Source organism: Chrysemys picta, chromosome 1 (assembly GCF_011386835.1).
Source record: "Chrysemys picta bellii isolate R12L10 chromosome 1, ASM1138683v2, whole genome shotgun sequence".
Classification (NCBI taxonomy): domain Eukaryota; kingdom Metazoa; phylum Chordata; order Testudines; family Emydidae; genus Chrysemys; species Chrysemys picta.
The window spans coordinates 354,914,931-354,987,019 of NC_088791.1; the positions used below are offsets into that span (position 1 = coordinate 354,914,931).

Genomic DNA, 72,089 nt, shown 5'->3' on the forward strand with positions numbered 1-72,089 from the left:
CAAACGCTGGATTGAAGGTCACTCCTGCCTCGTAGCCATGGGAGCAGTTTGCTGCGCCTGTGGGCTGACGATTCGGGAGCTATGCATCCCTACAACTAAAGAAGTGTTTGTCGCTGAAAACGATAACGACCCATCAGACAGAGGGAAGGAGGAAATTCCCGAAGCTGATAAGACACAGAAACAGCTATGAAAGGGCTGCTGAGAAACGACACTCTTCTTCACCCAGAGAGCAGATTCATAGATTCATAGATTCTAGGACTGAAAGGGACCTCGAGAGGTCATGGAGTCCAGTCCCCTGCCAGCATGGCAGGACCAAATACTGTCTAGACCATCCCTGATAGACATTTATCTAACCTACTCTTCAATATCTCCAGAGATGGAGATTCCACAACCTCCCTAGGCAATTTATTCCAGTGTTTAACCACCCTGACAGTTAGGAACTTTTTCCTAATGTCCAACCTAGACCTCCCTTGTTGCAGTTTAAACCCATTGCTTCTGGTTCTATCCTTAGAGGCTAAGGTGAACAAGTTTTCTCCCTCCTCCTTATGACACCCGTTTAGATACCTGAAAACTGCTATCATGTCTCCTCTCAGTCTTCTCTTTTCCAAACTAAACAAACCCAATTCTTTCAGCCTTCCTTCATAGGTCATGTTCTCAAGACCTTTAATCATTCTTGTTGCTCTTCTTTGGACCCTTTCCAGTTTCTCCACATCTTTTTTAAAATGCGGTGCCCAGAATTGGACACAATACTCCAGCTGAGGCCTAACCAGAGCAGAGTAGAGCAGACGAATGACTCCTCGTGTCTTGCTCACAACAGACCTGTTAATACATCCCAGAATCATGATTGCTATTTTTGCAACAGCATCACACTGTTGACTCATATTTAGCTTGTGGTCCACTATAACCCCTAGATCCTTTTCTGCCGTACTCCTTCCTAGACAGTCTCTTCCCTTTCTGTATGTGTGAAACTGATTTTTCCTTCCTAAGTGGAGCACTTTGCATTTGTCTTTGTTAAACTTCATCCTGTTTAACTCAGACCATTTCTCCAATTTGTCCAGATCATTTTGAATTATGACCCTGTCCTCCAAAGCAGTTGCAATCCCTCCCAGTTTGGATCATCCGCAAACTTAATAAGCGTACTTTCTATGCCAATATCTAATTCGTTGATGAAGATATTGAACAGAGCTGGTCCCAAAACAGACCCCTGCGGTACCCCACTCGTTATGCCTTTCCAGCAGGATTGGGAACCATTAATAACAACTCTCTGAGTACAGTTATCCAGCCAGTTATGCACCCACCTTATAGTAGCCCCATCTAAATTGTATTTGCCTAGTTTATCGATAAGAATATAATGTGAGATCGTATCAAATGCCTTACTAAAGTCTAGGTATACCACATCCACAGCTTCACCCTTATCCACAAGGCTCGTTATCCTATCAAAGAAAGCTATCAGATTGGTTTGACATGATTTGTTCTTCACAAATCCATGCTGGCTGTTCCCTATCACCTTACCACCTTCCAAGTGTTTGCAGATGATTTCCTTAATTACTTGCTCCATTATCTTCCCTGGCACAGAAGTTAAACTAATTTGCCCTTTTCCAGTCTTCTGGAATCTTTCCTGTCTCCCATGATTTTCCAAAGATAATAGCTAGAGGCTCAGATACCTCCTCTATTAGCTCCTTGAGTATTCTAGGATGCATTTCATCAGGCCCTGGTGACTTGCAGGCATCTAACTTTTCTACGTGATTTTTAACTTGTTCTTTTTTTTATTTTATCTGCTAAACCTACCCCCTTCCCATTAGCATTCACTATGTTAGACATTCCTTCAGACTTCTCGGTGAAGACCAAAGCTTTTGATACGGTCTTAGCAAAGCTTTTGATACGGTCTCCCACAGTATTCTTGCTGCCAAGTTAAAGAAGTATGGGCTGGATGAATGGACTGTAAGGTGGATAGAAAGCTGGCTAGATCGTCGGGTTCAACGGGTAGTGATCAATGGCTCCATGTCTAGTTGGCAGCCGGTTTCAAGCGGAGTGCCCCAAGGATCGGTCCTGGGGCCGGTTTTGTTTAATATCTTTATTAATGATCTGGAGGATGGTGTGGACTGCACTCTCAGCAAGTTTGCAGATGACACTAAACTAGGAGGTGTGGTAGATACACTAGAGGGTAGGGATCGGATACAGAGAGACCTAGACAAATTAGAGGATTGGGCCGAAAAAAACCTGATGAGGTTCAACAAGGACAAGTGCAGAGTCCTGCACTTAGGATGGAAGAATCCCATGCACTGCTACAGACTAGGGACCGAATGGCTAGGTAGCAGTTCTGCAGAAAAGGACCTAGGGATCACAGTGGACGAGAAGCTGGATATGAGTCAACAGTGTGCTCTTGTTGCCAAGAAGGCTAACGGCATTTTGGGCTGTATAAGTAGGGGCATTGCCAGCAGATCGAGGAACGTGATCATTCCCCTTTATTCGACATTGGTGAGGCCTCATCTGGAATACTGTGTCCAGTTTTGGTCCCCACACTACAAGAAGGATGTGGAAAAATTGGAAAGAGTCCAGCGGAGGGCAACAAAAATGATTAGGGGTCTGGAGCACATGACTTATGAGGAGAGGCTGAGGGAACTGGGATTGTTTAGTCTCCAGAAGAGAAGAATGAGGGGGGATTTGATAGCAGCCTTCAACTACCTGAAGGGGGGTTCCAAAGAGGAGGGAGCTCGGCTGTTCTCAGTGGTGGCAGACGACAGAACAAGGAGCAATGGTCTCAAGTTGCAGTGGGGGAGGTCCAGGTTGGATATCAGGAAAAACTATTTCACTAGGAGGGTGGTGAAACACTGGAATGCGTTACCTAGGGAGGTGGTGGAGTCTCCTTCCTTGGAGGTTTTTAAGGCCCGGCTTGACAAAGCCCTGGCTGGGATGATTTAGCTGGGAATTGGTCCTGCTTTCAGCAGAGGGTTGGACTAGATGACCTCTTGAGGTCCCTTCCAACTCTGATATTCTATGATTCTATGATTCTATGATAAGACCAAAACAAAGAAGTCATTAAGCATCTCTGCCATTTCCAAGTTTCCTGTTACTGTTTCTCCCTCCTCACTGAGCAGTGGGCCTACCCTGTCCTTGGTCTTCCTCTTGCTTCTAATGTTTTGATAAAAAGTCTTCTTGTTTCCCTTTATTCCTGTAGCTAGTTTGAGCTCATTTTGTGCCTTTGCCTTTCTAATCTTGCCCCTGCATTCGTGTGTTGTTTGCCTATATTTATCCTTTGTAATCTGTCATAGTTTCCATTTTTTATATGACTCAATTTTATTTTTTAGATCATGCAGGATCTTGTGGTTAAGCCAAGGTGGTCTTTTGGCACATTTTCTATCTTTCCTACCCAATGGAATAGCTTGCTTTTGGGCCCTCAATACTGTTCCTTTTAAAAACTGCCAACTGTCCTCAGTTGTTTTTCCCCTCAGTCTTGTTTCCCATGGGATCTTTCCTATTGGGTGTAGGGATAGCTCAGTGGTTTGAGCATTGGTGTGCTAAACCCCTGGTTATGAGTTCAACCCTTGAGGGGGGCCATTTGGGGCAAAAATCTGTCTGGGGTTGGTCTTGCTTTGAGCGGGGGGTTGGACTAGATGATCTCCTGAGGTCCTTTGCAACCCTGATATTCTACAAATCTGTAATCAGCTTACTGAAATCCATTGTCTCAATTTTGCTGTACTCCCTTCTACCCTTCCTTAGAATTGGGAACTCTACGATTTCATGATCACTTTCACCCAAGCTGCCTTCTACTTTCAAATTCTCAACAAGTTCCTCCCTATTTGTTAAAATCAAATCTAGAACAGCTTCCCCCCCAGTAGCTTTTTCAACCTTCTAAAATCAAAAGTTGTGTGTAATACAGTCCAAGAACTTATTGGATAGTCTGTGCCCCACTGTGTTATTTTCCCAACATATATCTGGATAGTTGAAGTCCCCCATCACCACCAAATCTTGGGCTTTGGATGATTTTGTTAGTTTTTTAAAAAAAAAAGCCTCATCCACCTCTTCCACCTGGTTAGGTGGCCTGTACTAGACTCCTAGCATGACATCTCCCTTGTTTTTTACCCCTTTTAGCCTAACCCAGAGAGACTCAACACTTCTGTCTCCTATGTCCATCTCCACCTCAGTCCAAGTGTGTACATTTTTAATATATAAGGCAACACCTCCTCCCTTTTTCCCCTGTCTATCCTTCCTGAGCAAGCTGTACCCATCCACACCAACATTCCAGTCATGTGTATTATCCCACCAAGTTTCAGTGATGCCAACAATGTCATAGTTGAATTTATTTATTAGCACTTCCAGTTCTTCCTGCTTATTACCCATACTTCTCGTATTTGTAAATAGGCATCTAAGATACTGATTTGATCTTGCCTCCCAGTTTTGCCCTGACCCTCCTTTCTTTCTGCCATTATAAGCCCATGCGCCCTCCTATTTCTGACCCATCTCCCAGGTCTCCATGTTCCCCACTTACCTGTGGGCTCACCTGTCCCCCTTGAACCTAGATTAAAGCCCTCCTCACTAGGTTAGCCAGTCTGTGTCCGAATAGGGTCTTTTTACTCCTTGAAAGGTGAACACCATCTCTGCCTAGCAGTTAAATTTAAATTAATAGAGATACCTATTTCCTAGAACTGGAAGGGATGTTGAAAGGTCATCAAATCCAGCCCCCTGCCTTGACCAAGTACTGCCCGAGATCCCTAGAGTGGCCCCCTCAAGAGTTGAACTCACAACCCTGGGTTTAGCAGGCCAATACTCAAACCACTGAGCTATCCCTCCTGTAATAGCATCCTGTGGTCAAGGAAGCCAAAGCCCTCCTGGCAACACCATCTTCGCAGCCAGGCATTCACCTCCATGATGCATCTGTTTCTGCCCGGGCAGAATGTGGCCTCAATGTCCCCCTCCATGTCCACATCCTGGTGGCCAATCTCTGTGGGTGCCCCCCCATGTGAAACCCTATTGTATATGGGGTGAAAACCAAACAAATCTGGGAGAGGGGGATCCATATCTTCCAGCAGAAAGGAATCTGAGCAGTGTCCCTGTCTAATTTAATCTAGGAATATAAAATGTTCATCACCATGGCCTCTGACCCGTTCATGATCTGACACCACTCACAGTGGTATGAGATCATAGAGCTGTCACCATGGACTCCGAGTGGGCTCCTCATTTACATTAGCCCTTCTGTGTCTGGATGCCCTTGTCTGGGTGATGCAGGCACCCAGAAACAGCGGCCAAAAACAGGCCTTTAAAGGTAAAACCATGATGGGTGGAAACCACATTAAGTCTCGTTGGATGCTGTGAACCATTGTTATCCTTATGTCTTTGGGCTTTTCCTGTACTCTTCACTTATGTGCCTTGTGCTCAGCGGCAGGAGCTGGGGTGGAGGCATCTGTCTATAAATAGGTTGGCCATTTAAGACTCTCAGCACCTAACCAGATCTCGCCAGGACAGAAGAAGGGAGTAAATGCATTCTAGATAAAAGCCAGTTTTCCCCAGCTTCTCTGCAGAGGGGCGGGTGGGGAAGGAATGGAACCCTCCCCCCCAGAAAATGGAACGGAGAGAGTAGGGGTAGGTCCAGCCCCTTAAAAACACAGAGACTGGATGAACCAGAAGAAGCTGGGGCAGGAGAAAGGCGCAAGGGCAGCAGAGGGGACTCTGGTTGCAGGGCTGTGGCTGCAGCAGAGACAGACTCCAGCTGGAGGAGGAGCCAGGAGTGGCAGGGGTGGCCCCAGGACACCCCAGAGGGCTCTGACCAAATCCCAAAGTTTGCTCCAGAGTGGTGTGGACAAAGTAATGCACATTGGAAATCATCATTCCAAATATGCTTATAAAATGATGGGGTCTAAATGAGTTTTTACCACTCAGGAAAGCGATCGTGGAGTCATTGTGGATAGTTCTTGGAAAACATCCAATCAATTGGCAGCAACCGTCAAAAAAGGGAACCAAATATTGGGAATCATTAAGAAGGGGATAGATAATAAAAAGGAAACTATCATAACATCATGACTGGTGTGGAGAAAGTGTATACAGGAGTGTTATTTGCGCCTTCTCATGAAATGAATAGGCAGCAGGTTTAAAACGAATAAAAGGGAGCATTTCTACACACAATGCACAGTCAACCTGTAGAACCCCTTTCCAGAGGATGTTAGGAAGGTCACAACTATAACAGCCTTTCTCCCACCAACTCCTGGTGGAACCAGATCCAACCCCTTGGATCTAAAAACAAGGAAAAATCAATCGGGTTATTAAAAAAGGCTTTTAATTACAGAAAAGAAAGGTAAAAGAAAACCCTCTGGGAGAGATTAGCATACCAGCTACTCTCACAGACAACAGATTCCAAACACAGAGGATGTTCCCCTGGACAAAAACTTAGTTACACAAGAAATACCCAAAATACCCAATTTAATTATTCCTCTAATTGCACAAGACAGGTTACAAAGAAATAAACATAAACCTATTTATTTCCTTCACTAATAATCACTACTTGATAAGAGGCTGAATTCTGGAGCTTTCCCACTCCGGTTTAAAAACCCCGTTTTCAAGGCCTGGGTCTGTTTGCTTTAACGATCCTGTGCCCAGAAAGAGAGAAACTGCAAACAGAGTGCACCCAAGGGGGAGCTCTGGCAAAAGTGTGCTGAAGCAATTGGAGTATCTGGGGGAGCTGAACCATGTTAAGGTGAAGAGAACAGCTTGTGGACCTCTTCACACAGGTTTGGGATCACCCAGCCTCACTCCCTCTCCACTCACAGTACCCTAGTGTCCATGGAGCAGCTCAGGTTTGCTGTCACAGCCCCGCTCAAGCTCCCGTGGCTCGACGCCCCAGAGCAGGCTGTGTTTCGGCCCCAAACACTGGACCCATGTGCTGTTGAGTCAGAGCAGCGTTCAGGCCCTGCCTCTGGCTCTGGGTTTCTAGGCCCACTCTCAGGGTTCAGCTTCCATTCTAACATCTCCCTCTGGGAGCGGGGAGCCGCACACCAAGCGCCAAGGCACCGAGGCTAGTTCCTTTGCTCTGTACCTCAGCAGGCTTTTCTCCTACGATACAGAGTAGACTGCAGTCTTTTTCAGGACATGTAATTATGTCTTATATAAAAATATAAATTTAGACTTCAGAGAGCTCCAGTTCTGTAGATATATTGCGGTGACACTCTGTACCCCCAAAGCAAAACCCTGCTCCCCACATTCTCCACTGTTATCTAGTTGCAACAAATCTTGTACAAAACATGTCATGTGAGGTATCTATGTAAAAGCTGTGGTTTGATGAATGTGATTATCCTATTTGTGTGTCTGTATCAGTTTTGCCTCTGAAGTAACAAATATTGACAATCTGCCTGTATTTCAAATCTATTTCCTCCTGTGATAACTCCCACAAAGTAGTTAACATCCAGCCTAACGAGCACATTGTGAATGGATATTCAACTTGATGGCTCATCATGATCGTAATGGGCCATGGTAGAAACTTATCCCCATCTGTAGCCAAAATATGGGTAATGGCCCCTGCTGTGACTCATTGAAGCATGTGAGGTCATGTGACCAGCTCATGTGACACTGGGCTCCATCCTGTGCCTGAACTTTTCTACTAATTGTGCTGGGGGCTTTCGCTTGGAAAAATGAATTTCCCTCCACATGGCAGAAGCTGTAATGGGGAAAGCGACATTTTCACTTGGCCTCACTCCCCCCACAACTCAACACCCGGAACCACCTTAGGAATAAGGACTGAACTGGGGCTGTGGTCCCAAGCTGAAGGGGTTTCTAGCCTGTGTATGAAAGATGGGGGAACTGTTTGTCCCATCAGGATGAGACACTCCTTGATTGAAATCCTGTCTAGCGTATAGAATTTAGATTGTGATTTTGTTTATTTCTTAAATAACCAACTTCGATCTGTTCTCTATAACTTATAACGACTTAAAAACATTTTTTCTGTTCTTAGTACATCTGCTTTCTATTTATTTACCTAAAACTGTGTGTTGGTTGAAGTATAAAGGGAAATCTGCACAGGAACAGGGGCTGGTGCATTGTCCTCTCCACATTGAGGGAAGGGGGCAGGACAATAAACGTAAACTGGTCAGTTTTCTGACAAGGGCAAGAGAGTACAGCTCTAAGATCCTAGGCTGTGGAGCTGGGGGAACTGGCTCGAGCCTCTCTATTGTTGGTTCATGAGTGGCTAGTGAAAGCTTTCATGTAACTGCAGGTGGGTGTGTCCCTGTCTGTGTGTGAGTGTGTAAGTGCCCTATGACAGTATGACTCCATTTCCCGCTTATCATAGTCTCAGTTACCGATGAAGAGACCGTTGTTATGGCAGGCACGTCAAGACTCCTGGTTTCTTTCTGTCATTCTCTGTGTGTCTTTGGCCAAGTCATGTCTCCCTGTACCTCAGTTTACCTATGGATAATATGGGGATGTGTTCATAGTGACTTTCCTTTGCTAAGTCTTTTGAAGATCCTTCACTGAAAGGTTCTACATGGTATGATAATACTTACTGATGATAATTACATTTCTCTGATCCCTTAGCGAAAATCCCATGTGCCTCCGGAAAGTGTTCGTGTCTCCCCTCAGTCATCTTTCTCCAGATCAGTCTGTCTACTATTTACCCATCCATCCTGGCCATTAACACAGCATCAGATCCTCTGAGACCTAGGCACTATCCCTAGCTTTCTTAGTAATCAGCTATAATTTTTAAATATACACAAATACACAGAGCAGCCAATTCCTCTCTGACTCAGTGGAGACCCCAAGAGTTCTCATCTCCCTTTGGGAAGGTCCCTTAATTACTGTTTGCTACTAAAGCTGGATAAAAAACACATTAGTGCAGACAAAGAAACAGAGACATGAGCTCGAGTGTGTCTGGTCTCCAGCCTGTCTGCATCCAGATGCCGCTTCTCCCCTAGAGGCTGAGCGAACCCCACTGGGATTACACAGAGATATATTATAAACGTTGCACATCCCTGTGTGAGCTCTCGGCGTGGGATGCTGCTGCAGATACTGGGGTGAGAGAGGTGTGGGACACGGCTACCTGAGGGATATTCCCAGTGAAGAGGCTTCCATCTCAGAAATCACAGGTACCCATCTCTTTCTATTCGACAAACCAAGTGCAACGTATGCATGATGGGATAGAGAATAGATCTGTTTTAATTTCCGCTCCGCATAGCCACTAAACATCCCAGGGCTGAATTTGCTCTAGTATCTTTGTTGTGCACCTCTGTGATGGGCTCCAGCACTAAGGTGGTTGCATTTCAGTGGCACAATGGATCCTTCAGGATGAAAGTTTTTAGAAGACGTCCAGGACAAGGCCAGATTCAGACGCTGTAAGCCGTAGTTTGCTCATAAGAACATAAGAACGGCCATACCGCGTCAGACCAAAGGTCCACCTAGCCCAGTATCCTGTCTACCGACAGTGGCCAATGCCAGGTGCCCCAGAGGTAGTGGACCTAACAGGCAATGATCAAGTGATCTCTCTCCTGCCAGGCATCTCCATCCTCTGACAAACAGAGGCTAGGGACACCATTCCTTACCCTTCCTGGCTAATAGCCATTAATGGACTTAACCTCCATGAATTTATCCAGTTCTCTTTTAAATGCTGTTATAGTCCTAGCCTTCCAACCTCCTCAGATAAGGAGTTCCACAAGTTGACTGTGCGCTGCATGAAGAAGAACTTCCTTGTATTTGTTTTAAATCTGCTGCCCATTAATTTCATATGGTGACCCCTAGTTCTTGTATTATGGGAATAAGTAAATAACTTTTCCTTATCCACTTTCTCCACATCACTCATGATTTTATATAGCTCTATCATATCCCCCCTTAGTCTCCTCTTTTCCAAGCTGAAGAGTCCTAGCCTCTTTAATCTCTCCTCATATGGGACCCGTTGCAAACCCGTAATCATTTTAGTTGCCCTTTTCTGAACCTTTTCTAGTGCCAGTATATCTTTTTTGAGATGAGGAGACCACATCTGTACGCAGTATTCAAGATGGGGGCATACCATCGATTTATATAAGGGCAATAATATATTCTCAGTCTTATTCTCTATCCCCTTTTTAATGATCCCTAACATCCTGTTTGCTTTTTTGACCGCCTCTGCACACTGCATGGACATCTTCAGAGAACAATCCATGATGATTCCAAAATCTTTTTCCTGACTTGTTGTAGCTAAATTAGGCCCCATCATATTGTACGTATAGTTGGGGTTAGTTTTTCCAATGATTCATTACTTTAATTTATCCATATTAAATTTCTTTTCCCATTTTGTTGCCCAATCACTTAGTTTTGTGAGATCTTTTTGAAGTTCGTCACAGTCTGCTTTGGTCTTAACTATCTTGAGCAGTTGAGTATCATCTGCAAACTTTGCCACGTCATTGTTTACCCCTTTCTCCAGATCATTTATGAATAAGTTGAATAGGATTGGTTCGAGGACTGACCCTTGGGGAACACCACTAGTACCCCTCTCCATTCTGTTACCATTAATTCCTACTCTTTGTTCCCTGTCTTTTAACGAGTTAACAATCCATGAAAGGACCTTCCCTTTTACCCCATGACAGCTTAATTTACATAAGAGCCTTTGGTGAAGGACCTTGTCAAAGGCTTTCTGGAAATCTAAGTACACTATGCCCACTGGATCCCCCTTGTCCACATGTTTGTTGACCCCTTCAAAGAACTCTAATAGATAGTAAGAAACGATTTCTCTTTACAGAAACCATGTTGACTATTGCTCATCAGTTTGTGTTTTTCTATGTGTCGGACAATTTTATTCTTAACGATTGTTTCGACTGATTTGCCCGGTACTGCCCTTAGATTAATGGTCTGTAATTGCTGGGATCACCTCTAAAGCCCTTTTTAAATATTGGTGTTATATTAGCTAACTTCCAGTCATTGGGTAAAGAAGCCGATTTAAAGGACAGGTTACAAACCTTATTTAATAGTTCCACAACTTCACATTTGAGTTCTTTCAGAACTCTTGGATGAATGCCATCTGGTCCCGGTGACTTATTAATGTTAACTTTATCAATTAATTCCAAAACCTCCTCTCGTGACACTTCAATCTGTGACAGTTCCTCAGATTTGTCACCTACAAAAGCCAGCTCAGGTTTGGGAATCTCCCTAACATCCTCAGCCGTGAAGACTGAAGCAAAGAATCCATTTAGTTTCTCCGCAATGACTTTAGCGTCTTTAAGTGCTCCTTTTGTATCTCGATCATCAAGGGGTCCCACTGGTTGTTTAACAGGCTTCCTGCTTCTGATGTACTTAAAAAACATTTTGTTATTACTTTTGGAGTTTTTGGCTAGCCATTCTTCAAACTCCTCTTTGGCTTTCCTTATTACATTCTTGCACATAATTTGGCAGTGTTTCTATTTGCCTCACTAGGATTTGACGTCCACTTTTTAAAGGAATTCTTTTTATCTCTCACTGCTTCTTTTACACGGTTATTAAGCCACGGTGGCTCTTTTTTAGTTCTTTTACTGTGTTTCTTAATTTGGGGTATACATTGAAGTTGGGCCTCTATTATGGTGTCTTTAAAAAGTGCCCAGGCAGCTTGCATGGATTTCACTTTAGTCACTGTACTTTTTATCTTCTGTTTAACTAACCCCCTCATTTTTGCATAGTTCCCCCTTTTGAAATGAAATGCCACAGTGTTGGGCTGTTGAGATGTTCTTCCCACCACAGGGATGTTGAATGCTATTGTATTATGGTCACTATTTCCAAGCGGTCCTGTTATAGTTATCTCTTGGACCAGCTCCTGTGCTCCACTCAGGACTAAATCTAGAGTTGCCTCTCCCCTTGTGGGTTCCCATACCAGCTGCTCCATGAAGCAGTCATTTCAAGTGTTGAGAAATTTTATCTCTGCATTTCGTCCTGAAGTGAAATGTTCCCAGTCAATATGGGGATAATTGAAATCCCCCACTATTATTGAGTTCTTAATTTTGATAGCCTCTCTAATTTCCCTTAGCATTTCATCATCGCTATCACTGTCCTGGTCAGGTGGTCGATAATAGATCCCTAATGTTATATTCTTATAAGAGCATGACATTTCTATCCATAGAGATTCTATGGAACATGCGGATTCACTTAAGATTTTTACTTCATTTGATTCTACATTTTCTTTCACATATAGTGCCACGCTCCCCCCCCCCCCACCCCGTACGACCTGTTCTGTCCTTCCGATATATTTTGTACCCCGGAATGATTGTGTCCCATTGATTGTCCTCAGTCCACCAGGTTTCTGTGATGCCTATTATATCAATATCCTCCTTTATCACGTGGCACTCTAGTTCACCCATCTGATTATTTAGACTTCTAGCATTTGTGTACAAGCACTTGAAAAACTTGTCACTGTTTATTTGTCTGCCCTTTTCTGATGTATCAGGTTCTTTTTTATGTGAATGTTTCTCATCTGATCTGGCCCTTACATTATCCCCTTCCATGCTCAGGCCCACTGAAGCACTATGGAGGCCCCGCTGTCGTGTTTTAAGTGTAGACAAGCCCTCAAGCAGATCATCCAGAAAAACATCCAGTCTGGAGTAAGAACTGAGTAAAACCTCAGGAGCCAGCTGTGTGTTAATGCACAGACACTGTCACCTCCGCCTCTTGCAATTTAAAGCTTTGGCTGTTAGCAGGGCAGGGTGGGGGGTGGGTGTTACCAGACTTTATCTACTGAAAAGCATGGAGGTGCAAGGGCTCCTCACTAGCAGAAATATGAAAATTTTTCAACATGGCCAAGACATCTTCTCCCCTAGCTTCATGCTAGAAGTCGGCTGAACTGTTATGCCTCAAATTTTCAAAATTTAATTCCAGCGGAAGTAGACACCCAGCGTGGGAAATTTCAGGTTCATGTCTGGCAAACTTATACGCAACTGAAAATGAAGTGTTGTAATTGAAGGTGTCAGACAGACTTAACTATGCCATTAAAAATATGGAGGAACATTGCCACATAGATCAGGAGGCCATGCGTTCAAACTACAGCGTAGCAGATTTAGATTTAGATTTAGATTTAATCTCAGATAAACTGCTCAAATGTAAGAAGAGGAGGATAATCTAACAGACGTCCAGAGGGTTAGAGTAGCTGATCCTTGCAGCCCCCTTCTAACCCTGTCACTCTTTGACTCCATGATATAAAATCCTAGTGTAGACCATTACTGAAACACAAGTTATGGAGCTCAATACTGGAGTAACTGGGTGAAATTTCATGGCTTGTGTAATACAGAAGGCCAATCCATTTGTGAATCCCATTCAGCTAAGCTCTTTGCTCCAATAATGTTTGTGGCAAGGAGTGGCATATCCACAGGCCAAATATGGACTATGTAAACAGTTTTCTTTTATCAATTTTATATCTTCAGAATTTCAATGTAATTGAACATTCTCCTGTTCGTGTGTTATGAGGCAGAATAAATATTCTGATGGGTTGATCACAGAAACCCTCTTGGGAACTGCCAACTGATGTGCAATATTCATAACTTCGATTACAAAAATGATACATTCATTCAAATAGGATTAATAGATTCAGTAGATCATAACCTCTACAGACATATGTTACATGGCATGTGTAGCATAAAACATAACCCAGTTATGTCACATATATTCACATTCATACGCATATTTCCATAAAACCTTAACTACTTTCTATAACAATAGATTCATGGGGTTCAAAATCAGAAGGGACGATCAGATCATCCAGTCTGTATTACACAAGGCATTAAATTTCACCCAGTTACCCCACTATTGAGCTCCATAACTTGTATTTGGGTAAGACCTGGCCTACATTAGTATTTTATATCATGGAATCAAAGAGTGACAGGGTTAGAAAGGGTCTGCAAGGATCAGCTAGTCTAACCCCCTGCCACGATGCCGGATTTTTGTGTCTAAACCATCAAAGACAGATGACTATCCAGCCTCCTGTTGAAAACGTCAAGTGAAGGACTTTCCACAACCTGCCTGGGCCTCTGTTCCATTGTCCTCCTGTTTGTACAGTTGGGAAGTTTATCAGACATTAAATCTAAATCTGCTGTGCTGTAGTTTGAACCTCTTACCTCTTGATCTATGTGGCAATGTTCCTGCATATGTTTAATGGCAGACTTTCAAGTATCTCAAGACTGCTGTCATGTCCCCCCTTAATCCTCCCTTTTCCAAACTAAACATACTCTTTTCCTTCAGCCTTTGCTCGTATGGCTTGCATTCCATCCTGTGGATCGTCTTTGTCACTCTCATTTGGATCCTTTTCAGTTTCTCTACATCCTTCCTATATATTGGAGACCCAAACTGGACACAGTACTGCAGCTGAGGCCTAGCCAGCACTAAGAAAAATGCTGCTATCTCCTCCCATGACTTGCAAGCTATGCCTCTGTTAATGCAAATGAAAATTGTATTTGCTCTTTTTTCCTATAGCAAAAAAAAATCACACTCCTGAGAGATATAGCAGGAGGTCTAACGAAGAATTCTTCATCGACCTAGGTACCACCTCTCAGAGAGGTAGATTATGTACGCTGACAGGAGTAGCCCCACCGAAGTTCCCATGGTGCTGTTGGCGGTGGAAATGGGGTCACTGTTAAGGATAGCATCCAACTCCTTATAAAAATGGCCGGTCTGTGGCACAGCACCAGAGATACTGTTTGCCTCCCTTGCCTTCTGGTACATGTGCCGCAGCTCCTTCACCTTTGCTGTGCACTGCAGTGTGTCCTGATCACATCTCTTTTCCCACACGCTGCACAAAATCTGCCCTTTGCTATTGACATTCCTATGGCTGGAGCGCAGCTGGGACTGCACGGCCTCCTCTCCCCAAATACTGAGCGGATCCAGCAGCTCCGCAGTGTCCCAAGCGTGGAGCTGCCATGGCCACCTGGGAAGGTGTGATGTGAGCACTCCACACCGAGCAAACAGGAAGAGGAATTTCAAAATCCCAGAGCCGTTAAATGGGGAGAGGCAGAAAGTGTTTACCTTGATGCAGGGGAGAGGAGTTGAAACCTTCCACCAGAGCACTCAGGATGGGCAATGTAGGACGCCTTCCAGAGGCCAGTTACAGTGATAAAAACAATCACAGGTTTCTACACTGGCACTTTGCCAACAAAACTTTTGTGTAAAGCTATTGGCAAGGTGGTTATATTATGTCACAGAAACTGAGGAGTTCCGTCATTGAAAGTGGCTTTGCAGTGTGTAGACAACCACTATTCCTTTGGCAAAAGCTGCTTATTTGCAAAAAAAAAAAACACGGCAATGTAGAAAAAGCCTAAGGAACAATGATGGATAACCAGTATCCACACTTGTGTTTTCTACCGGTGCTTAGTAAGGTTTCCCACACCATGATGTGTAGGAATTATTGAACAGAGAGACCCATAAAATATGAAATTGACATTAGTAGGGTCAGTTATTCATAAAATTTTTTCTAAATAATGACAATCTCATTTTTTCACTTGCAAAGAGCGACCAATCTGCTCCCCCCATGAGAACAGCCTCCAGTAGTGCATGTAGTTTTCATATTCACAATGTCTTTCCATCCAGGTATTTGTACTGCGACCATCACCCTAGACCCTGGGCACATAGAGGAAGTCAGGGGAACATACGGTGCCTGCAAGAGACACCGTTCTGCCTCAAAGTTGGACACCTTCTCCCCTATTCCATGTCAGAGTCCAACACAACCGAGTTCACCAACCCCTCCACCTTCATCCTGCTGGGCATTCCTGGCCTGGAGGTGGCTCATGTCTGGATCTCCATCCCCTTCTGCACCATGTACATCATAGCCATCTTGGGGAACTTCACCATCCTGTTCATCGTGAAGAGGGAGCCGAGCCTCCATGAGCCCATGTACTATTTCCTCTGCATGCTGGTTGTCAATGACTTGGTTATGCATACATCCATCCTGCCCAAAATGCTGGCAATTTTCTGGTTCAATTCCATGGAGATCAATTTCAGTGCCTGCCTCACCCAGATGTTCTTCATTCACTCCTTCTTACTGATGGAGTCTGGGATCCTCGTAGCCATGGCTTTGGATCGCTACGTGGCCATCTGCCATCCCCTGAGACATTCCACCATCCTGACGAACCCCCTGGTGGCCAAGATTGTTCTGGCTGTGGTGCTGCGTGGTTGCATAGTTGTACTGCCCATTCCATTCCTGGTAAGGCAGTGGCCTTACTGCAGAACCAACATCATCCCCCAGCCGTACTGCGCACACATAGCTGTGGTGAACCTGGCCTGTTCCGACACCCGTGTTAGTAGTTACTACGGCCTCTTTGTGCAATTCTGTGTGATGGGTCTGGATGGGATTTTTATCGGGGTGTCCTACACCCAGATCCTCAGGGCCATCTTCATCCTCCCCACAAAAGACGCGCGGCTCAAGACTTTGGGGACCTGTGGCTCCCACCTATTTCTCATTTCAGCCTTTTACATGCCAAGTGTCATCATCTCCCTCATGAACAGATTTGCCCCAAATGTGCCCCTGAATTTCCATGTTCTCATTGGTACGATGTCTGTCTTGATGCCCCCCATGCTAAACCCCATCATATATGGTGTGAGGACCAAACAGATCCGGGACAGGCTGCTCCGCCTCTTTACTCATAAAGAGACCTAAAGTTTTCTCCTGGTGATCTGGCTCTCAGACCGAGGTCCGTGCAGAGCTGCCTGGTGATGTGGTGCTGGGCCCCCTTCCGTGAATCACTGACTGGACAGTCAAAGTGACATTAAACCCTTTCCTGGCCTTGCTGTGCTGTGTCAGCGTGACAAACTGAGGAATCTTTTTGTGTACAACTCAATGTCTCATAGGATTGCCACCTTTCTAAACACTGTAAACTGGATCTCTGAGGCCCCACACCCTGCCCTGCCTATTCCACAAGGCCCTGACCCCTGACCCACCTCTTTCCACAAGGCTGCTTCCGCTGTCCCATTTCTCCCCCAGGCCCCACTCCCTTCTCCACCTCTTACCCCAAAGCCCAACCCCTGTTACTCGCTCCCCTCCTCTCCAACCCCATCCACTTGCTAGATCATCTCCACCTTCCTCTCCCCTCCAGCCTTGGCTCCCTCTGCTCCGGGGCTGGGATGGGATCTGCTGCAGCCTGGCAAGTAAATGGCAGTGAGGACGTAGTGCTGGGTCCAACTGGCCATGCTGTAGCAGAGAGGGAAGCCAGGAAACTGTATAAAAACAGATGAGGGTTGGGAGCAGGGCTGTGATGCAGTAACAGCTTGTGGGCCCTAAAGTTCAGCTGTAAAGTCCTGAGGGCAGACACCTTTGTGATGCTTATTTCCTTAGCTTTCAGCGATTGTCTCAATTTGCAGTGGGAGAGGTCTAGGTTGGATATTAGGAAACACTATTTCACTAGGAGGGTGGTGAAGCACTGGAATGGGTTACCTGGGGAGCTGGTGGAATCTCCACCCTTAGAAGTATTTAAGTACCAGCTTGATAAAACCATGGGTTGGATGATTTAGCTGGGGTTGGTCCTGATTTGAGCAGGCGGTTGGACTAGATACCTCCTGCGGTCCCTTCCAATCCTAATCTTCTATGATTTGTTCCTCCTTTCTGGGGACCTGTAGCTGGCAGGGTTCCAGCAATAGGGATTGGCTGGGGGTCCTTTGCCCTGAGCCAGGCCTCGTGAGCAGGGCAAGGGATCAGCTTTGAAGCTAGGAGGACAGCAGGTGAGAGAGGCAGAAGGGTCAGCCCCTGTGTAAGCTGGGAAGGCGGGATGCTGGGCAGATGCCGGGGTGGCTGTGATAGCTCATCTGTAAAAGGGGGATACCTCCTGGGAGGAGTGAGCAATACTGTGTGTAGAACCTATCAACAGTAAATTCTGTCCATGTGTGACCATGGTTCAGTGGGACATGGCTGAGGGTGCCAAACTCAGGACAAACTGCTGACATAGAAGGTAGACTCACCCCAGGATGGTGGTTATTCTATGATTGCATTATACCAAGCCAGTAACAAACATAAACGTCTGTCTCACCGCACTGGTTAACTAGACACATCCCAGCCCTTGGCTCCCCACCCGGACGCCAGACTCCATGGTGAGCAGTCAGTGAAAACCAATTTCCACCACACATAGGGGCCTTCTAATCTGAAGAGACCAGCCACTTATCCAGGTCAATATATAACTCAGATCCCAATAATCCCACTTCTGCCATCCCTTTAGCTATTTAAAACTAAAGGTTTAATAATAAAAGAAAACAGGAAGAGTTATAAATCAGATACATCCAAGTGGTTTTTCAGTGTTCAGAGATCAGCATCACAGAAGTGATGGAATAAACTGCTAGCTTGCAAAAGTCTCTCTTGAAATAACCAAAGCAGGTTGGGGGTCATTAGTCCTTGTTCAGAGCTTCCTTGTTAGAAACCCAGTGCAGCGAAATGAAGACAATACAGAGATGTCTCGGAGGACCTTTTATAGCCTCTGCCCTGTGCTTGGAATTTTACTGTCCCAAACAAAGCCCATACCAGTACATCACCAATATCAATAACATCGGACACAAAGATGATATATGCATATACACAGGATAATCATACTTAGGAAATCAGAACTTTTCCTTTGAAACCTGACAGGACATACTTTGTACAACATTTGTTGCAATTATATAACCGTGGTAGCAAGACTGATAAAAATGGTCATATTCTATCATACAGTATCACACAATACTCTCGTCCCCTGATGGTGCAACAGCTGCTAGCCACCTAAGACAGGTCCATCGCCTGGGCTCTAGCAGGGCAAGCAGTTTGGACACTAGAGCCATTGGACAACTGGAAGAGGAAATAAAAATCTGTTTTGCCACAGGGAGCCTGGTCCTTGTACAAAGAAAGGAGGAAAGAGTTCTTTAAAAGTGAGAGGTGGAAGTCTGTGAACTTGGTTGTTTCCTCCAAACATCACCATCCAGCCCCCTTGGCTTTGACCAACCTGCCCATACAGGGGATGTTTCTAATGTCCCTGTGTTTTCTGGGACTTGCCAAAGGACAGAACTCCTGTGATGGGATCCCCGGGGTGCAACCAGGAGTGTGGGACAGCTGAGCCCTCTGTCCCACAAACCTGGGGTATCCATCTCTCGTGTGATGCTGAGTCAAGCCACAAACCTCTGGCAGGTACTGCGCTTAAACAGACATCCACAGGCAGGGACATACCCAGCTGAGTTACATAAATAATCTCCCAGCCACTCATAACTAACAGTAGAGAGCCTCCTACCACTTCCCCCCAGCTCCCCAGCCTTGCACCAAACAACTTTACTGTTCTGCCCTGGTGTGAAGGCTGGCCAGTGTAAGATCATTACCCAGTCCGCCCCTCCCTTGATGTGGAGAGGACACACACTAACCTCTGTAACCTGAGCAGAGATTTCCCAAGCACTTGAACCAAAACACGTTACAGGTAAAATCTGAAACAAATTGATGAACTACAGAAGGTAGGTTTGAAGTTATTATAAGCAGCAGGAGCAGAGATCAGAGTTGATTATGTAAGAAACATAAATAAAATACAGAATAAAAAATAAAATGTATTTGCACAAAGTGGAAGCAATCCAGCCAGAGATACTGACAGCCCCACCCAGAATAGCCATTTGTCTGGAATTCAGGGCACTCACCTGGCATCAAATCAGATAGAGCAGAGATTTTGTGTGGGTCTCTCACATTTCTCTCAGGTCTAGAAGTCTAAATAATACGATGGGTGAACTAGAGTGCCTTGTTATAAATGAGGATATTGATGTAAGGGGCATCCCAGAAACTTGGTGGAATGAGGATAATCAATGGGAAACAGTAATACCAGGGTACACAATATATCAGAAGGACAGAACAGGTCGTGCTGGTGGGGGAGGGGCACTATATGTGAAAGAAAGAGCAAAATCAAAAGAAGTAAAAATCTGAAATGAACCAAACTGCACCATAGAATCTGTATGGATAGTAATTCTGTGACAAAGTCACAGGTCCGATGCTCTGGAACTGCTCTGAATGAAGCCAGCCAGGACCCCGGTGTAGCGTGTCTCCTTTCAGGGCAGGCTATCCAGGGCAAAACCTTTCTCGGCTATGGCATTCCTGGTCTGACATCAGAGCATTCAGGATGCCTGTTCACACGGTACACTTCCCCTTGGCAGGTCCAGCTGGATGGGACCTCTGGGGAAGACAGAGGTCCCTGCACCCCAACTTCACAGTCAGCTGTGACTCTCAGCCAGCGCTGCACAACGGAAGGGTTTATTAATTGACAGTAACACAGCATATAACAGAGCTCATCACTTACGTGCAGGGAGCTGGAGCCTCCTCACCTGACCTTGAGGGTCACAGCAAAAGTCACACACCCTTATTCCCACCACCTAGGTATTGGTGCAATACACGGGATTCACAGAAAACAGTAAGACTCACATAGGTTCACATACAAGATAATGAGGGAAAACTCCACTTTGGCAAGGGTGTGTTGAACCAATTAGAGTGTCTGGGGGAGCTGAACCACATCAGGGTGAAGAGAACAGCTTGTGGGCCTCTTCACACAGATTTGGGATCACCCAGCCCCACTCCCTCTCCACTCACAGTACACTAGTGTCCATGGAGCAGCTCCAGGTTTGCTGTCACAGCCCTGCTCAAGCTCCTGTGGCTCGATGCCCACCAGAAGTGCACGTTTGGCTCCCACACACGGGACCCTTGTGCTGTTGAGTCAGAGCAGCGTTCAGGCCCTGAGTTTCTAGGCCCAGACTCAGGATGCGGCTTCCAGTCTAGCACCTCCCTCTGGGAGTGGGGAGCTGCACACCAGGGGCCAAGGCCCTGAGGCGAGTTTCCTTTGCTCTGCACCTCGGCATTCTTTTCTCCTACGGTAGAGAGTAGACTGCAGTCTTTTTCAGGACACGGAAGTATGTCTTCTATAAACATACAAATTAGATTTCAGAGAACTCTAGTTCTATAGCTCTATTGCTGTGACACTCTGTACCCCCAAAGCAAAACCCTGGCACCCCACATTCACCACTGTTATACAGTTGCAACAAATCTTGTACAAAATATGTCATATGAAGTATCTATGGAAAAGCTGTGGTTTGCTGAATGTCATTATCCTATTTGTGTGGCTGTATCAATTTTGCCTCTGAAGTAACAAATATTGACAATCTACCTGTATTTCAAACGTGTTTCCTCCTGTCGTGACTCCCACAAAGTAGTTTACATCCAGCCTAGCCAGCACATTGGGAATGGATATTCAACGTGATGACTCATCAATGAACACAATGGGCCATGGAAGAAGTTTGGCCCCATCTATAGCTGAAATCCATGCAAGGGCAGGTGACCAGCTTATGTGACACTGGACTCGATCTTGTGCCTGTACTTTTCCAGTAACTGTGCTGGTGTCTCTGTTTGGGACTATGAAGTTCCCGCCACATGGCAGAAGCTCTAAAAGGGGAACTGATAGTACCACTTGGTCTCACTCCCACCACAACTCAACACTTTAAAACACAGTTAGAAGAAAAAGACTTTGACTGGAGAGGTGATCAATGGCTGGAAAGGAGAAATGCAGGAAAATCTCCAAAAGTCCATAAATGGGAACAGTTGTGTCCTGCATACAACGAGGCAGGTGATATTACTGAATACTTCACTATCTTTGAGATACTGTGTGTGATTCGTAAAATTCCTGATAAAAAGAAGATGACCACTTTAGTTGCAAAGTTAATTGGTAAAAATCTGGATATACTCAATAAAATGCCAATTGGGAATCTGTTAGATTATTCTAAATTAAAATAAATGGTTTTGAAACAATTTCACATTACCCCTGAAACATATCGAGTGAAATTTACAAATCCTAAGAGGGGCGCTGATACGAGTCAGTGGAATATGTAAATAAAATGAAAGATTTGATGGGAAAGTGGACAAGGGGCAAAGGCGTTACTAGCTTTGAAGGAATGTTGGATGTTGTTGCTCAGGAACATTTCTTAAATATATGTAAAGATGATGTAAAACAGAGTCTGTGGGACAAAAGGGTGAACACTATGGATGAGATGGGTTCTCTAGCTGATGATTTTGAGCAGACACAAGCATCTATTTTGAATAAACCACAGACAGAGTGTTTTACACTTGGTGGGAAGATTGTTCTGTTTTACCCCTTTCTTCCACAGAGGGCTAGTGACCATACAAAGTCCTCTTACATCTTTACATCACCAGACCCTGGCATACCAAGACACCAAAGACAACCTTAGAGTAAGATCCCTACTCAAGGGGACACTGAGGGGAAAGGAAAAACAGTAACTAAATACATGCCAAGGTTATTGGAGGAATTGAATGACCCAATGGATGGTGAACAAACTAAATTGTTCAAGCAAGAGGCATGGTATAATAAAAATACATGGAAACACCTACTTGTGATAAAAGATTTGGTGATGGTGTTAAATCAGATGATGTAAAGTTTGTTGCTATTGGTAAATCTTATAACAAAGGATTTGGTAATGATGGTAAATCCTATTAAAAGGTGGAATATGCATGATTTTGGGGGAAAACTCTTAGCCATGCTACAAGTAGTAAACAAGAAGCCCTATGCGGATAGTGATTCTCTGCTAACATCTGCAAAGAGGTTCAAAGCTTCTCTCAGCAGGGAAACCATAATAAACCTGGTCTGCTGTGTGAAAGGGGAAACTGAGTCACACGACCTCATGGCATTGATGAATATCTGTGTTGAGATATCACCAGTTGGAAAAGCACAATGGTAAACAATGCTGCACAGACATTAATAGTGTTTTTCTCGGGACCCAGAGGAGGCACACTTGCTGACATTTTAGATCACTAGACTGATTTACAAAGTGTTGAAAGGTACACAGAACTTTGCAAGAACATGTGTAGGTAACACCACAATGTTTGCAACACTTGGGAGTTGTGTGGTCAAAACCTAATTAAGGCCTTGGGCACACTGCCTCCAGATTACTAACTCTGCTGCAGTAAACTAATGGGGGAGGTCTGACATTCTGCACCCAAAACAACACCCTCACCTATCCATATTTACCATGGTGATGTGATTAGGATGTGTTTTATATAAAGTTTGTCATGTAATGTACCAATGGAAAAGTTATGATTTGCTGAATAGGATTACCCTAGTTGTATGCATGTATCATTTTTGTACCTAAAGTTATGAATATTGACTATGTACCAGTATTTCAAATGTGATTGCTCATCGGTAACAGCCATAGTGTAGTTTACAGCTGATCTAGCCAACATAATGTGAATGAACCATTCAAGGTAATGGTGCATTAAGAAACAAAATAGGCGTTAGACGAAGATTATCCCCACCTGATGGAATTTCCTGGGATGTTCTAGCCAGCATATGGATAATGGCCCCTGCTATGAATTATCAAAGCAGGCAAGGGCATGTGACCAGCTCATGTGACACTGGACTCCATATTGTGCCTGAACTTTTCCATTAACTGTGCTGGAGGCTTTTGCTTGGAAAAAATGAAGTTCCCTCCACATGGCAGAAGCTATAATAGGGGGAAGCGACATAGTCACTTGGCTTCACTCCCCAACAACTCAACCCCTGGAACTACCTTAGAAACAAGTACTGAGCTGAACTGGGACCGTGGTCCCAGGCTGAAGGGATTTTATTTATATCTTAAGTAACCAGCTTTGATCTGTTCTCTATAACTTATAATGACTTAAAATCCATCTTTCTGTACTTAGTACATCTGCTTTCTATTTATTTACCTAAAACCGGGTGTTATTTGAAGTATAAAGGAAAATCTGCTCAGGAACGGGGGCTGGTGCATTGTCCTCTCCACGTTGAGGGAAGGGGGCAGGGCGATAAACATACACTGGTCAGTCTTCTATCAAGGGCAAGACAGTACAGCTCTGGGGCCTTAGGCTGGAGAGCTGGGGGAATTGGCTGGAGCCTCTCTATTGTTGGTTCATGAGTGGCTCGTGAAAGCTTCCATGTAACTGCAGCTGGGTGTGTCCCTGTCTGTGTGTGGCTGTGTAAGTCCAAGACCTGGAGGGGCTTGCAGCTTTTCCCAGCCTCACAGTGTGACGGAGGCCCAGATTGTTATGTGAGAAGGCTCACGGGTACCCCTGTTTCAGGTTGCACCCTGCAGAAGCCCATCATGCCCACCCAATGAACAGGCCCTATGACAGTATGAGTCCATTTCCTGCTTACCATGTGCTCAGTTACTCATGGAGAGACCGTTGTTATGGCAGTGAAGTCAAGACTGCTGGGGTCTGTCTGTCATTCTCTGTGTGACTTTGACCAAGTCGTGTCACCCTGTACCTCTGTCTTTTGAAGATCCTTCAAGGAAAGCTTCTACATTGTGTGATAATAGCGACTGATGAGAATTAATGATTTCTCATCCCTTAGCGAAAATCCCCAGTGCCAGCAGGAAGTGTCATTGTGACAGGTTGGATCACAGAAACCCCCTGGGAGCAGCCACCTGATGTGCCCAGACTACTTCTGCCCCCGCTTTCCTGCCATGTCAGCTTAGGACTTCAGTGCCCTGCCTGGTTTGAGCCAGATTCACCAGCCTGCTGCTAGTGTCTGAATCACGTCCCCTGACAGCTGCAGGCTTGTCTGAAAGCAGCTCACAGAAGTGTTCCTGTCTTTAACACTCAGATGCCCAACTCCCAATGGGGTCTAAACCCAAATAAATCCATTTTACTCATAAATTGTTCTGCCTCTATAACACTGATAGAGAGATATGCACAGTTGTTTGCTCCCCCAGGTATTAATACATACTCTGAGTTAATTAATAAGTAAAAAGTGATTTTATTAAATACAGAAAGTAGGATTTAAGTGGTTCCAAGTAGTAACAGACAGAACAAAGTAAGTCACCAGGCAAAATAAAATAAAACACGCAAATCTATGTTTAATCAAACCGAATTCAAATAATCTCACCATTAGAGATGCTTCAGTAAGTTTTTCTCAGACTGGACATTCTTCATGATGGCTCCTCCCCCTTTCAGGCCTGGGCACAATTCTTTCGCCTGGTACAGCTCTTGTTCCAGTTCAGGTGGTAGCTAGGGGATTCTTCATGATGGCTCTTCCCCCTTTCTTCTGTTCCACCCCTTTATATATCTTTTGCATAAGGCGGGAATCCTTTGTCCCTCTCTGGTTCCCACCCCCTCCTTCTCAATGGAAATCACCAGGTTAAAGATGGATTCCAGTTCAGGTGACATGATTACATGTCACTGCAAGAGTTCATTACCCACTTGCCAGCACACATGTATACAGGAAGACTTACAGGTAAAACACCCATCTGCAGTCAATTGTCCTGGTTAATGGGAGTCATCCAGATTCCAAACGACCATTGATGGCCCACACTTTGCATAACGCCAATAGGTCCTCAGAGAAATATTTCATATGTCTAGTTTCAGATACAAGAGTGGTACATTTATACAAATAGGATGATCACACTCCGTAGATTATAAGCTTTGTAATGATGCCTTACAAGAGACCTTTTGAATGAAGCATATTCCAGTTACATTAAATTCACACTCATTAGCATATTTTTATAAAATCATATAGATGGCAATGTCAGAGTCATGCCTCCCCGCAGTCATCTTTCTCCAGATCTGTCTGTCTACTATCTATCCATCCATCCTGGGCATTTACACAGCATTAGACCCCATGAGACCTAGGCATTATCCCTAGGTTTCTTAGTAATCAACTATAATTTTTAAATATACACAAATACACAGAGCAGCCAATTCCTCTCTGACTCAGCACAGAGCCCAGGAGTTCTCATCTCCCTTTGGGAAGGTCCCTTAATTACTGTTCACTGCTAAAGCTGGATAACAAGCCCAGAAGTTCAGACATGGAAACAGAGACATGAGCTAGAGTGTGTCTGGTCTCCAGCCTGTCTGCATCCAAATGCCGCTTCTCCCCTAGAGGCTGAACGAACCCCACTGGGATTGCACAGAGCTATATTATAAACAGTGCACATCACTGTGTTCGGTTTCAGTGTGGGATGCTGCTGCAGGTATTGGGGTGAGAGAGGGACTCGGCTACCTGAGGAATATTCCCAGTGAAGACGCTTCCGTCTCAGAAATCACAGGTACCCATCTCTTTCTGTTTGACAAACCAAGTACAATCTATGTATGAGATAGAGAATAGGTCTGTTTTCATTTCCGCTCTGCACAGCCATTAAACATCCCAGGGCCGCTGCCACAGGTGCTGAATTTGCTCTAGTATCATGGGCCAAAATGTCCCTTTTGCTCTGCCCCTCGGTGATGGGCTCCAGCCCTACAGTGGCTTCATTTCAGTGGCACAGTGGATCCTTCAGGATGAAAGTTGTTAGTAGACATCCAATGCAAGGCCAGATTTAATATGTTCAGACTTTCAATGTAATTGAATGTATCAGAGGGGTAGCCGTGTTAGTCTAAATCTGTAAAAAGCAACAGAGGGTCCTGTGGCACCTTTAAGACCAACAGAAGTATTAGGAGCATAAGCTTTTGTGGGCAAGAACCTCACTTCTTCAGATGCAAGTCATCTGAAGAAGTGAGGTTCTTACCCACGAAAGTTTATGCTCCCAATACTTCTTTTGGTCTTAAAGGTGCCACAGGACCCTCTAATGTAATTGAATATTCCCTTGTCCTGGTCCCGATTTTTCACACTTGCTATCTGGTCACCCTAGAAGGGACCATCAGATCATCCAGTCTGACCTCCTGTATAACACAGGCCATTAATTTCACCCAGTTACCCCACTATGGAGCTCCATAACTTGTGTTTGAGTAAGACCTGGTCTACGCTAGGATTTTATATCATGGAATCATAGAGCCATAGGGTGAGAAGGTCCTGCGAGGATCAGCTAGTCTAACCCCCTGCCAAGATGCAGGATTTGTTGTGTTTAAACCACCCCAGACAGATGACTATCCAGCCTCCTGTTGAAAACCTCCAATGAAGGACTTTCCACATCCTGCCTGGGTGCCTCTTCCATTGTTCTCCTATTCTTACGGTTGGGAAGTTTATCTGAGATTAAATCTAAATTTGCTGTGTTCTAGTTTGACCTCATTGCTTCTTCTCCTGCTCTATGTGGCATCTTTCCTTCATTTTTACCCTCCCTTTCCAATCTAAACATACCCGTTTCCTTCAGCGTTTGCTCCTATGGCTTGCATTCTATCCTGTGGATCGTCTTTGTCACTCACCTCTGGATCCTTTCCAGTTTCTCTACATCCTTCCTATATATTGGAGACCCAAACTGGACACAGTACTGCAGCTGAGGCCTAGCCAGCACTAAGAAAAATGTTACTATCCCCTCCCGTGACTGGCATGCTATGGCTCTGCTAATGCAAATGAAAATTGCATTTGCATTTTTTTTTGTACAATAGCAAAAAAAAACCAAACAAATCACACCCCTGAGAGATGTAGCTCTATCAATCTAACCATGATATAGACAGCATGAGGTCTACCAAGGAATTCTTCATCGACCTAGCTACTACCTCTTGGGGAGGTGGATTACCTACACTGACAGGAGAACCCCTGCCGTTGGTGTAAGTAATACCTACACCGAAGCTCTATGGCAGCTCTGCTGTACTGTTTTAAGGCCCAGGATTTAATGCTGGTTTGTTTGCTGCTGCCATCTGCTGTCACAACTTGCATGGAAACAAATAAAGAGTGTTTATAATTGAAATAACTTTGCTTTTAAAGCCAAGCCCTCCCCCCCCCCCCACACACACACACACCATGGACACAGCACTGGGGGACCCTGGCCTGGGCACCACATCTTCTTCTGCCTCCACCTCTTCCTCGATGCTGACGATACTTTTGTGTAAAACTCTTGTCATAGTGGTGTATTATGTCACTGAAACTGAGGAGTTCCATCACTGAAAGTTGCTTTGCAGTGTATACACCTCCACTGTTTCTATGCCGAAAGCTGCTTCTGTGTGAAAAAACATGGCAGTATAGACAAACCCTAAGGAACAATGATGGATAACCAGTATCCACACCTGTGTTTCCTATTGGTGCCTAGTAAGGTTTCCCAAGCCATGATGTGTAGGAATTATTGAGTCAGGGAGCAGCATAAAATATGGAATTGGCAGTAGTAGGGTCAGTTGTTCATAGTTCATTTCAAGGACAAGGTCATTTTTCAGTGTGTGAAGAGTGAACAATCTGCTTCACCCATAAGAACAGCCCCCAGTATTGCATGTAGTGTCTCATATTTACATTGTCTCTCCATCCAGGTATTTGTACTGCAACCATCACCTTCGGCATATACAGGAAGTCAGGGGAACGTACAGTACATGCAGGAGACACCGTTCTGCCTCAGAGTTGGAAACCTTCTCCCCTACTCCATGTCAGAATCCAACACAACCGACTTCACCAACCCCTCCACCTTCATCCTGCAGGGCATTCCTGGCCTGGAGGCATCCCATGTCTGGATCTCCATCCCCTTCTGCACCATGTACATCATAGCCATCTTGGGGAACTTCACCATCCTGTTCACTGTGAAGATGGAGCGGAGCCTCCATGAGCCCATGTACTATTTCCTCTGCATGCTGGCAGTCACGGACCTGGTCGTGCATACATCCACCCTGCCCAAAATGCTGAGCATCTTCTGGTTCAATTCCAGGGAGATCAATTTCAGTGCCTGCCTCACCCAGATGTACTTCCTTCACTGCTTCTTAGTGATGGAGTCTGGAATCCTTGTGGCCATGGCTTTTGATCGCTATGTGGCCATCTGCCACCCCTTGAGACATTCCGCCATCCTGACAAACCCCGTGGTGGCCAAGATCAGCCTGGCCGTGGTGCTGCGTGGCAGCATAGTCATCCTGCCCTTTCCCTTCCTAGCGAGGCAATGGCCATATTGCAGAACCAACATTATCCCCCAGCCATACTGCGCGCACATATCCGTGGTGAACCTTGCCTGCACCGACACCCGTGTTAGTAGTTACTACGGCCTCTTTGTGCTAGTATGTGTGATGGATCTGGATGCGATTTTTATTGCTGTGTCCTATACCCAGATCCTCAGGGCCATCTTCAGACTCCCCACAAAGGATGCCCGTCTCAAGACTTTGGGGACTTGCGGCTCCCACCTTTTAGTCATTTTAGCCTTTTACATCCCAGGTTTCTTCGTCTCCCTCATCTACCGATTTGCCCAAAATGTGCCCCTGCATTTGCATGTTCTCATTGCCAACGTTTGTGTCTTGATGCCCGCCATGCTAAACCCCATCATCTATGGAGTGAGGACCAAACAGATCCGGGGAAGGCTTCTCTGGCTCCTTACTCATAAAGGTACTTAAAGTTTTCTCCTGGTGCTCTGGCTCTCAGACCGAGCTCTGTGCAGAGCTGGCTGGTGACATGGTGCTGGGCCCCCTTCCGTGAATCACTGACTGGACAGTCAAAGAGACATTAAACCCTTTCCTGGCCTTATTGTGCTGTGACAGTGTGACAGACTGAGGAATCATTCTGTGTACAACTCATTCTCTCATAGGATGTCCAGATTTCTAATTGCTGATAACTGGACCTCTGAGGCCTCACGCCCTGCCCTTCCTATTCCCAAAGGCCCTGCCCCCTGCCCTACATCTTTCCACAAGGCTGCTTCCACTGTCCACCTCCCCAAGGCCCCACTCCCTTTGTTACCCGGGGTTCTTTCAACCCAAAGCTCTTGGTAACTTTACTCTGTGCGAGGAGGTGTCAGGAAATAAATCGGGGAGACACAGCCGTCCGACCGATAGATGGCTGGCACAAACAGGACAACACAAGAGTGCTTTCACTTAAAGCTAAACTTTACTTAGTCTCAAACACTTACACACGTCCGCAATAGGTTAGTAAAACACCCTCAACCCTTTATAGTTACCAAAGCTGAGGGTGGTTTTCAAGTGACACAGCGGCAGGCTTCCAGTGGCCAAATCTTCCGTCTGCCGGTGGGGACCTCAAGATGTATCCAGAGGGAGAGTCCAAACGAGTCTCCAGACGAGTCCAATTATCTCAATCTTTTCCCCTTATTTATACATTAATAATAGAAAGACATGTCCCTTAAAGAAACCTTGTTAAGTAAGCAGTTTCAAGCAAGAGGTTCCTTCTGATTATTGATTAACCAGGTGTGAGTTTTCCAGAGTCTGCAGCTCTGAGACCCCAATAGACATTCCTGCTCTTTTTAAAATGCATGTATCAGCAACTTCAACACAATTCTTATCAGGAAGGACGCGGGGTCAAGCTGCCCTTTCCATGGCACCCAAAACCCCCTCCCCTCCTGCCTTGGTCTAGCCGATATTGCTGAATGATCAATTTACAGCTGCTGACTAGGTTGCTTTTTAAGCATAAGCCATAGTGGTTTTAGACACTTTACTGGTATGCCAAAGTGTCCCCGTACACCTTCTCCAGCTCTTCCTCCAGTGCCCCGCCTCAGCTCTGCTTTTTCCCCCAAAGCCCCACCCTTGTTACTCGCTCCCCTCCTCTCCAACCCCAAGCACTTGCTGGATCATCTCCACCTTCCTCCCCGATCCCAATCTTGGCTCCCTCTGCTCTGGGGCTGGGACTGGATCTGTCGCAGCCTGGCAAGGAACTGGCAGTGAGGACGCAACACTGGGGCCCACCGGTCAATCCGAAGTGGAGAGGGAATAGGGTGACCAGCTGTCCCGATCTTATAGGGACAGTCCCGATTTTGGGTTTTTTTTCTTATATTACCTATTACCCCCCAACCCCATCCCGATTTGTCACACTTGCTAACTGGTCATCCTAAGAGGGAAGCCAGAAAACCGTATAAAATCAGCTTAGTGCTGGAAGCAGGGCTGTGAGGAAGTCAGCGGAGATTGTGCATCACACAGCTTGTGGGCCCTAAAGCTCAGATGCAACGTCCTGAGGGAAGACACAATTGTGTGGCTTATTTCCTTAGCTTTCAGCAATGGTCTCAAGTTCCACTGAGGGAGGTCTAGGTAGGATATTAGGAAACACAGCAGTGGAATGGGTTACCGAGGGAGGTCATGGAATCTCCATCCTTGTAGATTTTTTTAAAGCCTTCACAAAGCCCTGGCTGGGATGATTTAGTTGGGAATTGGTCCTGCTTTGAGCAGCGGGTTGGACTAGATACCTCCTGAGGTCCCTTCCAACCCTGAGATTCTATGATTCTATGATTTGTTACTCCCAGCTGGGGGCCTGTAGGAGGCTGGGTCCCAGCAATGGGGATGGACTGGGAGCCCTTTGCCTTGACCCAGGCCTCGGGGGCAGGGCAAGGGATCATGTGTGAATGTAGGAGGATAACAGCTGAGAGAGGCGGAAGGATCAGCCCCTGTGTTAGCCGGGAAGGTGGGATGCTGGGCAGAGTCCAAGGTGGCTTCAGTAACTCAGAGGGAGGGAGATAAAAGGCACAGCTACCATTAGCTGGGTATTTAAACGCGTGCAGGGCACCTTATCTGGAACTACCGGGCAGCCATTGCCCAGGGGCTGAAGCTGAACAGTGAAGCTCAGTTTAACATACGCTTTTTGTATGACACTTTTGGTCACTACATCTGAAAGAGCTTTAGCTCAGCTGCAAGGCAGCATTATCCCCATGTCATGGAGCCGAGCAGCAGTACAGTGATTTACCCAAGGCCACACAATGAGTTGGGGGCAGAGCTGAGAATAGACATCCAATCAATTGGCAGCAACCGTCAAAAAAGGGAACCAAGTATTGGGAATCATAGAATATCAGGGTTGGAAGGGACCTCAAGAGGTCATCTAGTCCAACCCCCTGCTCAAAGCAGGACCAATTCCCAACTAAATCATCCCAGCCAGGGCTTTGTCAAGCTGGGCCTTAAAAACCTCCAAGGAAGGAGACTCCACCACCTCCCTAGGTAACGCATTCCAGTGTTTCACCACCCTCCTAGTGAAATAGTTTTTCCTAATATCCAACCTGGACCTCCCCCACTGCAACTTGAGACCATTGCTCCTTGTTCAGTCATCTGCCACCACTGAGAACAGCAGAGCTCCATCCTCTTTGGAACCCCCCTTCAGGTAGTTGAAGGCTGCTATCAAATCCCCCCTCATTCTTCTCTTCTGGAGACTAAACAATCCCAGTTCCCTCAGCCTCTCCTCATAAGTCATGTGCTCCAGACCCCTAATCATTTTTGTTGCCCTCCGTTGGACTCTTTCCAATTTTTCCACATCCTTCCTGTAGTGTGGGGCCCAAAACTGGACACAGTATTCCAGATGAGGCCTCACCAATGTCGAATAAAGGGGAATGATCACGTTCCTCGATGTGCTGGCAATGCCCCTACTTATACAGCCCAAAATGCCGTTAGCCATCTTGGCAACAAGAGCACACTGTTGACTCATATCCAGCTTCTCGTCCACTGTGACCCCTAGGTCCTTTTCTGCAGAACTGCTACCTAGCCATTCAGTCCCTAGTCTGTAGCACTGCATGGGATTCTTCCGTCCTAAGTGCAGGACTCTGCACTTGTCCTTGTTGAACCTCATCAGGTTTCTTTTGGCCCAATCCTCTAATTTGTCTAGGACCCTCTGTAACCGATCCCTACCCTCTAGTATATCTACCACGCCTCCTAGTTTAGTGTCATCTGCAAACTTGCTGAGAGTGCAGTCCACACCATCCTCCAGAATCATTAAGAAGGGGATAGATAATGAAAAGGAAAATATCATAACATCATGACTGGTGTGGAGAAAGTGTATACAGAGTGTTATTTGTGCCTTCTCATGAAATGAATAGGCAGCTGGTTTAAAACGAATAAAAGGGAGCATTTCTACACACAATGCACAGTCACCAGAGGATGTTGGGAAGGTCACAACTATAACAGCCTTTCTCCCACCAACTCCTGGTGGAACCAGATCCAACCCCTTGGATCTAAAAACAAGGAAAAATCATTCAGGTTATTAAAAAAGGCTTTTAATTACAGAAAAGAAAGGTAAAAGAAAACTCTCTGGGAGAGATTAGTATACCAGCTATTCTCACAGACAACAGATTCCAAACACAGAGGATGCTCCCCTGGGCAAAAACTTACATGAAAAATACCCAAATACCGAATTTGACTATTCCTCCAATTGCACAAGACAGGTTACAAAGAAATAAACATCAACCTATTTATTTCCTTCACTAATACTCACTACCTAATAAGAGGCTGAATTCTGGAGCTTTCCCACTCCGGTTTAAAAACCCCGTTTTCAAGGCCTGGGTCTGTTTGCTTTAACGATCCTGTGCCCAGAAAGAGAGAAACTGCAAACAGAGTGCACCCAAGGGGGAGCTCTGGCAAAAGTGTGCTGAACCAATTGGAGTATCTGGGGAAGCTGAACCACGTTAAGGTGAAGAGAACAGCTTGTGGACCTCTTCACACAGGTTTGGGATCACCCAGCCTCATTCCACTTCCAGTCACAGTACCCTAGTGTCCATGGAGCAGCTCAGGTTTGCTGTCATAGCCCCGCTCAAGCTCCCGTGGCTCGATGCCCATCAGAAGACTGTGTTTGGGTCCCACACACTGGACCCATGTGATGTTGAGTCAGAGCAGCGTTCAGGCCCTGCCTCTGGCTCTGGGTTTCTAGGCCCACTCTCAGGGTTCAGCTTCCATTCTAGCATCTCCCTCTGGGAGCGGGGAGCCGCACACCAAGCGCCAAGGCACCGAGGCTAGTTCCTTTGCTCTGTACCTCGGCAGGCTTTTCTCCTACGGTGCAGAGTAGACTGCAGTTAGGGTGTGACCAGACGTCCCGATTTTATCGGGACTGTCCCGATATTTCCTTGTTTGTCCCGCGTCCCGACCGACGTGCGGTCGGGACACTAGACAAACAAGGAAATGCGCCGGAGCCTGGAGCCCGGAAGTGCTCGCGCCCCCCCCCCCCCCCCCCCCCCGCCCTGACTCTGCCCCCTCCTCCCCCGATTGGCTCCCTCCCCGAATCCCCGCCTCTTCCCCGGGCTCACCATTCCCCCTCCCTCCGCAAGCGCTGGAGGGAGGCCCGGGAGACTCAGGGGAAGCGCGGGGCCGGAGTGAGTAACTGTCCGGCCTGGCCCCGAGCAGGCAGGACCCAGTTGGGTGGTAGGGAGAGGAGGGGGGCGGCCCGCGGGGCCAGGCAGCGGCTGTTCTCACCCCCCGGGCAGCGGGACTCGGGAGCAGCCTCTGCTGTAGCTCCCACTGCTGCGGGGGGAGGAAGCGGCCATGGCGCTCCGCGGCTGCGGCTCTGGCGCCCCCGAACCACCCGGGCCTGCTGCGGGGACCCAGCAGCGCGTACGGGACCCGAGCGGGACGGGGGGGCTGGGGCCTGCTGCCCCCACTCCGGGGCTGCCGCGGGATAGCACCAGCTGGGCAGCAGCCCAGACGCGACTGGCCAGGGGCTGGGGCCAGCGTGCGCGCTGCTGGGTCCCCGCAGCAGGCCCCGGCCCGGGGGGGAGAACAGCCGCTGCCTGGCCCCGCGGGTCGCCTCCCTCCTCTCCCTACCACCCAACTGAGGCCTGCCTGCAAGGGACCAGGCCGGACTCTTACGCACCCCGGCCCCGCGCTTCCCCTGAGTCTCGCTTCCCCTGAGTCTCCCGGGCCTCCCTCCAGCGCTTGCGGAGGAAGGCTTTATTTGTTTTTGGCCCCGCCCCCTACCACGCCCCCCCCCCCCCCCCGCGTCACCCCCTCCCCCCCCCCGCGTCCCGATATTTGACTTGGGTGATCTGGTCACCCTAACTGCAATCTTTTTCAGGACATGTAATTATGTCTTATATAAAAATATATATTTAGACTTCAGAGAGCTCCAGTTCTGTAGATATATTGCTGTGACACTCTGTACCCCCAAATCAAAACCCTGCACCCCACATTCACCATTGTTATCTAGTTGCAACAAATCTTGTACAAAATATGTCATGTGAGGTATCTATGGAAAAGCTGTGGTTTGCTGAATGTGATTATCCTATTTGTGTGTCTGTATCAGTTTTGCCTCTGAAGTAACAAATATTGACAATCTACCTGTATTTCAAACGTGTTTCCTCCTGTGATAACTCCCACAAAGTAGTTTACATCCAGCCTAACAAGCACATTGTGAATGGATATTCAACTTGATGGCTCATCATGAACATAATGGACCATGGTAGAAGCTTATCCCCATCTGTAGCCAAAATATGGGTAATGGCCCCTGCTATGACTCATTGAAGCATGTGAGGTCATGTGACCAGCTCATGTGACACTTGGCTCCATCCTGTGCCTGAACTTTTCCACTAATTGTGCTGGGGGCTTTCGCTTGGAAAAATGAATTTCCCTCCACATGGCAGCAACGGTAATGGAGAAAGCGACATTGTCACTTTCCTCACTCCCCCCATAACTCAACACCCGGAACCACCTTAGGAATAAGGACTGAACTGGGGCTGTGGTCCCAAGCTGAAGGGGTTTCTAGCCTGTGTATGAAAGATGGGGGAACTGTTTGTCCCATCAGGATGAGACACTCCTTGATTGAAATCCTGTCTAGCATATAGAATTTAGATTGTGATTTTGTTTATTTCTTAAATAACCAACTTTGATCTGTTCTCTATAACTTATAACCACTTAAAATCATTTTTCTGTACTTAGTACATCTGCTTTCTATTTATTTACCTAAAACCGTGTGTTATTTGAAGCATAAAGGGAAATCTGCTCAGGAACAGGGGCTGGTGCATTGTCCTCTCCACACTGAGGGAAGGGGGCAGGGCAAGAAACTTTCACTGGTCAGTTTTCTGACAAGGACAAGACAGTGCAGCTCTGGGGTCCTAGGCTGGGGAGCTGGGGGAACTGGCTGGAGCCTCTCTATTGTTGGTTCATGAGTGGCTGGTGAAAGCTTCCATGTAACTGCAGGTGGGTGCGTCCCTGTCTGTGTGTGAGTGTGTAAGTGCAAGACCTCACAGAGTGAGAGGGGGCCCAGTTTGGTATGTGAGAGGGGTCACAGGAACCCCTCTTTCAGGTTGCACCCTGCAGAAGTCCATCACGTCCAGCAATGAAGAGGCCCTATGACAGTATGACTCCATTTCCCACTTATCATAGTCTCAGTTACCGATGAAGAGACCGTTGTTATGGCAGGCACGTCAGGACTCCTGGTTTCTTTCTGTCATTCTCTGTGTGTCTTTGGCCAAGTCATGTCTCCCTGTACCTCAGTTTACCTATGGATAATATGGGGATGTGTTCATAGTGACTTTCCTTTGTTAAGTCTTTTGAAGATCCTTCACTGGTTCTACCTGGTATGATAATACTTACTGATGATAATTACATTTCTCTGATCCCTTAGCGAAAATCCCATGTGCCTCCGGAAAGTGTTCGTGTCTCCCCTCAGTCATCTTTCTCCAGATCTGTCTGTCTACTATCTACCCATCCATCCTGGCCATTTACACAGCATCAGATCCTCTGAGACCTAGGCACTATCCCTAGCTTTCTTAATAATCAGCTATAATTTTTAAATATACACAAATACACAGAGTAGCCAATTCCTCTCTGACTCAGTGGAGACCCCAGGAGTTCTCATCTCCCTTTTGGGAAGGTCTCTTAATTACTGTTGGCTACTAAAGCTGGATAAAAAACACATTAGTGCAGACAAAGAAACAGAGACATGAGCTCGAGTGTGTCTGGTCTCCAGCCTGTCTGCATCCAGATGCCGCTTCTCCCCTAGAGGCTGAGCGAACCCCACTGGGATTACACAGAGCTATATTATAAACAGTGCACATCCTTGTGTGAGCTCTCGGCGTGGGTTGCTGCTGCAGATACTGGGGTAAGAGAGGTGTGGGACATGGCTACCTGAGGGATATTCCCAGTGAAGAGGCTTCCATCTCAGAAATCACAGGTACCCATCTCTTTCTATTCGACAAATCAAGTGTAACGTATGCATGATGGGATAGAGAATAGATCTGTTTTAATTTCCGCTCCGCATAGCCACTGATCATCCCAGGGCTGAATTTGCTCTAGTATCTTTGGCAAAAATGTCCCTCTTTGTTGTGCACCTCTGTGATGGGCTCCAGCACTAAGGTGGTTGCATTTCAGTGGCACAATGAATTCTTCAGGATGAAAGTTGTTAGAAGACGTCCAGGACAAGGCCAGATTCAGACGCTGTAAGCCGTAGTTTGCTCATAAGAACATAAGAACGGCCATACCGCGTCAGACCAAAGGTCCACCTAGCCCAATATCCTGTCTACCGACAGTGGCCAATGCCAGGTGCCCCAGAGGTAGTGGACCTAACAGGCAATGATCAAGTGATCTGTCTCCTGCCAGGCATCTCCATCCTCTGACAAACAGAGTCTAGGGACACCATTCCTTACCCGTCCTGGCTAATAGCCATTAATGGACTTAACCTCCATGATTTATCCAGTTCTCTTTTAAACGCTGTTATAGTCCTAGCCTTCCAACCTCCTCAGGTAAGGAGTTCCACAAGTTGACTGTGCGCTGCATGAAGAAGAACGTCCTTTTATTTGTTTTAAATCTGCTGCCTATTAATTTCATTTGGTGACCCCTAGTTCTTGTATTATGGGAATAAGTAAATAACTTTTCCTTATCCACTTTCTCCACATCACTCATGATTTTATATAGCTCTATCATATCCCCCCTTAGTCTCCTCTTTTCCAAGCTGAAGAGTCCTAGACTCTTTAATCTCTCCTCATATGGGACCTGTTGCAAACCCGTAATCATTTTAGTTGCCCTTTTCCGAACCTTTTCTAGTGCCAGTATATCTTTTTTGAGATGAGGAGACCACATCTGTACGCAGTATTCAAGATGGGGGAGTACCATCGATTTATATAAGGGCAATAATATATTCTCAGTCTTATTCTCTATCCCCTTTTTAATGATCCCTAACATCCTGTTTGCCTTTTTTGACCGCCTCTGCACACTGCATGGACATCTTCAGAGAACAATCCATGATGATTCCAAAATCTTTTTCCTGACTTCTTGTAGCTAAATTAGGCCCCATCATATTGTATGTATAGTTGGGGTTATTTTTTCCAATGATTCATTACTTTACATTTATCCACATTACATTTCTTTTGCCATTTTGTTGCCCAATCACTTAGTTTTGTGAGATCTTTTTGAAGTTCGTCACAGTCTGCTTTGGTCTTAACTATCTTGGGCAGTTGAGTATCATCTGCAAACTTTGCCACCTCATTGTTTACCCCTTTCTCCAGATCATTTATGAATAAGTTGAATAGGATTGGTTCGAGGACTGACCCTTGGGGAACACCACTAGTTACCCAACTCCATTCTGTTACCATTAATTCCTACCCTTTGTTCCCTGTATTTTAACCAGTTAACAATCCATGAAAGGACCTTCCCTTTTACCCCATGACAGCTTAATTTACGTAAGAGCCGTTGGTGAAGGACCTTGTCAAAGGCTTTCTGGAAATCTAAGTACACTATGCCCACTGGATCCCTCTTGTCCACATGTTTGTTGACCCCTTCAAAGAACTCTAATAGATAGTAAGAAACGATTTCTCTTTACAGAAACCATGTTGACGTTTGCTCATCAGTTTGTGTTTTTCTATGTGTCTGACAATTTTATTCTTAACGATTGTTTTGACTAATTTGCCCGGTACTGCCGTTAGATTAATGGTCTGTAATTGCTGGGATCACCTCTAAAGCCCTTTTTAAATATTGGTGTTATATTAGCTAACTTCCAGTCATTGGGTAAAGAAGCCAATTTAAAGGACAGGTTACAAACCTTACTTAATAGTTCCACAACTTCACATTTGAGTTCTTTCAGAACTCTTGGGTGAATTCCATCTGGTCCCGGTGACTTCTTAATGTTAACTTTATCAATTAATTCCAAAACCTCCTCTAGTGACACTTCAATCTGTGACAGTTCCTCAGATTTGTCACCTACAAAAGCCGGCTCAGGTTTGGGAATCTCCCTAACATCCTCAGCCGTGAAGACTGAAGCAAAGAATCCATTTAGTTTCTCCGCAATTACTTTATCATCTTTAAGTGCTCCTTTTGTATCTCAATCATCAAGGGGCCCCACTGGTTGTTTAGCAAGCTTCCTGCTTCTGATGTACTTAAAAAACATTTTGTTATTACTTTTGGAGTTTTTGGCTAGCTGTTCTTCAAACTCCTGTTTGGCTTTTCTTATTACATTCTTGCACTTAATTTGGCAGTGTTTCTATTTGCCTCACTAGGATTTGACTTCCACTTTTTAAAGGAAGTCTTTTTATCTCTCACTGCTTCTTTTACATGGTTATTAAGCCATGGTAGCTCTTTTTTAGTTCTTTTACTGTGTTTCTTAATTTGGGGTATACATTGAAGATGGGCCTCTATTATGGTGTCTTTAAAAAGTGCCCAGGCAGTTTGCAGGGATTTCACTTTAGTCACTGTACTTTTTAACTTCTGTTTAACTAATCCCCCCCATTTTTGCATAGTTCCCCTTTTTGCAATTAAATGTCAGAGTGTTGGGCTATTCAGATGTTCTTCCCGCCACAGGGATGTTGAATGCTATTGTATTATGGTCACTATTTCCAAGCGGTCCTGTTATAGTTACCTCTTGGACCAGCCCCTGTGCTCCACTCAGGACTAAATCTAGAGTTGCCTCTCCCCTGGTGTGTTCCCATACCAGCTGCTCTATGAAGCAGTCATTTCAAGTGTTGAGAAATTTTATCTCTGCATTTCGTCCTGAAGTGAAATGTTCCCAATCAATATGGGGATAATTCAAATCCCCCACTATTATTGAGTTCTTAATTTTGATAGCCTCTCTAATTTCCCTTAGCATTAGTATCACTGTCCTGGTCAGGTGGTCGATAATAGATCCCTAATGTTATATTCTTATTAGAGCATGACATTTCTATCCATAGAGATTCTATGGAACATGCAGATTTGCTTAAGATTTTTACTTCATTTGATTCTACATTTTCTTTCACATATAGTGCCACTCCCCCCCCGCACGACCTGTTCTGTCCTTCCGATATATTTTGTACCCCGGAATGATTGTGTCCCATTGATTGTCCTCAGTCCACCAGGTTTCTGTGATGCCTATTATATCAATATCCTCCTTTATCACGTGGCACTCTAGTTCACCCATCTTATTATTTAGACTTCTAGCATTTGTGTACAAGCACTTGAAAAACTTGTCACTGTTTATTTGTCTGCCCTTTTCTGATGTATCAGGTTCTTTTTTATGTGAATGTTTCTCATCTGATCTGGCCCTTACATTATCCCCTTCCATGCTCAGGCCCACTGAAGCACTATGGCGGCCCCGCTGTCGTGTTTTAAGTGTAGACAAGCCCTCAAGCAGATCATCCAGAAAAACATCCAGTCTGGAGTGAGAACTGAGTAAAACCTCAGGATCCAGCTGTGTGTTAATGTACAGACACTGTCACCTCCGCCTCTTGCAATTTAAAGCTTTGGCTGTTAGCAGGACAGGGTGGGGGGTGGGTGTTACCAGACTTTATCTGCTGAAAAGCATGGAGGTGCAAGGGCTCCTCACTAGCAGAAATATGAAAATTTTTCAACATGGCCAAGACATCTTCTCCCCTAGCTTCATGCTAGACGTCGGCTGAACTGTTATGCCTCAAATTTTCAAAATTTAATTCCAGGGGAAGTAGACACCCAGCGTGGGAAATTTCAGGTTCATGTCTGGCAAACTAATACGCAAATGAAAATGAAGTGTTGTAATTGAAGGTGACAGACAGACTTAACTATGCCATTAAAAATATGGAGGAACATTGCCACACAGATCAGGAGGCCATGCGTTCAAACTACAGCATAGCAGATTTAGATTTAGATTTAGATTTAATCTCAGATAAACTGCTCAAATGTAAGAAGAGAAGGACAATGTAAAAGACCTCCAGGGGGTTAGAGTAGCTGATCCTTGCAGCCCCCTTCTAACCCTGTCTCTCTTTGATTCCATGATATAAAATCCTAGTGGAGACCATTACTGAAACACAAGTTATGGAGCTCAATACTGGAGTAACTGGGTGAAATTTCATGGCTTGTGTAATACAGAAGGCCAATCCATTTGTGAATCCCATTCAGCTAAGCTCTTTGCTCCAATAATGTTTGTGGCAAGGAGTGGCATATCCACAGGCCAAATATGGACTATGTAAACAGTTTTCTTTTATCAATTTTATATCTTCAGAATTTCAATGTAATTGAACATTCTCCTGTTCGTGTGTTATGAGACAGAATAAATATTCTGACGGGTTGATCACAGAAACCCTCTTGGGAACTGCCAACTGATGTGCAATATTCATAACTTCGATTACAAAAACGATACATGCATACAAATAGGATTAATAGATTCAGTAGATCATAACCTCTACAGACATATGTTACATGGCATGTGTAGCATAAAACATAACCCAGTTATGTCACATATATACACATTCATAAGCATATTTCCATAAAATCTTAATTACTTTCTATAACAATAGATTCATAGGGTTCAAAATCAGAAGGGACCATCAGATCATCCAGTCTGTATTACACAAAGCATTAAATTTCACCCAGTTACTCCACTATTGATCTCCATAACTTGTATTTGGGTAAGACCTGGCCTACATTAGTATTTTATATCATGGAATCAAAGAGTGACAGGGTTAGAAAGGGTCTGCAAGGATCAGCTAGTCTAACCCCCTGCCAAGATGCAGGATTTTTGTGTCTAAACCATCAAAGACAGATGACTATCCAGCCTCCTGTTGAAAACGTCAAGTGAAGGACTTTCCACAACCTGCCTGGGCCTCTGCTCCATTGTCCTCCTGTTCGTACTGTTGGGAAGTTTATCAGACATTAAATCTAAATCTGCTGTGCTGTAGTTTGAACCTCTTACCTCTTGATCTATGTGGCAATGTTCCTGAATATGTTTAATGGCAGCCTTTCAAGTATCTCAAGACTGCTGTCATGTCCCCCCTTAATCCTCCCTTTTCCAAACTAAACATACTCTTTTCCTTCAGCCTTTGCTCGTATGGCTTGCATTCCATCCTGTGGATCGTCTTTGTCACTCTCATCTGGATCCTTTTCAGTTTCTCTACATCCTTCTTATGTAGTGGAGACCCAAACTGGACACAATGCTCCAGCTGAGGTCTAACCAGAGCCAAGAAAAGTGCTGCTATCTCCTCCCGTGACGTGCATGCTATGCCTCTGTTAATGCAAATGAAAATTGTATTTGCTCTTTTTTCCTATAGCAAAAAAAAAAATCACACTCCTGAGAGATGTAGCAGGAGGTCTACCGAAGAATTCTTCATCGACCTAGGTACCACCTCTCAGAGGTAGATTACGTACGCTGACAGGAGTACCCCCACCGAAGTACCCATGGTGCTGTTGGCGGTGGAAATGGGGTCACTGTTGAGGATAGCATCCAACTCCTTATAAAAATGGCAGGTCTGTGGCACAGCACCGGAGATACTGTTTGCCTCCCTTGCCTTCTGGATCATGTGCCACAGCTCCTTCACCTTTGCTGTGCACTGCAGTGTGTCCTGATCACAGCTCTTTTCCCACACACTGCACAAAATCTGCCCTTTGCTATTGACATTCCTATGGCCGGAGCGCAGCTGGGACTGCACGGCCTCCTCTCCCCAAATACTGAGCGGATCCAGCAGCTCCGCAGTGTCCCAAGCGTGGAGCTGCCATGGCCACCTGGGAAGGTGTGATGTGAGCACTCCACACCGAGCAAACAGGAAGAGGAATTTCAAAATCCCAGAGCCCTTAAAGGGGGAGGGGCAGAAAGTGTTTGCCTTGATGCAGGGGAGAGGAGTTGAAACTGGTCACCAGAGCACTCAGGATGGGCAACAGAGGGTCCTGTGACACCTTTAAGACTAACAGAAGTATTGGGAGCATAAGCTTTCGTGGGTAAGAACCTCACTTCTTCAGATGCAAGTAGTGCATGTGAAGAATCTTGCATCTGAAGAAGTGAGGTTCTTACCCATGAAAGTTTATGCTCCCAATACTTCTGTTAGTCTTAAAGGTGCCACAGGACCCTCTGTTGCTTTTTACAGATTCAGACTAACACGGCTACCCCTCTGATACAGGATGGGCAATGTATGCTCCCAATACTTCTGTTAGAGCGACCAATCTGTTCCCCCCCCCCCCCCCGAGAACAGCCTCCAGTAGTGCATGTAGTTTTTATATTCACAATGTCTCTCCATCCAGGTATTTGTACTGCGACCATCACCCTAGACCCTGGGCACATAGAGGAAGTCAGGGGAACATACGGTGCCTGCAAGAGACACCATTCTGCCTCAAAGTTGGACACCTTCTCCCCTATTCCATGTCAGAGTCCAACACAACCGAGTTCACCAACCCCTCCACCTTCATCCTGCAGGGCATTCCTGGCCTGGAGGTGGCCCATGTCTGGATCTCCATCCCCTTCTGCACCATGTACATCATAGCCATCTTGGGGAACTTTTCTATCCTGTTCACTGTGAAGATGGAGCTGAGCCTCCATGAGCCCATGTACTATTTCCTCTGCATGCTGGCTGTCAATGACTTGGTTGTATATACATCCACCCTGCCCAAAATGCTGGCAATTTTCTGGTTCCATTCCAGGGAGATCAATTTCAGTGCCTGCCTCACCCAGATGTTCTTCATTCACTGCAACTTAGTGATGGAGTCTGGGATCCTCGTAGCCATGGCTTTGGATCGCTACGTGGCCATCTGCCATCCCCTGAGACATTCCACCATCCTGACAAACCCCCTGGTGGCCAAGATTGTTCTGGCTGTGGTGCTGCGTGGTTGCATAGTTGTATTGCCCATTCCCTTCCTGGCAAGGCAGTGGCCTTATTGCAGAACCAACATCATCCCCCAGCCATACTGCGCACACATAGCTGTGGTGAACCTGGCCTGTTCCGACACCCGTGTTAGCAGTTACTACGGCCTCTTTGTGCAATTCTGTGTGATGGGTCTGGATGGGATTTGTATCGGGGTGTCCTACACCCAGATCCTCAGGGCCATCTTCATCCTTCCCACAAAAGACGCGCGGCTCAAGACTTTGGGGACCTGTGGCTCCCACCTTTTTCTCATTTCAGCCTTTTACATGCCAAGTGTCATCATCTCCCTCATGAACAGATTTGCCCAAAATGTGCCCCTGAATTTCCATGTTCTCATTGCTACGGTGTCTGTCTTGATGCCCCCCATGCTAAACCCCATCATATATGGTGTGAGGACCAAACAGATCCGGGACAGGCTACTCCACCTCTTTACTCATAAAGAGACCTAAAGTTTTCTCCTGGTGCTCTGGCTCTCAGACCGAGGTCTGTGCAGAGCTGCCTGGTGATGTGGTGCTGGGCCCCCTTCCCTGAATCATTGACTGGCCTGTCAAAGTGACAATAAACCCTTTCCTGGCCTTGCTGTGCTGTGTCAGCGTGACAAACTGAGGAATCTTTTTGTGTACAACTCAATGTCTCATAGGATTGCCACCTTTCTAAACACTGTAAACTGGACCTCTGAGGCCCCACACCCTGCCCTGCCTATTCCACAAGGCCCTGACCCCTGACCCACCTCTTTCCACAAGGCCGCTTCCGCTGTCCCATTTCTCCCCCAGGCCCCACTCCCTTCTCCACCTCTTACCCCAAAGCCCAACCCCTGTTACTCGCTCCCCTCCTCTCCAACCCCATCCACTTGCTAGATCATCTCCACCTTCCTCTCCCCTCCAGCCTTGGCTCCCTCTGCTCCGGGGCTGGGATGGGATCTGCTGCAGCCTGGCAAGTAACTGGCAGTGAGGACGTAGTGCTGGGTCCAACTGGCCATGCTGTAGCAGAGTGGGAAGTCAGGAAACTGTAAAAAAACAGCTGAGGGTTGGGAGCAGGGCTGTGATGCAGTAAAAGCTTGTGGGCCCTAAAGTTCAGCTGTAAAGTCCTGAGGGCAGACACCTTTGTGATGCTTATTTCCTTAGCTTTCAGCGATTGTCTCAATTTGCAGTGGGAGAGGTCTAGGTTGGATATTAGGAAACACTATTTCACTAGGAGGGTGGTGAAGCACTGGAATGGGTTACCTGGGGAGCTGGTGGAATCTCCACCCTTAGAAGTATTTAAGTACCAGCTTGACAAAACCCTAGGTGGGATGATTTAGCTGGGGTTGTTCCTGATTTGAGCAGGGGGTTGGACTAGATACCTCCTGAGGTCCCTTCCAATCCTAATCTTCTATGATTTGTTCCTCCTTTCTGGGGACCTGTAGCTGGCAGGGTTCCAGCAATAGGGATTGGCTGGGGGTCCTTTGCCCTGAGCCAGGCCTCGTGAGCAGGGCAAGGGATCAGCTTTGAAGCTAGGAGGACAGCAGGTGAGAGAGGCAGAAGGGTCAGCCCCTGTGTACGCTGGGAAGGCGGGATGCTGGGCAGATGCCGGGGTGGCTGTGATAGCTCATCTGTAAAAGGGGGATACCTCCTGGGAGGAGTGAGCAATACTGTGTGTAGAACCTATCAACAGTAAATTCTGTCCATGTGTGACCGTGGTTCAGTGGGACATGGCTGAGGGTGCCAAACTCAGGACAAACTGCTGACATAGAAGGTAGACTCACCCCAGGATGGTGGTTATTCTATGATTGCATTATAACAAGCCAGTAACAAACATAAACGTCTGTCTCACCACACTGGTTAACTAGACACATCCCAGTCCTTGGCTCCCCACCCGGACGCCAGACTCCATGGTGAGCAGTCAGTGAAAACCAATTTCCACCACACATAGGGGCCTTCTAATCTGAAGAGACCAGCCACTTATCCAGGTCAATATATAACTCAGATCCCAATAATCCCACTTCTGACATCCCTTTACCTATTTAAAACTAAAGGTTTAATAATAAAAGAAAACAGGAAGAGTTATAAATCAGATACATCCAAGTCGTTTTTCAGTGTTCAGAGATCAGCATCACAGAAGTGATGGAATAAACTGCTAGCTTGCAAAAGTCTCTCTTGAAATAACCAAAGCAGGTTGGGGGTCATTAGTCCTTGTTCAGAGCTTCCTTGTTAGAAACCCAGTGCAGCAAAATGAAGACAATACAGAGATGTCTCGGAGGACCTTTTATAGCCTCTGCCCTGTGCTTGGAATTTTACTGTCCCAAACAAAGCCCATACCAGTACATCACCAATATCAATAACATCGGACACAAAGATGATATATGCATATACACAGGATAATCATACTTAGGAAATCAGAACTTTTCCTTTGAAACCTGACAGGACATACTTTGTACAACATTTGTTGCAATTATATAACCGTGGTAGCAAGACTGATAAAAACGGTCATATTCTATCATACAGCATCACACAATACTCTCGTCCCCTGATGGTGCAACAGCTGCTAGCCACCTAAGACAGGTCCATCGCCTGGGCTCTAGCAGGGCAAGCAGTTTGGACACTAGAGCCATTGGACAACTGGAAGAGGAGATAAAAATCTGTTTTGCCACAGGGAGCCTGGTCCTTGTACAAAGAAAGGAGGAAAGAGTTCTTTAAAAGTGAGAGGTGGAAGTCTGTGAACTTGGTTGTTTCCTCCAAACATCACCATCCAGCCCCCTTGGCTTTGACCAACCTGCCCATACAGGGGATGTTTCTAATGTCCCTGTGTTTTCTGGGACTTGCCAAAGGACAGAACTCCTGTGATGGGATCCCTGGGGTGCAACCAGGAGTGTGGGACAGCTGAGCCCTCTTTCCCACAAACCTGGGGTATCCCTCTCTCGTGTGATGCTGAGTCAAGCCACAAACCTCTGGCAGGTACTGCGCTTAAACAGACATCCACAGGCAGGGACATACCCAGCTGAGTTACATGAATAATCTGCCAGCCACTCATAACTAACAGTAGAGAGCCTCCAGCCACTTCCCCCCAGCTCCCCATCCTTGCACCAAACAACTTTACTGTTCTGCCCTGGTGTGAAGGCTGGCCAGTGTAAGATCGTTACCCAGTCTGCCCCTCCCTCGATGTGGAGAGGACACACACTAACCTCTGTAACCTGAGCTGAGATTTCCCAAGCACTTGAACCAAATCACGTTACAGGTAAAATCTAAAACAAATTGATGAACTACAGAAGGTAGGTTTGAAGTTATTATAAGCAGCAGGAGCAGAGATCAGAGTTGATTATGTAAGAAACATAAATAAAATACAGAATAAAAAATAAAATGTATTTGCACAAAGTGGAAGAAATCCACCCAGAATAGCCATTTGTCTGGAATTCAGAGCACTCACCTGGCATCAAATCAGATAGAGCAGAGATTTTGTGTGGGTCTCTCACATTTCTCTCAGGTCTAGAAGTCTAAATAATACGATGGGTGAACTAGAGTGCCTTGTTATAAATGAGGATATTGATGTAAGAGACAGCCCAGAAACTTGGTGGAATGAGGATAATCAATGGGAAACAGTAATACCAGGGTACAAAATATATCACAAGGACAGAACAGGTCGTGCTGGTGGGGTAGGGGCACTATATGTGAAAGAAAGAGCAGAATAAAATGAAGTAAAAATCTGAAATGAACCAAACTGCACCATAGAATCTGTATGGATAGTAATTCTGTGACAAAGTCACAGGTCCGATGCTCTGGAACTGCTCTGAATGAAGCCAGCCAGGACCCCGGTGTAGCGTGACTCCTCTCAGGGCAGGCTATCCAGGGCAAAACGTTTCTCGGCTATGGCATTCCTGGTCTGACATCAGAGCATTCAGGATGCCTGTTCACACGGTACACTTCCCCTTGGCGGGTCCACCTGGATGGGACCTCTGGGGAAGACAGAGGTCCCTGCACCCCAACTTCACAGTCAGCTGTGACTCTCAGCCAGCGCTGTACAACGGAAGGGTTTATTAATTGACAGTAACACAGCTTATAACAGAGCTCATCACTTACGTGCAGGGAGCTGGAGCCTCCTCACCTGACCTTGAGGGTCACAGCAAAAGTCACACACCCTTATTCCCACCACCTAGGTATTGGTGCAATACACGGGATTCACAGAAAACAGTAAGACTCACATAGGTTCACCTACAAGATAATGAGGGAAAACTCCACTTTGGCAAGGGTGTGTTGAACCAATTGGAGTGTCTGGGGGAGCTGAACCACATCAGGGTGAAGAGAACAGCTTGTGGGCCTCTTCACACAGGTTTGGGATCACCCAGCCCCACTCCCTTTCCACTCACAGTACATTAGCGTCCATGGAGCAGCTCCAGGTTTGCTGTCACAGCCCCGCTCAAGCTCCCGTGGCTCGACGCCCCCCAGAAGTGCACGTTTGGCTCCCACACACGGGGCCCATGTGCTGTTGAGTCAGAGCAGCGTTCAGGCCCTGAGTTTCTAGGCCCAGACTCAGGATGCGGCTTCCAGTCTAACACCTCCCTCTGGGAATGGGGAGCTGCACACCAGGGACCAAGGCCCTGAGGTGAGTTTCCTTTGCTCTGCACCTCGGCATTATTTTCTCCTACGGTAGAGAGCAGACTGCAGTCTTTTTCAGGACACAGAAGTATGTCTTCTATAAAAATACAAATTAGATTTCAGAGAGCTCTTGTTCTATAGCTGTATTGCTGTGACACTCTGTACCCCCAAAGCAAAACCCTGGCACCCCACATTCACCACTGTTATACAGTTGCAACAAATCTTGTACAAAATATGTCATATGAGGTATCTATGGAAAAGCTGTGGTTTGCTGAATGTCATTATCCGATTTGTGTGACTGTATCAATTTTGCCTCTGAAGTAACAAATATTGACAATCTACCTGTATTTCAAACGTGTTTCCTCCTGTGGTGACTCCCACAAAGTCGTTTACATCCAGCCTAGCCAGCACATTGGGAATGGATATTCAACTTGATGGCTCATCAATGAACACAATGGGCCATGGAAGAAGTTTGGCCCCATCTATAGCTGAAATCCATGCAAGGCAGGTGACCATCTTATGTGACACTGGACTCCATCTTGTGCCTGTACTTTTCCAGTAACTGTGCTGGTATCTCTGTTTGGGACAATGAAGTTCCCGCCACATGGCAGAAGCTATAAAAGGGGAACTGATATTACCACTTGGTCTCACTCCCACCACAACTCAACACTTTAAAACACAGTTAGAAGAAAAAGACTTTGACTGGAGAGGTGATCAATGGCTGGAAAGGAGAAATGCAGGAAAATCTCCAAAAGTCCATAAATGGGAACAGTTGTGTCCTGCATACAACGAGGCAGGTGATATTACTGAATACTTCACTATCTTTGAGAGGCTGTGTGTGATTCGTAAGATTCCTGATAAACAGAAGATGACCACTTTAGTTGCAAAGTTAATTGGTAAAAACTGGATATACTCAATAAAATGCCAATTGGGAATCTGTTAGATTATTCTAAATTCAAATAAATGGTTTTGAAACAATTTCACATTATCCCTGAAACATATAGAGTGAAATTTACAAATCCTAAGAGGGGCGCTTATACGAGTAAGTGGAATATGTAAATAAAATGAAAGATTTGATGGGAAAGTGGACAAGGGGCAAAGGTATTATAAGCTTTGAAGGAATGTTTGATGTTGTTGCTCAGGAACATTTCTTAAATATATGTAAAGACAATGTAAAACAGAGTCTGTGGGACAAAAGGGTGAACACTATGGATGGGATGGCTTCTCTAGCTGATGATTTTGAGCATACAAAAGCATCTATTTTGAATAAACCACAGACAGAGTGTTTTACACTTGGTGGGAAGATTGTTCTGTTTTACCCGCTTCTTCCACAGAGGGCTAGTGACCATACAAAGTCCTCTTACATCTTTACATCACCAGACCCTGGCATACCAAGACACCAAAGATAACCTTAGAGTAAGATCCCTACTGAAGGGGACACTGAGGGGAAAGGAAAAACAGTAACTAAATACATGCCAAGGTTATTGGAGGAATTGAATGACCCAATGGATGGTGAACAAACCAAATTCTTCAAGCAAGAGGCATGGTATAATAAAAATACATGGAAACACCTACTTGTGATAAAAGATTTGGTGATGGTGTTAAATCAGATGATGTAAAGTTTGTTGCTATTGGTAAATCTTATAACAAAGGATTTGGTAATGATGGTAAATCCTATTAAAAGGTGTAATATGCATGATTTTGGGGGGAAAACTCTTAGCCATGCTACAAGTAGTAAACAAGAAGCCCTATGGGGATAGTGCTTCTCAGCTAACATCTGCAAAGAGGTTCAAAGCTTCTCTCAGCAGGGAAACCATAATAAACCTGGTCTGCTGTGTGAAAGGGGAAACTGAGTCACGCGACCTCATGGCATTGATGAATATCTGTGTTGAGATATCACCAGTTGGAAAAGCACAATGGTAAACAATGCTGCACAGACATTAATATTTTTTTTCTCGGGACCCAGAGGAGGCACACTTGCTGACATTTTAGATCACTAGACTGATTTACAAAGTGTTGAAAGGTACACAGAACTTTGCAAGAACACCTGTGGGTAACACCACAATGTTTGCAACACTTGGGAGTTGTGTGGTCAAAACCTAATTAAGGCCTTGGGCACACTGCCTCCAGATCACTAACTCTGCTGCAGTAAACTAATAGGGGAGGTCTGACATTCTGCACCCAAAACAACACCCTCGCCTACCCATATTTACCATGGTGATGTGATTAGGATGTGTTTTATATAAAGTTTGTCATGTAATGTACCAATGGAAAAGTTATGATTTGCTGAATATGATTACCCTAGTTGTATGCATGTATCATTTTTGTACCTAAAGTTATGAATATTGACTATGTACCAGTATTTCAAATGTGATTGCTCCTCGCTAACAGCCATAGTGTAGTTTACAGCTGATCTAGCCAGCATAATGTGAATGAACCATTCAAGGTAATGGTGCATTAAGAAACACAATAGGCGTTAGACGAAGATTATCCCCACCTGATGGAATTTCCTGGGATGTTCTAGCCAGAATATGGATAATGGCCCCCGCTATGAATTATCAAAGCAGGCAAGGGCATGTGACCAGCTCATGTGACACTGGACTCCATATTGTGCCTGAACTTTTCCATTAACTGTGCTGGAGGCTTTTGCTTGGAAAAATGAAGTTCCCTCCACATGGCAGAAGCTATAATAGGGGAAAGCGACATCATCACTTGGCTTCACTCCCCAACAACTCAACCCCTGGAACTACCTTAGGAACAAGGACTGAACTGGGGCTGTGGTCCCAGGCTGAAGGGATTTCTAGCCTGTGTATGGAAGATTGGTGGATAGTTTGTACCATAAGAGTGAGACGCTCCTTGATTCAAATCCTGTCTAGCGTATAGAACTTACACTACGATTTTGTTTATATCTTAAGTAACCAACTTTGATCTGTCTCTATAACTTATAATGACTTTAAATCCATCTTTCTGTACTTAGTACATCTGCTTTCTATTTATTTACCTAAAACCGTGTGTTGTTTGAAGTATAAAGGGAAATCTGCTCAGGAACGGGGGCTGGTGCTTTGTCCTCTCCACACTGAGGGAAGGGGGCAGGGCGATATACATACACTGGTCAGTCTTCTGTCAAGGGCAAGACAGTACAGCTCTGGGGTCCTAGGCTGGAGAGCTGGGGGAATTGGCTGGAGCCTCTTTATGGTTGGTTCATGAGTGGCTCGTGAAAGCTTCCATGTAACTGCAGCTTGGTGTGTCTCTGTCTGTGTGTGGCTGTGTAAGTGCAAGACCTGGAGGGGCTTGCAGCTTTTCCCAGCCTCACAGTGTGACGGAGGCCCAGATTGTTATGTGAGAAGGCTCACGGGTACCCCTGTTTCAGGTTGCACCCTGCAGAAGGCCATCATGCCCACCCAATGAACAGGCCCTATGACAGTATGAGTCCATTTCCTGCTTACCATGTGCTCAGTTACTCATGGAGAGCCCGTTGTTATGGCAGTGAAGTCAGGACTGCTGGGGTCTGTCTGTCATTCTCTGTGTGACTTTGACCAAGACATGTCACCCTGTACCTCTGTCTTTTGAAGATCCTTCAAGGAAAGCTTCTACATTGTGTGATAATAGCGACTGATGAGAATTAATGATTTCTCATCCCTTAGCGAAAATCCCCAGTCTCATTGTGACAGGTTGGATCACAGAAACCCCCTGGGAATAGCCACCTGATGTGCCCAGACTACTTCTGCCCCTGCTTTCCTGCCCTGTCAGCTTAGGACTTCAGTGCCCTGCCTGGTTTGAGCCAGACTCACCAGCCGGCTGCTAGTGTCTGAATCACGTCTCCTGACAGCTGCAGGCTTGTCTGAAAGTAGCTCACAGAAGTGTTCCTGTCTTTAACACTCAGATGCCCAACTCCCAACGGGGTCTAAACCCAAATAAATCCATTTCGCTCATAAATTGTTCGGCCTGTATAACACTGATAGAGAGATATGCACAGTTGTTTGCTCCCCCAGGTATTAATACATACTCTGAGTTAATTAATAAGTAAAAAGTGATTTTATTAAATACAGAAAGTAGGATTTAAGTGGTTCCAAGTAGTAACAGACAGAACAAAGTAAGTCACAAAGCAAAATAAAATAAAACACGCAAATCTATGTTTAATCAAACCGAATACAGATAATCTCACCATTAGAGATGTTTCAGTAACTTTTTTTCTCAGACTGGACACCTTCCAGGCCTGGGCACAATTCTTTCGCCTGGTACAGCTCTTGTTCCAGTTCAGGTGGTAGCTAGGGGATTCTTCATGATGGCTCCTCCCCCTTTGTTCTGTTCAACCCCTTTATATATCTTTTGCATAAGGTGGGAATCCTTTGTCCCTCTCTCGTTCCCACCCCCTCCTTCTCAATGTAAAGACACCAGGTTAAAGATGGATTCCAGTTCAGGTGACATGATCACTTGTCACTGCAAGAGTTCATTACCCACTTGCCAGCACACATGTATACAGGAAGACTTACAGGTAAAATACCCATCTGCAGTCATTTGTCCTGGTTAATGGGAGTCATCCAGATTCCAAACCACCATTGATGGCCCACACTTTGCATAACTCCAATAGGTTCTCAGAGATATATTTCATATTTCTAGTTTCAGATACAAGAGTGGTACATTTATACAAATAGGATGATCACACTCCATAGATTATAAGCTTTGTAATGATACCTTACAAGAGACCTTTTGCATGAAGCATATTCGAGTTACATTATATTCACACTCATTAGCATATTTTTATAAAATCATATAGACGGCAATGTCACAGTCGTGCCTCCCCGCAGTCATCTTTCTCCAGATCTGTCTGTCTACTATCTATCCATCCATCCTGGGCATTTACACAGCATTAGACCCCATGAGACCTAGGCATTATCCCTAGGTTTCTTAGTAATCAGCTATAATTTTTAAATATACACAAATACACAGAGCAGCCAATCACAGGTACCCATCTCTTTCTGTTTGACAAACCAAGTACAATCTATGTATGAGATAGAGAATAGGTCTGTTTTCATTTCCGCCCTGCACAGCCATTAAACATCCCAGGGCCGCTGCCACAGGTGCTGAATTTGCTCTAGTATCATGGGCCAAAATGTCCCTTTTGCTCTGCCCCTCGGTGATGGGCTCCAGCCCTACAGTGGCTTCATTTCAGTGGCACAGTGGATCCTTCAGGATGAAAGTTGTTAGTAGACATCCAATGCAAGGACAGATTTAATATGTTCAGACTTTCAATGTAATTGAATGTATCAGAGGGGTAGCCGTGTTAGTCTGAATCTGTAAAAAGCAACAGAGGGTCCTGTGGCACCATTAAGACCAACAGAAGTATTGGGAGCATAAGCTTTTGTGGGCAAGAACCTCACATCTTCAGATGCACACACACACCATGGACACAGCACTGGGGGACCCTGGCCTGGGCACCACATCTTCTTCTGCCTCCACCTCTTCCTCGATGCTGACAATACTTTTGTGTAAAACTCTTGTCATAGTGGTGTATTATGTCACTGAAACTGAGGAGTTCCATCACTGAAAGTTGCTTTGCAGTGTATACACCTCCACTGTTTCTATGCCAAAAGCTGCTTCTGTGTGAAAAAACATGGCAGTATAGACAAGGCCTAAGGATCAATGATGGATAACCAGTATCCACACCTGTGTTTCCTATTGGTGCCTAGTAAGGTTTCCCAAGCCATGATGTGTAGGAATTATTGAGTCAGGGAGCAGCATAAAATATGGAATTGGCAGTAGTAGGGTCAGTTGTTCATAGTTCATTTCAAGGACAAGGTCATTTTTCAGTATGTGAAGAGCGAACAATCTGCTTCACCCATAAGAACAGCCCCCAGTATTGCATGTAGTGTCTCATATTTACATTGTCTCTCCATCCAGGTATTTGTACTGCAACCATCACCTTCGGCATATACAGGAAGTCAGGGGAACGTACAGTACATGCAGGAGACACCGTTCTGCCTCAGAGTTGGAAACCTTCTCCCCTACTCCATGTCAGAATCCAACACAACCGACTTCACCAACCCCTCCACCTTCATCCTGCAGGGCATTCCTGGCCTGGAGGCATCCCATGTCTGGATCTCCATCCCCTTCTGCACCATGTACATCATAGCCATCTTGGGGAACTTCACCATCCTGTTCACTGTGAAGATAGAGCGGAGCCTCCATGAGCCCATGTACTATTTCCTCTGCATGCTGGCAGTCACGGACCTGGTCGTGCATACATCCACCCTTCCCAAAATGCTGAGCATCTTCTGGTTCAATTCCAGGGAGATCAATTTCAGTGTCTGCCTCACCCAGATGTACTTCATTCACTGCTTCTTAGTGATGGAGTCTGGAATCCTTGTGGCCATGGCTTTTGATCGCTATGTAGCCATCTGCCACCCCTTGAGACATTCCGCCATCCTGAATAACCCCGTCGTGGCCAAGATCAGCCTGGCCGTGGTGCTGCGTGGCAGCATAGTCATCCTGCCCTTTCCCTTCCTAGCGAGGCAATGGCCATATTGCAGAACCAACATTATCCCCGAGCCGTACTGCGCGCACATATCCGTGGTGAACCTTGCCTGCGCCGACACCCGTGTTAGTAGTTACTACGGCCTCTTTGTGCTAGTATGTGTGATGGATCTGGATGCGATTTTTATTGCTGTGTCCTATACCCAGATCCTCAGGGCCATCTTCAGACTCCCCACAAAGGATGCCCGTCTCAAGACTTTGGGGACTTGCGGCTCCCACCTTTTAGTCATTTTAGCCTTTTACATCCCAGGTTTCTTCGTCTCCCTCATGTACCGATTTGCCCAAAATGTGCCCCTGCATTTGCATGTTCTCATTGCCAACGTTTGTGTCTTGATGCCCGCCATGCTAAACCCCATCATCTATGGAGTGAGGACCAAACAGATCCGGGGAAGGCTTCTCTGGCTCCTTACTCATAAAGGTACTTAAAGTTTTCTCCTGGTGCTCTGGCTCTCAGACCGAGCTCTGTGCAGAGCTGGCTGGTGACATGGTGCTGGGCCCCCTTCCGTGAGTCACTGACTGGACAGTCAAAGAGACATTAAACCCTTTCCTGGCCTTATTGTGCTGTGACAGTGTGACAGACTGAGGAATCATTCTGTGTACAACTCATTCTCTCATAGGATGTCCAGATTTCTAATTGCTGATAACTGGACCTCTGAGGCCTCACGCCCTGCCCTTCCTATTCCCAAAGGCCCTGCCCCCTGCCCTACATCTTTCCACAAGGCTGCTTCCACTGTCCACCTCCCCAAGGCACCACTCCCTTTGTTACCCGGGGTTCTTTCAACCCAAAGCTCTTGGTAACTTTACTCTGTGCGAGGAGGTGTCAGGAAATAAATCGGGGAGACACAGCTGTCTGATCGATAGATGGCTGGCACAAACAGGACAACACAAGAGTGCTTTCACTTAAAGCTAAACTTTACTTAGTCTCAAACACTTACACACGTCCGCAATAGGTTAGTAAAACACCCTCAACCCTTTATAATTACCAAAGCTGAGGGTGGTTTTCAAGTGACACAGCGGCAGGCTTCCAGTGGCCAAATCTTCTGTCTGCCGGTGGGGACCGCAAGATGTATCCAGAGGGAGAGTCCAAAAGAGTCCCCAGACGAGTCCAATTATCTCAATCTTTTCCCCTTATATATACACATTAGTAATAGAATGACATGTCCCTTAAAGAAACCTTGTTAAGTAAGCAGTTTCAAGCAAGAGGTTCCTTCTGATTATTGATTAACCAGGTCTGAGTTTTCCAGAGTCTGCATCTCTGAGACCCCAATAGACATTCCTGCTCTTTTTAAAATGCATGTATCAGCACCTTCAACACAATTCTTATCAGGAAGGACGCAAGGTCAAGCTGCCCTTTCCACGGCACCCAAAACCCCCTTCCCTCCTGCCTTGGTCTAGCCGAGATTGCTGAATGATCAATTTACATTTGACTAGGTTGCTTTTTAACCATAAGCCATAGTGGTTTTAGGCACTTCACTGGTTTGCCAAAGTGTCCCCGTACACCTTCTCCATCTCTTCCTCCAGTGCCCCGCCTCAGCTCTGCTTTTTCCCCCAAAGCCCCACCCTTGTTACTCGCTCCCCTCCTCTCCAACCCCAAGCACTTGCTGGATCATCTCTGTGACGGGTTGGATCACAGAAACCCTCTTGGGAGCTGCCACCAGATGTGCAAAGACTACCCCTGCTTCTGCTTTCCCTGCCAGCTCAGGACTCCAGCACCCTGTCTTGCTGAGCCAGACACTCCCGTCTGGCTCCAACACAGATCCAGGGTCTGAATCACTTGTCCCAAAGCTGCAAGTTTACCTGAAAACAGCTCACAGTAGTGTGCTTGTCTTTAGCACTCAGATGCCCAACTCCCAGTGGGGTCTAAACCCAGATAAATCCGTTTTACCCTGCATAAAGCTTATGCAGGGCAAACTCATAAATTGTCCGCCCTCTATAACACTGATAGAGAGATATGCACAGTTGTTTGCTCCCTCAGGTATTAATACATACTCCGAGTAAATTACTAAATAAAAAGTGATTTTATTAAATACAGACAGTAGGATTTAAGTGGTTCAAAGTAGTAACAGACAGAACAAAGTAAGTCACCAAGCAAAATAAAATAAAACACGCAAATCTATGTCTAATCAAACTAAATACAGATAATCTCACCCTCAGAGATGTTTCAGTAAGTTTTTCTCAGACTGGACACCTTCCAGGCCTGGGCACAATTCTTTCCCCTGGTGCAGCTCTTGTTGCAACTCAGGTGATAGCTAGGGGATTCTTCATGATGGCTCCTCCCCCTCTCTGTTCTCTTCCCCCCTTTATATATCTTTTGTATAAGGCGGGAACTCTTTGTCTCTCTGGGTTTCCACCCCCACCTCACTGGAAAAGCACCAGGTTAAAGATGGATTCCAGTTCAGGTGACATGATCACATGTCACTGCAAGACTTCCTTACTCACTTGCCAGCATACACATATACAGGAAGACTCACAGGTAAATACAGCCATCTGCAGACAATGGGAGTCATCAAGATTCCAAACCATCATTAATGGTCCACACTTTACACAATTACAATAGGCCCTCAGAGTTACATTTTATATTTCTAGTTTTAGATACAAGAGTGGTACATTTATACAAATCAGATGATCATACTCAGTAGATTATAAGCTTTGTAATGATACCTTACAAGAGACCTTTTGCATGAAGCATATCCCAGTTACGTTACATTCACGTATTACCGTATTTTCTCTAAAACTATCTCAGTTACATTATATTGACTTATTATCAAGTTTTTATAAAACCATATAGACTGCACAACGTCACAATCTCCACCTTCCTCCCCGCTCCCAATCTTGGCTCCCTCTGCTCTGGGGTTGGGACTAGATGTGTCGCAGCCTGGCAAGGAACTGGCAGTGAGGACGCAGCACTGGGGCCCACTGGTTAATCCGCAGTGGAGAGGGAATAGGGTGACCAGAGGTCCCGATCTTATAGGGACAGTCCCGATTTTGGCGGCTTTTTCTTATATTACCTATTACCCCCAACCCCATCCCGATTTGTCACACTTGCTATCTGGTCATCCTAAGAGGGAAGCCAGAAAACCGTATAAAATCAGCTTAGTGCTAGAAGCAGGGCTGTGAGGAAGTCAGCGGAGATTGTGCATCACACAGCTTGTGGGCCCGAAAGCTCAAATGGAACGTCCTGAGGGAAGACACCATTGTGTGGCTTATTTCCTTAGCTTTCAGCTATTGTCGGAAGTTGCAGTGGGGGAGGTCTAGGTTGGATATTAGGAAACACAGCAGTGGAATGGCTTACCTAGGGAAGTGGTGGAATCTCCATCCTTGGAGGTTTTTTAAAGCCTAGCTTGACAAAGCCCTGGCTGTGATGAGTTAGTTGGGATTAGGTCCTGCTTTGAGCAGGGCTTTGGACTAGATACCTCCTGAGGTCCCTTCCAACCCTGAGATTCTATGATTCTATGATTTGTTACTCCCAGCTGTGGGCCTGTAGGAGGCTGGGTCCCAGCAATGGGGATGGGCTGGGAGCCCTTTGCCTTGAGCCAGGCCTCGGGGGCAGGGAAGGGATCATGTGTGAATGTAGGAGGATAACAGCTGAGAGAGGCGGAAGGATCAGCCCCTGTGTTAGCTGGGAAGGCGGGATGCTGGGCAGAGTCCAAGGTGGCTTCAGTAACTCAGAGGTAGGGAGATAAGAGGCACAGCTACCATTAGCTGGGTATTTAAACGCGTGCAGGGCACCTTATCTGGAACTACAGGGCAGCCATTGCCCAGGGGCTGAAGCTGAACAGTGAAGCTCAGTCTAACATACACTTTGCATGACACTTTTGGTCACTACATCTGAAAGAGCTTTAGCTCAGCTGCAAGGCAGCATTATCCCCATGTCATGGAGCCGAGCAGCAGTTCAGTGATTTACCCAAGGCCACACAATTAGTTGGTGGCAGAGCTGAGAATAGAAACTATAAGTCCTGAACCCCAGCACCACTGCTCTAGCCCTGAACTGGCATTGCTCCTCTGGGTTTTATTAAGTATCAGGGGGAGGCAGGCCAGTCCTCGCTTACGGACAACCCCCCAACCTGAAGCAAATACTCACCAGCAACTACACACCACACCACAGAAACACCAACCCAGGAACCTATCCCTGTAGCAAACCTCGTTGCCTACTCTGTCCCCATATCTACTCTGGCAACAGCATCAGAGGACCCAACCACATCAGCCACACCATCAGGGGCTCATTCACCTGCACATCCTCTAATGTCATATATGCCATCATGTGCCAGCAATGCCCCTCTGCCATGTACATTGGCCAAACCGGACAGTCCCTCCGCAAAAGAATAAATGGACACAAATCGGACATCAGGAATGGTAACATACATAAGCCAGTAAGTGAACACTTCAATCTCCCTGGTCATTCTATTACAGATTTAAAAGTCACTATCATTGAACAAAAAAACTTCAGAAACAGACTTCAAAGAGAAACAGCAGAACTAAAATTCATTTGCAAATTCAACACCATTAATCTGGGCTTGAATAGGGACTGGGAGTGGCTGGCTCACTACAGAAGCAGCTTTTCCTCTCCTGGAATTGACACCTCCTCATCTATTATTGGGAGTGGACTACATCCACCCTGATTGAATTGGCCCTGTCAACACTGGTTCTCCACTTGTGAAGTAACTCCCTCCTCTCCATGTGTCAGTATATAATGCCTGCATCTGTAACTTTCACTCTATGCATCCGAAGCAGTGAGGTTTTTACTCACGAAAGCTTATGCCCAAATAAATCTGTTAGTCTTTAAGGTGCCACCAGACTCCTTGGGTTTTATTAGATGCAGTGAGGCTATTTGTGTGTTGTGATCAGTGGAGTTGCCGTCCTTCTTAAACAGGAGGAATTTATTAAAGGAACAGCTAAAAACTACAGACACAAAAAAAGGTTTCTACACATTTCAGTCTTCAGCATTGTCTTGATTGTTTACCAGGGACCACACGCTGCCTGGAATTCTACACAGAGCATAAAGGCCAATGATGTGCTGTAAGGAACCACATCAGTGCAGCCTGTCACTCAACGGTCCTGATTAGCAGCACACTAGAAATAATAAATAATAATCTCCATTTAATGCATGAAGAAGCTGTGCCCAAGGTCACGCAGCTAATCCGTGGCAGAGCTGGGACTCTTCCCTCCGAGCTCACTGGTCTCCGCTGACGCTTTATCTCTAGTTCAATGTCTTGGGCCAAATCTTCAGCTGGTGTAAGTGGCTGCAGCCTCACTGAAATCAGGGTTGATCACCGGCACTAAAGAAACAACTGGAGCCCAATGCATCTGTTCTGCTGCATGGACCATACAAGCCTGGTCTGAGACTCAAAACAATGGGTCGGCAGCTAGGGACTCTGGCCTATGATGGTGTCCCTTAATTAGATATGCAGAAAGAGTTGGCAATGGGGTTTGTTGCAGAGATTGGTACCTGGGTTAGTGTTTTTGTTGTGTGGTGTGTAGTTGCTAGTGAGTTTTTGCTTCTGGTGGGAGGACTGTCTGTAAGCGAGGACTGGCCTGTCTCCCAAGGTCTGTGAGAATAAGGGATCGTCCTGCAGGATAGGTTGTAGATCCTTGATGATGCACTGGAGAGGTTTTAGTTGGGGGCTGAAGGTGACGGCTAGTTGCGTTCTGTTACTTTCTTTGTTGGGCCTGTTGCCAACTCTGACTTACCGCCCTGGTTAACTAACTAGAAGCCAAAAATTCAATCCCTCGAGGCATCCCAGCCCTTGGCTCGCCACCCAGAAGACGGACGCCACGATGAGCGGTCAGTGAAAACCAATTTCCACCACATATAGAGTTCTAATCTGAAGAGACCAAACATTTATGCATGTGAATATATAACTCAGATCTTACCCAATAATCATGCTGCTGCCATCCCTTTAGCATTTAAATACTAAAGGGTTAATAATAAAACAAAGGAAGAAGAGTTATAAATGGTCAATAGATCAGATACATTCAAGAGATTTTTCAGTGTTCAGAGATCAGGATCATAGCAGCGATGGAATCAAGTGCTTGATTGCAAAAGTCTCTCTGGAAATTACCCAAGCCGTTTGGGGGTCATCAGTCCTTGTTCAGAGCTTCCTTGGTGGAAACCCAGTCTAGAGAAACCCAGTCTAGACAAGATGGAGATGTCTCGGGGGTCCTTTTATATCCTCTGCCCTGTGCTTGGAATTTTACTGTCCCAAACAGAGCCCATGCCAGTACATTGCCAATATTAATAACTTCAGACACAAAGATGATACACACATATACACAGGATAATCATACTTAGCCAATAATAACTTTCCCATTGACACTTGGCAGGACATACTGTGTACAATATTTGTTGCAATAGTATAACTGTGGTAGCAACAATGATAAAAATGGTCATATTCAATCATATCACTCCACGTTCTCATCCCATGATGGTGTGATAGCTGTCAGCCACCTAAGCAAGACCCATTGTCTGGGTTCTAGCAGGTCAAGCAGCTTGGACACCAGAGCCACTGGAGGATGGGACGTACAGATAAAAATCTGTTTTGCCACAGAGAGCCTGGTCCTTGTACAAAGAAAGGAGGAACGAGTTCTTTCACAGTGAGAGTGGACGTCTGTGAACTTGGCTGTTTCCTCCAAGCATCACCAGCCAGTCCACTTGGCATTGAACAACCTGCCCATACAGGGGTGCTTTTAAGTGTCCCTGCATTTTCTGGGACTAGCCCAAGGACAGAATTCCTGTGATGGGATCCCTGGGGTGCAACCAGGACTGTGGGACAGCTCAGCCCTCTGTCCCACCAACCTGGGGTATCCCTCTCTCACTATGATGCCTTTACAGAATAAAAAGTAAAATTTATTGCACAAAGTGGAAGAGCTCCAGCCAGAGAAACTGAGAGCCCCACCCAGAATATATTGGAATTGGAAAAGGTTCGGAAAAGGGCAACAGTAATGATTAGGGGTATGGAGCAGTTTCTGTATGAAGAGAGATTTAAAAGACTGGGACTTTTAAGTTTGGAAAAAAGATGATGAAGGGGAGATATGTTAGAGGTTTATAAACTCATGACCGGTATAGAGAAAGTAAATACGGAAGTGTTATTTACTCCTTCCCATAGCACAAGAACTAGGGGTCACTAAATGAAATTAATAGGCAGCAGTTTAAAACAAACAAAAGGAAGTATCTTTTTCACACAACGCACAGTCAACCTGAGGAACTCCTTGCCAGAGGATGTTGTGAAGGCCAAGAGTATAAGAGGGTTAAAAAAGGAAATAGATAAATTCATGGAGGATACGTCCATCAATGGCTATTAGCCAGGATGATCAGGGATGGTGTCCCATGCCTCTGTTTGCCAGAAGATGGGAATGAGCGACAGGGGATGGACCACTTGCTGATTATCTGTTCTGTTCCTTCCTTCTGGGTCACCTGGCATTGGCCACTGTCAGAAGACAGGATACTGAGCTAGATGAACCTGTGATCTGACCCAGTATGGCCGTTCTTATGTCTCTCATAAGAAAGCGCTGACCTGTCCTATGTATCTCACGCCAGCAGAGGCTCACAGCTGACAGTCCCACATGGAAATAGGCACTTCTTTGCTGCCAATGAACCAGCCCCCTAGAGGCATACATCAGTTGCCATTAGGTGCTGAAGGACCTTTGTCAACCACTAGAAAGAACCCCGTTAGATGATGATTCCCCATGGACATCTCCCTTCTGAGATCTGTCCGTTAGCCAGTTCTCACTCCATTTCATGAGTGCTCTAGTGATATTGTCTAGCCCTAGTTAATTAATCTGAGTGTCATGTGGTACTAGGTCAAACTGGCAATGGTCTAAATCTATTACATCTCCCCAGTTCTCTTTATCACTCAAATTTGTTGTCACCTAAAAAAGGCACCCTTTAATTCTTTGTTGACTAAATCCCCTATCAGCTTTTCCATTATTATGCCCAGGACTGATGTAAAATTACCAAGCATTTAATATGCACGTCACGCTTTTTGAATATTTGCATAATACTGGATATCTCTGGTCTTCCAATATTTATTAAAATTACCTTCAGTTGAACAGAGATCTCCTCAGGCAACTCCTTTAGGCCTTTTTGGATGTGAGATATCTGGGGCTGCTGATTTAAAAATATTGATCCCTAGTAGGTGCTGTTTACCATTCTCCATAGTTACCAGTGGACTGGAAAGAAGTTCATGTGATCTGAGTGCATCATCCTGCTTCTTTCCAAATACTGCACAGAATGGTTTATTGACCATTTTTACCCTTTCTGCATCATTAACAGTTCAAGCTCAGATTAATGGTGTTAAATTTGCAAATGAATTTTAGTTCTGCTGTTTCTCTTTGAAGTCTGTTTCTGAAGTTTTTTTGTTCAAGAATGGTTACTTTTAAATTGGTTATAGAATATCCAGGGAGATTGAAGTGTTCACCTACTGGCTCCAGCTAGTAAAGGACTATACCTCTATTAGGATTTCCATTGTTTCTAATATTCGAAAAAGTCATCTTATTATTTTCCTTAGCCCTGCTCTCCATGGATTTGTCTTTTGTGACTTTTGCTTCCCTTAGCCATTATCTATACTTCATAACTTCTCATTTCTATCAATTGCTATCCACTTTCTCTGCTTTAGAGGCACTGATGGATGACATTCTATCAATGGGTGGGGGGCAGACATCCATGCTTGTTCTCCTGAACCTCTTTGCATTATTTGACACTGTTGACAATGAGATACTGCTGTCTCACTTGAGAGGCAGCAGAAATCCAGAGGGATGCACTAAAATGGTCTTGGCGGGACACACCCAATTAGTGGTGATGGGAAATTTCATCTCCAGCACTAGACCCCTCCCGGGTGGAGTCCCAGAAGGATCAGTTCCCTCTCTGGGGCTTTTCAACATCTCCATGCAGCCTCTATGGGAACTGGTCACACAACATGGACTGAAATACCAGCTATATGCAGGTGAGACTGAGCTCCTCCCTCTCTTTCCTGTACGACCCCATCACTATCACCAAGATGGCCCAGGTCTTGGACGGAACAGCTGTCTGAAGCTGAACCCAAGCAAGACAGAGGTGATGCTGGTGGGAATCATAGAATCATAGAATCATAGATTATAGGACTGGAAGGGACCTCGAGAGGTCATCGAGTCCAGTCCCCTGCCCGCATGGCAGGACCAAATACTGTCTAGACCATCCCTGATAAACATTTATCTAACCTACTCTTAAATATCTCCAGAGATGGAGATTCCACAACCTCCCTAGGCAATTTATTCCAGTGTTTAACCACCCTGACAGTTAGGAACTTTTTCCTAATGTCCAACCTAGACCTCCCTTGCTGCAGTTTAAACCCATTGTTTCTGGTTCTATCCTTAGAGGCTAAGGTGAACAAGTTCTCTCCCTCCTCCTCATGACACCCTTTTAGATACCTGTAAACTGCTATCATGTCCCCTCTCAGTCTTCTCTTCTCCAAACTAAACAAACCCAGTTCTTTCAGCCTTCCTTCATAGGTCATGTTCTCAAGACCTTTAATCATTCTTGTTGCTCTTCTTTGGACCCTTTCCAATTTCTCCACATCTTTTTTAAAATGCGGCGCCCAGAACTGGACACAATACTCCAGCTGAGGCCTAACCAGAGCAGAGTAGAGCGGAAGAATGACTTCTCATGTCTTGCTCACAACACACCTGTTAATGCATCCCAGAATCATGTTTGCTTTTTTTGCAACAGCATCACACTGTTGACTCATATTTAGCTTGTGGTCCACTATAACCCCTAGATCCCTTTCTGCCGTACTCCTTCCTAGACAGTCTTTTCCCATTCTGTATGTGTGAAATTGATTTTTCCTTCCTAAGTGGAGCATTTTGCATTTGTCTTTGTTAAACTTCATCCTGTTTAACTCAGACCATTTCTCCAATTTGTCCAGATCATTTTGAATTATGACCCTGTCCTCCAAAGCAGTTTCAATCCCTCCCAGTTTGGTATCATCCACAAACTTAATAAGCGTACTTTCTATGCCAATATCTAAGTCGTTGATGAAGATATTGAACAGAGCCGGTCCCAAAACAGACCCCTGCGGAACCCCACTCGTTACGCCTTTCCAGCAGGATTGGGAACCATTAATAACAACTCTCTGAGTACGGTTATCCAGCCAGTTATGCACCCACCTTATAGTATAGGAAGAGCATTGCTTATTTACAGCATGAAAGTCAGCAACCCTGATTTTGAAGAGTTGCACCTACGGTGCAGCCTCCTTTGACTGAAGGTTCACATCCACAACTGGGCAATTCAGTCCATACTTGAGGAGTCCTAAGTGACCATGACAAGATTAGGGGTGAGCACCCAAGAATCCTGGGCCCAGCCTTGTTGAGGTTATGTGGACTCTGCCACACAGGGGAGTGGAAGGGGAGCCCTCGAGGTCAGGCAGGGCTCTGGGTAAAAGGGGTGGGAGCGAGGACTCAGAACCTTTCACTAGCCTATACCACCAGGGTCGTGTATAAGCCAGGAAAATTCCCCACAAGAGCAGGACCATATCCCCGCGTCCATCTGTTAGGAATTCTTCAAAGGACTCGCCTTATTTTAGTTTTCTAAGGTGGAACTTTTACCCTTTGAATGTTTTTCTATTTTGCAATATGAAAGTCTGTTAAAATTTCTGCAAAACTGTGTAATAAACGGCTCTTTAGTATAGCGCTGATTCACCAGCTGACTCATCTGTTTGTTACACACAGTAGCTGTGTCTTGTCTTAATTTCATTGATACGCTCCACGGGGCAGGAGCTATTTCTCCTTCTGCTTGTGCGAAGAGCGCAGCACAAGGGGCCCTGAACTGGAGCGGGGTCTCTGGAGGCTTCCACAATACCAATAATGATAATAAATAATCAACACAATAATCCAGGTAAATCAGTGCCAACCCCCCTTCCTTTGCCTTTAACTACAGACAAACCATGCTGGCCAGCCACAGAGTGTTAGTCACTTGAATACAGGTGGACACAATGTCCCTGTTGGACTCAGACAGGAGAATTCTCAGTCTCATTCCAGAGTTTAAAAACCCAGGTGCTCGACACCGGAGAAACACCCCTGATGAGCCAGGGGAGCAGGCAGAGAGTTCAGCTGTAGGAATCCAAGCGCCCTCCAGCCGGGGCAGTCCTGGAATGTGTAACTCAGCCCGGAACATTAGATTTCAATTCCACCTGGGAGAGACAAGTGGCAATGAACAGAGAGGGAGAGAACAAATCTAGAGCAAACACTAATCCAGTCTCTACCATGCCTACAGGGCTCCCCTTGTTCCAGGGCAGTTTTTTTTTTGGGGGGGGGGGGGGGGGGGATGGGGGGAGGTGGAGGCCTCTGTCTCCAGGACAGGCCCCGGCTGCCCTCTATCCACAGGAACATTCTGTTGGTGTTGCTTTTACTGACTCTATTCCCCCAAAGCGACCCCGGTGACTGTGATGCTGTGAAGCTCCTTATCTCAGGGGAACACCCACCACCCCCATGTTCATTTTTATAAAATGACTGTGTGGTGTCCAATGCAAAGTTTGTCATGTTGGGTGTCTTCAGAAGGCTCATGATGCACTGAGCATTGTTGTTATAGTGATGTTATAGTAATTGTTACAGTAATGTTATAGTAAGGTTATAGGTTATAATATAGTATATAGTTATGAGACTGGAAAGGCATCCTCATGGTTTAAAGCAAGCCCAGGAAAAACTCTCCAAGAGCAGAGGGGGAGTTCACATCTCGTCAGGGCATGGATGGGACAAACCCAGCCCAGCCTCACAGGAACAGTGGACACTGGCGATGAGGTAATGCTTACCTGACTCTGAAGGGGCGGGGAGCAAAGCCAAGAGGAAAGAAAGGACATGATAAAAGGAAGACATTTTGCCCTGCTCTCTCTCTTCTATCTACATCTACACACACCACCACCACCAAGCGACTGAACCACTGATTGAAGGGGAGAGCAAGCATAACTGGACACTGCAAAATGGAGGTTCCTAGGGTTGTGTCTGGGACCGGAGATATTGGCTAGTGTCATTCGTTTGCATAATCCAAGGAGCAGCTTAGATGTCAGAGGCTGTGTGTGAACAGCCCAGGAGTGGGGGTTCTCAGAGCAGAGCAGGGCAAGGCTGGCTCCCAGAGTCAGGGATGGTAGAGGCCTAGCAGATCACCAGTCCGGATAACACCAGAGGGGAACATCACAGATGTGTTGGCAGGTTTCTGAGTGGGAGCGGAAGAAGACACCCAGAGTTCACACCTCACAGGAGCGGGGAGCTCACAAACTGAAACTAGTTCTGAAAACCTCAGATTCACCTTGAGAGGATAGAGAAGGCTCAGGCTCCCTCTTCCAGCCTTTCCTCTGCATCCCATCCAACAAACGTTCTGTGCCAGAGCGGGAGTCCATTTCACTCTGGTGTGACAGAGAGACCGTGGTTACGGCAGGGAAGTCAGGACTCCTGGGTTCTGACTGTCATCCTGCTACTCAATCTCTGTGTGACCTTGGACAATTCATGTCTCCCTGTGCCTCAGTTCACCTATCTGTATAATGGTGATATGTTCACTGTGAATTTCCTTTGTTAGGTGTCTTAAAGATCCCTCAGAAATGTGCTACACAGTATGATGATAGTTACTGATGATAATCACTGATCTCTGATCCCTTAGAGATAGCCCTGTATGTCTCCAGAAAGTGTTCGTGTCTCCCCTCAGTCATGTACTTTCAGATCTCTCTGTCTGCTATCTACCCATCCATCCTGGGCATTTACAGTGTATCAGACCCTATGCAGATCTAGGATGCCTGAGGAGAGAAATGAACACTATCTGCAGACACATGGGGCTGTTGCTAGGAGATCAGAGATCAGTGTGATGGGTTTGGTCACAGAGATCCCCTTGGGACTGTCACCTGATGTACTGAAATTACCTATGAGCCAGTTTTCCCTGCCAGCTTGGGATTTCCAGAGCCCTGTCTTGTTGAGCCAGACAGCTAGGTGCCTGAGGGGCTTCTGTGCTCAGGGTTGCAGCATTCGTATTGACCAGCTGCTCCCTCCTTTCTCCCAGCACAGGGCATTTATTCCTCACGTGATCAGAAGAATTATAATGGTAGAACCTTCTGGACTGTTTCCAAGAGATTTGGGTCAGGGATTGTAGGAGTGAGGTAAATTAGAACCCTGCTTCCCATCAAGTTTTAACCTCTCTGTTTGTGGTTTATTCACAACAGACGCTTGTGTCTTCTCAAAATTATCAGCTAGAGAAGCCATCCCATCCACAGTTTTTGTCATTTTGTCCCATAGACTCTGTTTTACATCATCTTTACATATATTCAAGAAATGCGACTGAGCAACAACATCAAACATTCCTTCAAAGCTTGTAACACCTTTGCACCTACCCACTTCTCCAACAAATCTTTCATTTAATTTACATGTTCCACACTGCTCGTACAAGCCCCCCTCCTGGTGAAGTGGGAGAGATTTGGTTCAGCTTTTCCAGCTGTCCCCCTTTCTCCTCACAATTTTGTTGGTTTAGTTCCAAAGCCCTTCTGTGCTCAGCCTCCTCTCTGGCAGCCTCTGCCTGCGTCAGCTCCAAAATTCACCTATGTCTGCATTCTCCACAGCTCCAAGTTTTCAATTGTTTCACTTTTTCACTCATCTTGTTGCTTTTCAGTCCCTACTTCCCTTTCCTGAAATAAACAAGCAGAAAAGAGCAAACTGGTAACCTCTTTGACTGAGCTCCAGCCACCCACACTTAACATCTCCCATAAAGTCTCCACACCAGTGTATGACGGGCAAGTCTCACTCTGCACAACAAGCTACTCATTTTACCCTGCTTACAGCACCACTGTGATTTACTTCCCCAGGGTGCAACCTGGAACTGGGATACCGCTGAGCCTTTTGTCTTGCCAGTCTGGGCCCCTCCTCACACTATAGGGTTGTGAGAAGCTGTAAAACCCTCCAGGTCCTGCACTCCCACAAACGTTCACAGGCAGGGACAGACCTAGGTGAGTTACATGGATGCTTTCGCCAAACATCCACGAACCAACAGCCAATTCTCCCCTAGGATCCCAGAGTCAATCATCTTGCCCTGATGAGAAGTCAGACCAGGGTAAGTTTATTACCCAGCCTGCCCCTCCCTCAATGTGGAGAGGACAATGCACCAGCCCCCGTTCCTGAGCAGATTTCCCTTTATGCTTCGAACAACACACGGTTTTAGTTTTAAAAAAAAATAAAGCAGATTAATTAAGTCCAAAAAGATAGATTTTAAGTGGTTGAAAATAATAAGTGTACAGATCAAAGTAGATTAGCTAAGAAATAACACAAAATTACAAGCTGAGGTCTATAAACAAGACAGTCTATATTCATGCAGTGGCAGTCTTGTTGTGCTGCCAAAGCTTTTGGTGCCCACGTGATCGCTGGCCGGGTAGTCGCATTCCTCGGTGTGCCCACTTCAGGATTTGCTGCTCAATATAACCTTGTGCTGCCCCTTGATACGGACCAGCTGCTGGAGACCAGGAGCATTGAAAACGTCAGCCCAGAGTTCCTCAGCCTTCCTCAGCCCCCCCATTTCACTTCCATCCACCTGCGCTGGGGGACCCACTGGTCTATAGATCAGCAGCTTTGTCATAAGCCTGCAGCTGCAACATCCCCACAAAGGCTGTGGAAGGGAATGTGGCAGCAGCTGCTGCTGAAAAAGCACCTGAATCTTACATGCAGCTTCCATCCCTGTCTATGCAGCTGCCCCCTGCCCAGCAATCCCTCCAGACAGGTTAACACTGAGCTGTTTGCAGCTGCAGATTGCTAGAGGGTAATGACCAGGGTCTTCGTTTTACCTGGATTCATAACCAGACTAATGAGCGCCGCTTCTTCCTCCACTGATTAAGAAAGAAGAAAGGAAACAAAGAAAGAGCGTACAACACCCCATCACGCTTCATTCGTCTCAGACTCATGCCACACAGAAAGCCGGAACAGGAAAGGGAATCGAATCTCAAAGGTGAAAAAGCAAACCAAAAAACCTCGAACTGTCTCTCGAAGAGACAGACTGCACTGCCACAATCTCTAACTCCAGTGATTCTGGGCAAGTTGCTGTCCTGGGACTGGAGCTGGTATTTGGAACAGAGGAACTTGATCCAATGTTCAGAACTCACTTGCACCCCTGTTTCCCAGGAATCGAATCAGCCCCCATGGGTTCTTTGCTGCTTGTTTAGAGGGTCAAATTTCTCCCATCTCAGGTAGGAGAAGAACAGCACATCATGTCATGTCTGAACACCAGCACCCACTCCCACCCTGCCGCCTTCCTCCTGGTCAGCATCCCTGGACTGCAGGAGGCCCAGTTCTGGATCGCCTTCCCTTTCTGCATCATGTATGTCATTGCCGTGCTGGAAAATGCCACTGTTCTCTGCTTTATAAAGACTGAGCCGATTCTGCAAGAGCCCATGTACCTCTTCAAGGCCATGCTGCACTGAGGCTGCTGTGCTTGGACGCCCATCTCAAGTATTTCAGCACCTGCGGCTCTCTCTTGTGTGTCATCCTGACATATTATGTCCCTGCCCTCTTCATCTTCCTCACCCACCGCTTTGATTCATAGATTTATAGATTCTAGGACTGGAAGAGACATCGAAAGGTCATCGAGTCCAGTCCCCTGCCCTCATGGCAGGACCAAATACTGTCTAGACCATCCCAGATAGACATTTATCTAACCTACTCTTAAATATCTCCAGAGATGGAGATTCCACAACCTCCCTAGGCAATTTATTCCAGTGTTTAACCACCCTGACAGTTAGGAACTTTTTCCTAATGTCCAACCTAAACCTCCCGTGTTGCAGTTTAGGCCCATTGCTTCTTGTTCTATCCTTAGAGGCTAAGGTGAACAAGTTTTCTCCCTCCTCCTATGACACCCGTTTAGATACCTGAAAACTGCTATCATGTCTCCTCTCGGTCTTCTCTTTTCCAAACTAAACAAACCCAATTCTTTCAGCCTTCCTTCATAGGTCATGTTCTCAAGACCTTCAATCATTCTTGTTGCTCTTCTCTGGACCCTCTCCAATTTCTCCACATCTTTCTTGAAATGCGGTGCCCAGAACTGGACACAATACTCCAGTTGATGCCTAACCAGCGATTTGTTCTTTACAAATCCATGCTGGCTATTCCCTATCACCTTACTACCTTCCAAGTGTTTGCAGATGATTTCCTTAATTAATTGCTCCATTATCTTCCCTGGCACAGAAGTTAAACTAACTGGTCTGTAGTTTCCTGGGTTGTTTTTATTTCCCTTTTTATAGATGGGCACTATATTTGCCCTTTTCCAGTCTTCTGGAATCTCTCCCGTCTCCCATGATTTTCCTAAGATAACAGGTAGAGGCTCAGATACCTCTTCTATTAGCTCCTTGAGTATTCTAGGATGCATTTCATCAGGCCCTGGTGACTTGCAGGCATCTAACTTTTGTAAGTGATTTTTAACTTGTTCTTTTTTTATTTTATCTGGTAAACCTACCCCCTTCCCATTAGCATTCACTATGTTAGGCATTCCTTCAGACTTCTCGGTGAAGACCAAAACAAAGAAGTCATTAAGCATCTCTGCCATTTCCAACTTTCCTGTTACTGTTTCTCCCTCCTCACTGAGCAGTGAGCCTACCCTGTCCTTGGTCTTCCTCTTGCTTCTAATGTATTGATAAAAAGTCTTCTTGTTTCGCTTTATTCCTGTAGCTAGTTTGAGGTCATTTTGTGCCTTTGCCTTTCTAATCTTGCCCCTGCATTCCTGGGTTGTTTGTCTATATTCATCCTTTGTAATCTGTCATAGTTTCCATTTTTTATATGACTCAATTTTATTTTTTAGATCATGCAGGATCTTGTGGTTAAGCCAAGGTGGTCTTTTGCCACATTTTCTATCTTTCCTACCCAGTGGAATAGTTTGCTTTTGGGCCCTTAATACTGTCCCTTTTAAAAACTGCCAACTTTCCTCAGTTCAATCCTTGAGAGGGGGCATTTGGGTCAAAAATTTGTCTGGGGTTGGTCTTGCTTTGAGCAGGGGGTTGGACTAGATGATCTGCTGAGGTCCTTTGCAACCCTGATATTCTACAAATCTGTAATCAGCTTACTGAAATCCATTGTCTCAATTTTGCTGTACTCCCTTCTACCCTTCCTTAGAATTGGGAACTCTACGATTTCATGATCACTTTCACCCAAGCTGCCTTCTACTTTCAAATTCTCAACAAGTTCCTCCCTATTTGTTAAAATCAAATCTAGAACAGCTTCCCCCGAGTAGCTTTTTCAACCTTCTGAAATCAAAAGTTGTGTGTAATACAGTCCAAGAACTTATTGGATAGAACTTATTGGATAGTCTGTGCCCCACTGTGTTATTTTCCCAACATATATCTGGATAGTTGAAGTCCCCCATCACCACCAAATCGTGGGCTTTGGATGATTTTGTTATTTTTTTTTTTAAAAAAGCCTCATCCACCTCTTCCACCTGGTTAGGTGGCCTGTAGTAGACTCCTAGCATGACATCACCCTTGTCTTTTACCGCTTTTAGCCTAACCCAGAGAGACTCAACACTTCTGT

At 45.8% G+C, this 72,089-nt stretch overlaps 4 protein-coding genes across 4 annotated transcripts; all 4 read left to right on the plus strand.

Annotated features, from left to right (window-relative positions):
- The first annotated feature begins 15,518 nt into the window (after positions 1-15,518).
- Positions 15,519-16,762, plus strand: LOC135972411 (olfactory receptor 52K2-like). The gene has a single exon (XM_065550386.1). It carries the CDS (start codon positions 15,608-15,610, stop codon positions 16,553-16,555), a length of 948 nt encoding a protein of 315 aa, XP_065406458.1. The 5' UTR covers positions 15,519-15,607; the 3' UTR covers positions 16,556-16,762.
- An 11,364-nt stretch (positions 16,763-28,126) lies between these two features.
- Positions 28,127-29,658, plus strand: LOC135972412 (olfactory receptor 52B2-like). Its single transcript, XM_065550395.1, has one exon. It carries the CDS (start codon positions 28,127-28,129, stop codon positions 29,123-29,125), a length of 999 nt encoding a protein of 332 aa, XP_065406467.1. The 3' UTR covers positions 29,126-29,658.
- Positions 29,659-42,968: 13,310 nt separating this feature from the next.
- Positions 42,969-43,931, plus strand: LOC135972415 (olfactory receptor 52B2-like). The gene has a single exon (XM_065550404.1). It carries the CDS (start codon positions 42,984-42,986, stop codon positions 43,929-43,931), a length of 948 nt encoding a protein of 315 aa, XP_065406476.1. The 5' UTR covers positions 42,969-42,983.
- Positions 43,932-54,011: 10,080 nt separating this feature from the next.
- On the plus strand, positions 54,012-55,251 carry LOC135972416 (olfactory receptor 52B2-like). The gene has a single exon (XM_065550415.1). It carries the CDS (start codon positions 54,012-54,014, stop codon positions 55,008-55,010), a length of 999 nt encoding a protein of 332 aa, XP_065406487.1. The 3' UTR covers positions 55,011-55,251.
- The last annotated feature ends 16,838 nt before the right edge of the window (positions 55,252-72,089 follow it).

Bases quoted from the DNA above. Each gene is read 5' to 3' on its own strand.
- LOC135972411 (XM_065550386.1), top strand. From the start codon at position 15,608: ATGTCAGAGTCCAACACAACCGAGTTCACCAACCCCTCCACCTTCATC.
- LOC135972412 (XM_065550395.1), top strand. From the start codon at position 28,127: ATGCAGGAGACACCGTTCTGCCTCAGAGTTGGAAACCTTCTCCCCTAC.
- LOC135972415 (XM_065550404.1), top strand. From the start codon at position 42,984: ATGTCAGAGTCCAACACAACCGAGTTCACCAACCCCTCCACCTTCATC.
- LOC135972416 (XM_065550415.1), top strand. From the start codon at position 54,012: ATGCAGGAGACACCGTTCTGCCTCAGAGTTGGAAACCTTCTCCCCTAC.